The 65,784-nt window shown below is 33.9% G+C and overlaps 1 long non-coding RNA gene across 1 annotated transcript; it reads left to right on the top strand.

Annotated features, from left to right (window-relative positions):
• Window positions 1-12,194: 12,194 nt before the first annotated feature.
• Window positions 12,195-33,465, top strand: LOC127548088 (uncharacterized). Its single transcript, XR_007950317.1, has 4 exons — window positions 12,195-12,342; window positions 18,529-18,627; window positions 26,026-26,094; window positions 33,297-33,465. It is a non-coding gene; the product is annotated as an uncharacterized LOC127548088 (long non-coding RNA).
• The last annotated feature ends 32,319 nt before the right edge of the window (window positions 33,466-65,784 follow it).

A 65,784-nucleotide genomic window follows, 5' to 3' on the forward strand; every position in this document is an offset into this window, starting at 1 on the left:
GATATTAATAATTACACAAGATAGGAGGATCTAAAAAAAGATTTGTTCATTACTGATCTGATGCTTTATAAATTTATAAAAATTTGAGATCGACAGAAACCTTATAAAACTTGCCTCTTCAATTTAACACACATTGTGAGGACCATGGCAGCAAGGGGTTTGCCTTTTTCTTTATATATCCAATATTTAGCACAATGTCTGCTGCACAGTAGGAGTTTTATAAATGTTTGACTTATTGACTTAATAGAGAGTGGTTTTCACAATCCCACAGAACCACATAGCATCATAAGAGTCCATAGGCATAAGTTAATCTTTCAAGTATTTCTTTCTCAGTTGCATTCAGATTTGTTCCTTGATTTCTCAGCTTACTAAGTACTTAGTGATACAGTGGTTAGAGGACTAGACCTGGCATCAGGGAAGAATTGAATTCAAATCTAGCCTTAGCTATTTATTAGCTATGTGATCCTGGGCAAGTTGCATACCTACTGTCTACCTCAGTTTCCTCAGCCAAAAAATGGGATAATAATAATAATACCTATTTCCTAGGGTTGTCATAAGGATTAAATGAGATAGTATTTTAAAAGATCGTTGCAAATCTGAGTGCTATATAAATGCTAATTATTATCATTAATTATTATCTGAATCATAGAAACATATAATGGGAGCTAATAGAGCCTTTTAAAAAGCTTTTTATTTTCAAAATATATTCAAAGAGAGTTTTCAGTATTCACCCTTGCAAAACCTTGTGTTCTAAATTTTTTTCTCCCTCCCTTCTCCCACCTTCTCTCCCAGACAGCAAGTAATCCAATATATGTTAAATATAAGCAATTCTTCTATATATATTTCCACAATAATCATATTGCACAAGAAAAATCAGATCAAAAAAGGAAAAAAAAGAGAAAGAAACAAAAAGCAAACATATAACAAAAGAAGTGAAAATACTGTGTTGTGATCCAATAAGTCCCCACAGTCCTCTCTCTGGAGGCAGATGGCTTTCTCCATCACAAGTCTATTGAAATTAGTCTGGATTACCTCATTGTTGAAAAGAGCCACATCCATCAGAATTGATCATCACATAATCTTGTTATTGTCATGTACAATGATCTTCTGGTTCTGCTCATTTCACTTAGCATCAGTTCATGTAAGTCTCTCCAGGACTCTCTAAAATTCTGCTTATCGTTTCTTATTAGAACAATAATATTCCATAACATTCATATACCATAATTTATTTAGCCATTCTCCAACTTATGGGCATTTACTCAGTTTCCAGTTCTTTGCCGTTACAAAAAGGGCTGCCACAAATATTTTTGCACATGTGGGTCCTTTTCTCTTTTTAATGATCTCTTTGGGATACAGGCCCAGTAGAGATACTGCTGGGTTAAAGGGTATGTGTTGGAGTCCAGCTCCTGTAGTAAAATAAAGAGTGTGACTTTACTAGGGTCAGGTGGAGAGAGTCTCAATTATGGAATCTTCAAAATTTATTGATCAGGACCAGGAATATATTTACCTCAAATGCTCATAGACTTAATACAAAATGTATTCTTTGAAGTTGCTATAGTTTTTTCTAACAAACAAGCTCTACTGAGATGTAAATGATTAAGCCCTGTATCTTGGTTAATTAGATAGAGATGCAAATAGGTGAGATACACATCAAGGTAAAGTTTATCATACCATTGTCTCAAGTATCTTTCTCCCAAATGCCTTTAGTCTCTATTGTGGGCTTTTTTTCCTGTCCTAAATTCAAAAGTTTGCCTTTAATCCAAAGAGTAGTGTTTGCATTTTGTTTCAGTCACTAGATTATTAATTTATTATATTTACAAGCAGTCTCTGCTATTTCAATAAGGTAGTTTTGGTGAGCCAAATTACTGCAAGAGTCAAAACCTGGAATGGAGTCTTACCTCCTGGCCCTCTACAGGCATGCAGTTTTATAGGCCATTGGACATAGTTCCATAATGCTCTCCAGAATGGTTGGATCAGTTCACAACTCTACCAACAATGTATTAGTATCCCAATTTTCCTACATCTCCAACATTCATCATTATCTTTTCCTGTCATCTAATCTGAGAGATGTGTAGTGGTACCTCGGGGTTGTCTTAATTTGCATTTTTCTGATCAATTATGGTTTAGAGTATTTTTTCATATGACTAGAAATAGTTTTAGTTTCTTCATCCAAAAACTGTCTGTTCATATTATTTGACCACTTATCAATTGGAGAATGGCTTATATTCTTATAAATTTGAGTCAATTCTCTATATGTTTTAGAAATGAGGCCTTTATCAGAACCCTTGAATATAAAATTTTTTCCTGTTTACTGATCCCCTTCTAATCTTGTCTGCATTGATTTCTTTGTACAAAACCATTTTAACTTAATATAATCAAAATAATTTATTTTTCATTGCATAATGTTCTCTAGTTCTCTTTAGCTACAAATTCCTTCCTTCTCCACAGATCTGACAGGTAGACTATCTTTTGTTCTTCTAATTTGCTTATAGTATCACTCTTTGTCTGAATCATGAACTCATTTCAACCTTATCTTGGTGTAGGGTGTTAGATGTGGGTCAATGCCTAGTTTCTACCATACGATTTTTCCAGCAATTTTTGTCAGTCAGTTCTTATCCCAGAAGCTGGAGTCTTTGGGTTTATCAAACACTAGATTATTATAGTCATTGACTATTGTGTCTTGTGAACCTAATCTGTTCCACTGATTAACTACTCTATTTCTTAGCCAGTACCAGATAATTTTGATGATCACTTGCTTTATAATATAGTTTCAGGTCTGGTACACCTAGGTCAGCTGGTAGGGACTTTCAAGATCTAATTCAAATTCTTGATCTGACAGAAAGAGGAACAATGCAGGGAAGATGTAAATAGGCAAATGTAGGCTTGATATTCATAAAAACTTCTTCACCATTAGATCTATCCTAAGGCAGAATAACCTCCTGGGTTCTCCATCCCTGGAAGCCTTCATGCAAGCTTGGTGTCTACTACTCAGGTATACAGTCAGGAATTATTGATCAGGTATGGGTCGACCTAGATGGCTTAGAGATCTCCTCCAACTCAGATTATGAAATCCTTTCTTTGACACAAAAGAAAACTGAGGTCCAGATAGTTGAAATGACTTTCTCTGACCACAGCTAGTTTTGCTTTGAGAATTTTTTTCAAATGAGACGTATTTCCAAATGTGACAAGTTTACCTTCTAGTAGGAGCATGTAATATATTTGCAAATGACTGTTTATTTTTGTATTTATTTCCCTGAAATGGCTAGATGTCACAGTGGATAGAAAGCCCTGGGCCTTGCAGTAGGGAAAACCTGAGTTCAAACTTGCTAGCTCAGTGACTTCAGGCAACTCATTTGACCTCTGCTTGCCTGAGTTTCTTCATCTATAAAATGGAGATAATAATAGCATCTGTCTCCCAGGCTAAGGATCAAATGAGATAACACTTGTATATTAACAAAATTCCTGGCACATATTGGATACCAAATTAATGCTATCATCATTATTATTGTATTTTATATATATGTGGAGGTAGGATAGAAATTATAGTAAGGGTAGTAGCTAGTAACTAATGAAATTTCACTGGATGGCTCCCTTTGGTTTTTTGTATATATTGTCATATTGTATTATGTTATAAATATTCAGTTTTGTGTTATAGTTTTTTATGTACTGTTTTACATATGTTGAGTTTGAGGAGGTAAGAATACTGGTAGAAATGCCTAGATGGCAGTTGGAATTGCAGGACTGGAGTTTAGGGAAGATGTATATTTGAAAGGCATTTGAATTTAGGTGATAACATTAACCATAGGAATGAGTGAAATGAATGAATGAAGGGGAAAACATTTAACTGTTTACCATGCACCAAACACTAGTATTAAGTGCTGGGCAAAACAAATTAAAAAATTGGCTCAATCCCTGCATTCAAGTTCACATTTTAATAGGCTAAGGCAAGGAAGCCTTGGTCAAGAAGGTGTCTCTAAGGGAGAAAATGTGTCATGGGCTAAGGATAAGAAAGATTGCATTTCAGAGCCTTGAGGATGACCCAAATTCAAGAGGAACCAAAATTGTGTAACACAAATAACCACACCTGAATGATCATTTTGGGTTTTGAATGAAAGCTGTTCAGGAGCCTCAATTTCATTTTGACTCAGCATATGAATATACTATTATGTGTATATAAATAAATATATAGATTACACAGATATAGATAATATCTATATTTCAATCAGGTGGTACAGTGGACCAAGCTCTGAATCTGGACTGAGGAAACCTGAATTCAAGTTTGACCTCAGACACTTACTAGTTGTGTGATCCTGACAATTCACTTAACTTTGCCTCAGTTCCTCATCTGTAAAATGAGCTGGAGAAGGAAATGGCACACCACTCCAATATCTTTGCCACGAAATCCCAAATGGGTCATAAAGAGTTAGACATGATTGAAAAACAAGTGAACAATAAGCACAAATATATATTGCTTGATCCCCTGACCTACAAATCTCAGAATGCCAATAAATTCTCAAATTCCTATTATACTCAGAAAAATAACATATGGGAAAATGACAGCATATTTCATCATATCATAAAATAAATTGATTCCTCTCCCATTCCTATGTTGGGAGGCAATAACAATGTGTTTTAGAAATGGAAAAATATAAATTCTAAGCTAAGCTGTTCTTTTTCCTTCCCCAATCTATAATGACTTCTCTGGAGAGTAGTATCTCTATTCTCTACATTAGACTACAGAATAGTCTAATGCCAGAAGAGTACTTTACTTTTGTATCCTGAGAGCAAGGAGAAAGACAAAGCTACATTAAACTGTTCTAGTTTATTCAAGAGATAACTTTCCTAATTAAGTGGGTATATATCTTGAAGTTCTGACCAGCCCAGAGAACTATTGGTAATGCATTCTCAGCATTTCTTTTAAAATATTTTGCACTTAGAAGATGGAAAATATGTACGTGTATGTATGTATAAATATGTATATATATATATATGTAATATATATAAACATACATAGATTTGAGCATCGTTATTACTGGAATTTGTTTTGCTTGATTAAGTATGCTTATAACAGGGGTTTTATTTTTCTTACTTTCTTAATGGGATAGAGGTGGAAGGGAAGGAAGAACTTCATTTTTAAAAATTTGATTTTTTTTTTAATCTTATCTTTGTTGAGTATAGTGGCAAATCCTTGTAGTCCCTGTAAATGAGGAGTATGAAGCTGTTGGTTCATGTGATTTGGGCAGTTCTGAGCTGTGACAGGGCTAAACTTGACTGGGTATCCAGAATAAGTCTACCACAATATAGTGAGCTCCTGGGAGCATAGAACCACTAGATTACGCCTAAGGAGGGGTAAATTGGCTTAAGTAAAAATGGAGCAGATCAAAGCTTTGTGTTGATGATCAGTGAGTTCAGGATTGTGAATGGCCTCTTAATTTCCAACCTAGATGAGAAAGGAGACAAGGAAGGAAGGAAGGAAGGAAGGAAGGAAGGAAGGAAGGAAGGAAGGAAGGAAGGAAGGAAGGAAGGAAGGAAGGAAGGAAGGAAGGAAGGAAGAAAGGAGAGAGGAAGGAAAATTCCCTTTGCAAGCTACATAGTCTTCTTTCATATGAAGCTCTATGTTAATATGTGGTTATTTGTGTGCCCTAAGTATTTAAATATACTGAAAGAATATAATTTCATTCTTATTTTAATAAATGGATTGAATCATTCTTTCAGTTTTTCCCAATTTAAAAAACTATCACAAATATTTTTCTTGGGATTGGGATACTTCTATGGGCATGCAGAAAAAGATTCTAGTTTACCATAAAGTAGCAATTAGGTTCTTTATATGCAGGAATTACTTGAACATATAAACCTTAAAACACTGTACAAAGTCAGGTATTATTATATAAACATATGCCTTTTAAATGGCTTCTAATATAAACTTTTAATGATATTTTTGGAAATTATCATTTATAGAAGTCCCAAGTTCTTAATAATAGGAAACAGAACCATAGTAAGAAAAAAATAGATTTTTGGACAACATATTAAAATTCATTTATAGAATTTTAGTACTGGTATACTAAGTGTTTGCATTCAAACCTCATGCTTAAAGTTTACTAGAAGGCTTTTTGATTCTTGTATACTCAAAATTATCACATGTTTAAAGAAAAGTTTAAATATAAGAAAATATAACATAAGTATGTTTTGGGGAGACCCACAGAAGCCTGTCAGTATAAACAGGCAAATAAAGTAAGCAAAATGGAAAGTGATTTTTAAAAAAATTGTTACACCTTAAAGCTAATTGTAGAGGTAGTAACAATAAGCAATTTGAAGAAAGGAAGATTTCAGGTTTTTTTTTCCCTATTCTATCCACAGAAGTAGATAAATGGTAATATCAGGAACTATTGTGCAGTGAGAATGGAGAACATCAGGGTTTATAAAAGAAAAAATTATTGAATTCCCTTAAGCTATTCAGAGAGATGATGAAAGACATCTTAAAGCTATTTGAACTAATAATAACAATCTTAGACTAGTGTCCTCTTTAGTGTAAAAAGCAAAAGAACATTTGGCAAAGTGAAATTCTAAGGAGTTTTTTCACACTTTTATGGGGGGTAGGAGTGGGGATCTAAGGAGGTTTATTACCAATTTTTTAAAAGGAAAAAAAAAAGTAAGAGCAGCCAGAATAGAAATTCTTCTAACCTAAATAGCAATTTAACACAAAAGAACATTTACTATGTGTCACTGCTAAAAGAGGCTCGGAGATGTATGAATGACTTCTAAGTCTCTTTGATGCATATTTTTAAAATGAATTTCCCTAGTAAACCACCTCTTCATGGGATCCCCTTTAGAGAACAAATTTTTTTTCCTCAAATCCAAGAAATAAGCATTAAGAGAAAAAAATAAAGATGATAGATTGCCTAAGAAAATGGTTTATAAACTGTTTCATAGAACCGACAGCATTCTATCAGTTACCTTGAGGATTCTTTGTAATGATATGGTGTCCTATAAACTGTCCATTCTTATCACCTCTCAATATTCATAACTTCTGTCAAAGTTTGTCTCAATTGAGTCTCTTATATGCCTTTCTTGTCTCCCCCCCAAAAAAATCTGGTTTTAAAAGAGGTACAGAATCTACAGACCAAATTGCTAACACTCACTAGATTATAGAAAAAGCAAGGAAGTTCCAGAAAAAAAAAATCTACTTCTGCTTCATTGACTACACTAAAATCTTTATATGGATCACAACAAAATATGACAAGTCCTCAAACAGATGGAAGTGCCAGATCATCTTATTTGTCTCTTGAGGAACCTTTATGTGGGTGAAGAAGCAACAATTAGAACAAAACATGGAACAACTGATTGATTTAAGTTTGGAAGAGGAATGTGACAAGGCTGTATGTTGTCACTTTGTTTAACTTATATGTGGAGAACATCGTGTGAAATGCCAGGCTGGATGATTCAAAAGCCATAATTAAAGAGGTTGGGAGAAATATCAACAATCTTAAACATACAGATGATACCACTCTGATGGCAGAAAATGAAGAAGAATTAAGGAACCTCTTGATGAAGGTGAAAGAGGAAAGTATAAAAGCTGGTTTGAAGCTTGACATCAAAAAACCTAAAATCATGGCAACTGGTGCTACCACCTCCTGGCAAATAGAGGAAGAAGAAATGGAAGCAGTATCAGATTTTATATTCCTAAGCTCAAAGATCACTGTAAATGGCAGCTGCAGCCATGAAATTAAAAGACACTTTGCTTCTTGGAAGGAAAGCTATGGCAAACCTGGAGAGAATACTAATAAGCAGAGACACAACCTTACTGACAAAGGTCCATATAGTCAAAAATAAGGTTTTTCTAGTAGCAATGTATGGCTGTGAGAGTTGGACTATCAGGAAAGCTGAGTATTACAGAATTGATAATTTCAAATTGTAATGCTGGAGAAGACCTTTGATAATCTTTTTAGACAACAAGGAAATTTAAGCATGTTAATTCATTTGCATAATTTCATATGTGATTTCTTAATAGGGACTGGGGGTGGAGATAATGTAGAGAATCTGGAACTCAAAAGTTTAAAATAAAGTAAAAAAATTGTTTTAAATGTAACTGGGGAAAATCCTAACAAATAAATAAGATTAATAAAATAGACATTATTCTTATAAGAAAAAAAAAAGAAATCAGTTCAGACTATTCATTGGAAGGTCAAATGTTGAAGCTGAAGCTTAATACTTTGACCACAAAATGAGAAGAAGGACTCATTGGAAAAGATGATGTTGGAAAGATTGAAAAGCAAAGGAGAAGGGGATGGTAAAAGATAAGATATGTTAGTATTGTCACAAAAGCAATGAACATAAACTTGGACAGACTTCAGGAGATAGTGGGGGATGGAAGATCCTGGAGTGCTATGGTCTACTGGGTCACAAAGAGTCAGACACAAATGAATGACTGAACAGCAATTCACTCATCTTCTGGTACCTTCCTCCATCAGCTGAAACTATTTTGTGTTTACTTCATAGGCATTTTATTTTGTTTTATAGTTATATGTAACAACAAGTTACAGAAGGTAAGGATGAGAGGCTTATCCAATATCTGTCTTGTAAAACCTAGTACAGAATACCTATACATAATGTTTATGTTTTTTAAAAATATTTTTTGACCTGAATTTTCTAAAGCTTTCAATACACATATGGTCTTTTAAGATGCAAATTGTACTTCTTATAATTAATATGCTTAGAAGGTCAGGAAAGGAAAGAAAATAAGAGATGAGAGAGTGGAAGGAGAGAGAGAGAAAAGAATGAAGGACAAGAATAAAAAGAATAGAGAGATCAGAAGTTAGTGCAGTTTCTTTCTCCTCCCAGGACTTAGTAGGCTGTGTACCCAGAAGACAACTACTACTACTTTTAAGGTTCTAGGCATAAATCTGAGGAGCTAAGATTTCTAGTATCATCAACATCAGTGTGCTTCTCATTAACAATCAATCAGACAATTAACTTTTTATAAAAAATATTTATTAAAATAATATAGCAAGAAAAATAGTGACAAAATATCCCCTCCCCCAAAGTCTAAGGCCCATTCTCTTAACAAAAACACACAGTATCCATGAGAAAAGTGGGCACACACTTAAAGAACAAAGATAATGAAACACATGTGTAGAGAACACATTTGTTACAGGGTTAATTTAAAACTTCTAGGTTTTGAATGTCCTTTTCTCTTTTTGTAGTCTCCTCAAGAAATTTTCCTGGATTGTAGTTCTATGTTAGGTTCCAAGAGTCAGTATCTTTGTAAAGTATATGGCCAGTACTTCTGTTGGTCAAGAGGGGTCACATTTCCTGAAGCTTTATTTCCTTGAGTAACTGTTGCTACTATTTGTAAATTTTTCCTCCTAGTGATCTAGTCTCTCTGATTCCAGCTGGGGATAGCCATTATAGAGATAGGAATTAGGAGATAGAGTGTATGAGGAAAAGCAAGTTGGCCAAGGTAACTTAATGGGAAGGAAGTTTAAGAAGACTGGAAAGGTACAAAGGTGTCAAGTTGTAAAGGGCTTTAAATGCCAAAAAGAAAAGTATATATTTGATCCTGGAGATAATAGGCAGTCACCAGAGCTTTTTGAATTTGGTCAGATTCATCCTTTATGAAAATCACTTTGGAAGTCAAATGAAGGATGAATTGGAGTGGGGAAAGAGTTGAGGCAAGGCGATTAACTATAAGGGTATTGTAACAATTTAGGTAAGATTATTAGGAGGGCAATTATGATTGGAAAGAAGGGGATAGAGATATTATGAAGGTAGAAATGACAATATTTGGCAATGGATTGGGTATGTATGGTGAGTTGGAGTGAGGAGTTAAGGAGGACACCAAGGTTGTGAGCTTGTATGTACTGAATGATGGTAATACCTGAGACAGCAAAGGAGTAATTGCAAAGAAGGAATGGTTTTGAGGTGAAGCGAATGAGTTTTGTTTAAGAAATGTTGAGTTTGAGGTGCCTCCCTGAATAGTAAATAATTTGATATAGGTTATACATGTGCAATCATGCAAAATATTATTTTCTTAGTCATGCAGTGACAAAAATATAAATGGAAAAAAATGAAAAAAGAAAATGAAAAAAATACATGGTTTGATTCTGCATTCAAAAATAAATCAGCTCTTTCTCTGAAGGTGTAAAGCATTTTTCAGCATAAGTCTTTTGTCTTGTATCATTGCATTGATGAGAATAGCTAAGTCATTCACAGTTGTTTATTGAACAATATTGCTGTTTTGTTGTTTGGTCATTTTCAGTCATGTCCAGCTCTTGGTGACCCCATTTGGGTTTTTCTTGGCAAAAATACTGAAGTGATTTGCCATTTCCTTCTCCAGCTCATTTTACAGATGAGGAAACTGAGGCAAAGAAAGGTTATGTGGCACATGCAGAGTCACATAACTGGTAAGTGTCTCAGGCCAGTCTTCCTGACTCCAGACCTAATGCTCTATTTTCTGTGCTACCTAACTATTTTACTTCCCACATGAGGCTTTTTCTGGTCTCCCCAGATGCTACTGCCTTCTTTGCAAAATTATGTTGTATTTATCTTTCATATATTTTATATTTACTTCTGTGTAATATAAATAAATATAGTTAGTAATTACATTTGAGATAGATGGGTGGTGCAGTGGATAAAACTCTAGTCTGGAGGCAGGAAGAACTGAGTTTGAATACAATCTCATACTTTTCCTAGCTGTGTAACTTTTAGGCAAGGCACTTAACCTTCGTTTGTCCCAGCTTGTTTAATTATAAAATCTGGATAATAATAGCACCAACCTCCTCCAATTGTTGTGAGAATCAAATGAGAAAATATTTGTGAAATTTGTGAAATTCTTACTACACTTTCTGGTACATAGTAAACATTTAATAGATACTTATTCCCTTCCCTTTCTTTCATTTTCTTCTCTTCTTCCCAATATGTGTACATGTTGCTTTATCAAAGGCAATGTAAGTTCCTTCCTTATGAGCAGAGACTATTTTGTCTATATTCCTAGTAACTAACACAGTGATTATCACATAGTAGGCTCTTGATAATGAGTATCGATTAATTGATTTCCTCCTTCCTTCTATTTCTTCTTCTTCTCCTCCTCCTCCTCCACTTCTCTGTCTTTGTCTCTTTTTCTCTTTCTGTGTGTGTGTATGTGTATTTCTGTCTGTTCTCTGTCTCTATTTTTCTGTCTCTGTCTCTTTCTCTGTCTCTCCTCTTGTATCTTTGTCTGTCTCTGTCAATCTCTCTTTTGCTGTGTATGTGTTTCTGTCTGTGTCTGTGTCTCTGTGTCTCTATCTCTGTTTTCTGGATCTCTCTCCTTCTCTTTCTGTGTGTGTGTGTGTGTGTGTGTGTGTGTGTGTGTGTGTGCATGTATCTCTTTAGAAATGTTTTGGTCTATGATTTATTTGATGAATTTAGAAATTGGGTGATTTTTCTTTAAGGAATTTCAAAACAATTATTTAATTTCTAGTTTCTTCCTAACAAGCAGAGCTTTCTCCAAATACTAGTCTTGAAAAATGATTTATTTTGATAGGAAAATTGTCAACAAACCCTAAGTTTATCTATTTGAAATTCTTCTGGGTGCATAGTGATTTATGTAAAATAGAAATTTTCATTTAAAAAATGCATAATCCTTGGTGACAGACATAGAAACAGAATGTGACTCCGTGACCTCTCAGAGCTTTCCTATCATAAGTCTAACAATTAATAGCATTTTATGGACAGATTTAATTAATTCCAAGTGAGGCACTTTTCTGAATTGTCAGCATTTTTTCAAAAGTACATGAGATGACTTGAAAGATAAATTATTTTCAAAATCAGTATGCAAATATAGTCAACAATAATAATTATAGAACTCACATAGAGGAGTATACAGCATTTCAAACAAACTAAATACAACCAAAATAGTCACATTTGTTTTTTCATGGTAATCTGCCAGTTTGAATTTGATTAAATGTTCCCATTGCTGAATTGTCTGTATTCAGTTAGGTTAAACATTGTTATTTAGATTAACCAAACATTATTTTAGTTATAATTTTAATACCTTTTCTTTTGAAATTATAAGATATAAAAAGCGGCAAATTGTAATAATTTGGAGAATATAAAAATGGTCAATATTTTCTTTTACTTTGAGGAGTTTTTGAACTGATTGGATCAATTATATGTGTGGCCTAGACTTTTTTTCTCCTCTCTTTCAGCCTTGCCTTACACCCGGATAAAACCTTGGTTGCAACTGGACAAGTTGGAAAGGATCCTTATATTTGCATTTGGGATTCTTATAATGTACAGACTGTTTCCATTCTTAAAGATGTACATACACATGGAATTGCTTGTTTGGCTTTTGATTCGGATGGACAGGTATGGATAATTTGTGGTTTCTGGTTTGTTCTTTTTTTTAGTGTCTTCTTTATTATCTCCAAAGTCTTTTAACTCGAAGTAATTTTGAAATCATATCTTAAAGAAAAAAGCTTATATACTTATAGTAATATATGGTTTGGTGAAAGGGTTGTGAATGGAAAAACTTCCATAATGGTAGCCCTTCAGGTAGAGTCTATGATTATACAAAGGAGAGGCAGAAGCCTTGAAGGGTGGCATCTTTTAGTTTGGAGACAAATCTAAACCAGGATGGTAACAAACATATTTCTCTATATTAAAGAGGTATAGGAAATGAATTTCTAGAAGGTCTTGTGAGCACTTAAAAACAGGTTAGATTTTCAGATACAGTGCTGAATTCAGAGTCATGAAAGACCCAAACTCTAGGACTCATAAATTGTGTCTTTATGGGCAAATCATTGAGTCCCATCTTCCTCATTGAAGAAAAAAAAGAATAATACCAATATTAATAATAATTTAAAATTTGTATTATATAAATCACATATATTAATATACTATATTATGGATAATATAAATATCATATATTTATATAATAATTACACTATATGCTATATTATAAATGTAATTTTTATTATAATAACAATAAAGGAATAATATCTCTAGCAGTATCTATGTCACTAAATTGCAGCAAGGATCAAATGAGATAATGCTTGTAAGCCACTTTGGAAACCTCAAAGCAGCATAGATATTATGGAGATTCTATGATTGGTGCTTCCTAGAAAACAGCTACCTTGGAATGAAAACAGGACTGCAGAAAGACAGAGTTCATTATGAGAATGTCTTGATGGTTCTTCCAGCCAACATGTTTTATGATTCCTAACAGGGAGGAATAGAGAACAATAATCTGTAGAAGGGACACTATGGCTGAAAGGAACTGGATTTGAAGGAGATTTGCAAAATCTCTCTCTGAAAGTCGGTACATACAGAAACTTTTTAAAATCCATTTCAGACAGTTGTGATTCTTCTGAAAAGTGGCAAAATAGTCAAAATTATACAAATAATAGATATTGGGATAGAAAAAAACCATAGGCATCCTTTACTGCAAACCTTCTTGTTATAGACGTGAGGAAGCGAAGGTCTCCAGAGATTAAATAATTTGAAGGTCACACAGCCAATTGGTGGAATAATAATGAATGGTTAGGAAAAGAGCCTTCTAGCTTCCTGATAATTCTATAAATGTAATATACGTGTGTGTGTGTGTGTGTGTATACACAAATCTGAATATGTGATTATATGTCCATGCACATATCTCTATGTGCATAAACATGCAGATACACAGTGGTATATGCATATATATATGTGTATATGTGTATATATGTGTGTGCATGTATGTATATAAAACCCAACAATTTGGCCATTACTCTTACTGTGTTCTGGTGAAACTCGTAACTTTTTTTTTTTTTTTAAAGAATTATGGTTATGCTAAATGATAGTATCTTTAATATTTTTAAATTAATTTTTTAGGGGTCCAGATCTGTGATTGGCAAAGAGATTGCTTCTACCAATATGGATCAATGGCTGTTCTGAAACTGATCTTTTTATAAGTTTAAGGCCTAAGAAATTAAGTGATTTGCCCAGGATTAGTCTATTTGTCTGTGTCAGAAACAGTGTGTGAACTCAAGTCTTTATGTCTATGAGACTGACCTTTTTTTGGCCACCACACAAAGTTGCTTCTCAAAGGCAATTCTTTAGAGAGATTATATAAAGTTAAGTATATAAAAGAATGTAAAGAAGATGCTAATAAGCATTTATATAATATTTACTATATTTCCAGATTCTATGCTAAGTGATATAAATATTATCTCATTTGAACTTCACAACAATTCTAAGAGATAGATGCTGAGGTATTATCCTCATTTTACATCTGAGGAAACTGAGGCAAACAGGAGTTAAACTTGCCTAGAGTCATACACATATTTGAATTCAGTTCTTCCTAACTCCTGGCTCAGAGCTCTATTCCCTGTGCCATTGGTTGCTACTATTATCCTCATCTTACAGATAAGGAAACTGAGAAAGAGGTTAAGTGACTTGCCACAAAATTAGGAAATGTCTGAGGCAGGATTTGAGCTCATGTCTTTTAAATTGTAGGCCTATTGTTTTATCCATTGTACCATATGGCTTCCTAAAATTGTTCTACCCAAGTAGGTTGTGGGCTTCTAAAACAATGTAAGGAAAACTATAGTGTCTATGTAGATGGGGACTTTTTGAGGAGAGATAAACATGCATACATACACACCCATATACATATACATAAAATAATGCAAAATAAGGGATGGTAAAGTGTCTAGGAGGTACAATTAAATTTCTTTGAAATTTCAAAAAAGAATGAAGGAAAACTTCCTAGAAATGGCAACATTTAAGTTGGCCCTGAAAAATAGGTAGTATTTCCATAGACAGAAATATATATATGTTTGTGTGTGTATATTCTAAGAATAAGGAATATATGAAAAAAGGCAGAAAAGGAGAAGGTATATTCTGGAAACAATAAAATGGTGAATTTGTCTGGAATGTAGGGGATATAAAAAAGAATAGTGTGAGGTCACTAAGGTTCCAAGAAATTTATTGTATCTCAGGAGTGCTCCTCTTTGGAAAAATTTAAAAAAATTTTCCCAAACAATAATATTATTCTGAATTTTTTATTCCTGTTTTGACATTTATCTTTCAATAGATGAGAAACAGGCAGATACATAGGTGGCACAGTGGAGAGAGTACTGACTTTGGAGTTACTAAGTCTCATCTTTTTGAGTTCAATTCTTAACTCAGATACTTGCTAACTGCGTGACTCTGGTCAAGTCACTTAACCCCGTTTGCCTCAGTTTTCTCATCTATAAAATAGACTGGAAAAGGAAATGGCAAATCACTCCAACATATTTCCAAGAAAATCCCAAATAAGGTCATAAAGTTGAACATTACTGAAAAATGACTAAATACGAAAAATAGTGTAATTATACTGGAAAGATGGATACAGGGCAAACTTGAATTTGAATCCTGCCTCTGATTCAAAATTACAAACAAAATCAAACCAAATCTTTGATTTACTAGTGATGTGACCATGCACAAGCTTCTATGAACTGCAAGTTTCCTCATCTGTAAGATAATAACACTTACTTTTCAGTGTTGTCTTGGCGAACAAATGAAAGAATATTTGTAAAGTTCACTTAAAAAAGCCCTTAAAGCCCGATGTAAATAGAAGCTATTATTACAGAGTATATTTATGTAGCCTTATAAATTGCACTAATGTACTTTTGTATACAATTTATGTGGTATTTACACATAAATGTTTACCTTATTATTTTGATTTTTCACTTTCCTTTACCTACATACACAGAGAAACTTAATAGACAGATTCACTGCTCATATTTACTTTAATGTTGTTGCAAACATGTTTTCCTAAACATTTATCAAGATATATTCTGCAGTACCTAAATAAAAATATTAAATGAGATGAAAAAGAGATTTCCGTTTTCTTACCTTTATTTTATATTAGAATGCCAACTATTTCATTTTTAGATTTTTTTTTTGGGGGGGGGATCAAGCTATCTGAGACACTTTGCAGTTGTTTACCATGATGCATTTCCTAGCTCATTGTTGCCTATTGCTTCAGGCCAAGCATTTATTCATTGGTCAGGGTCCAATGGGATCTAGTGATATTTAGCAATAGACAAATGATGTGTCACTTCACAACCAATGAAAGGTCATAGAAAATGCCTTTAAAGTAGTTAAAGGAATGTTAAATGAAATTTGAATTAAATTGATTTCCTTTTGTTTTTCTAATTCAGATAATGGAATAAGCTGATTCTTAGGTACTCTAGCTAGCACTGACTGAACACTTCTTCATAGACTGAATTTATACAATGACTTGGGCTTTTCTGTCTGACTTCTGATGTTCTTTACAACTCAAAAGTTCTCTGGCTCTATGAAAACTGGTTTCACTTATTTATAATGCTTTTGTGACTTTTCTTTTTAAAGAATAATACCTGAAATGCCCTCTCACCTGTGGATAGCTAGAAAAGCTCCCAGAGATTTGAGTCACTCAAAACCATGAGTATTTTTATTTTTACCAGTCAGACTGAGAATCTGTGAGTTCAAAACAAAAGACTTTAATGAAACAACATAACAAATAAAGTAATAGAAGAGTCCCTTCTATGGCATACAAGATAGGCTCTTCCACAGGTAACCATACTATCCATCAGAAAGAGGGCATGAGAATAGAACCTGTGTCTCCCAAACATTTTGAGGACTTGGCTAAAAAACACCAAAAATCTCATAGTTTTGTGGAATCTGGGCACTAAGGTGAGCATTGTTTCTGAGCAGGAAGTGATGCTGCTCTGGGTGAAGTAAGCAGATCTACATTCTCCTTAGTATGCATATGGCATGGAAAAGCATATATAAAGCATATATTACATGCAAGCATATAGTAAGCCCATTAGTATGAATACAAATAGAAAAGTTAAGATGATTCCCTCTGCTTAGCTTTGGAGAGAGAGTTTCTAGAAGAGTTCAATTGCTAGGCGGCTAAAAAGGGTCAGTGATCCTTAGGTTTGATGGAAGAGCAGAGAGCAAGACTCAAGAGTCCTGAGGAGCAACTATTGGGCAGAAAGATGTTGATGGGATTTTAGTGGGTAAAATTGGGACACAAGGTCATCCCATATTGACAAAAACAATGCTTTGATTCTTTCATAATCTATCATTTTGTTGGTATAGGCATTCCCTTCAACAATGGAAAAGGAAGTAAATGAAAGACACTGTCCACTTCATACTTAATTAAAAAGAAATATTTAATTTTTTTTTAACTAAATTTGTGCTTTTATCAGTATAGCAAGTCTCCACAGTGAGGAACTTGCTCTATCATTATACATTCATGCACTGAGGAACTAAGTGACTTGTTAAGGGTCAGTTAGGTCTCTTCCTAATTCTAAGACCAGCTCTCTATCTACTTTGCCTAAAGTAGTGAGATAGGTTTGGAATAAAATAACTATCCCACTTTCATATGCATCACATGTGAGAAAACAGTATCATTGAGTCATTCCCTCAGGTGGCAGAAATGGAAATTTGGAGACCTTAAGAAAAAATTTCTGAATGAACCCTGAATAAGTGTTTAATACCCTACCTAAACACATATAATACTGTATATGATTTAAGTGTTAAATATCCCCAGTGGAAACCAATTTTATTGACAAGACCTAAACAATAACAATAATAGCTTATATTTGGATCATACTTTCTCTTTCACGGTGTGATTTTACATATATTACTTCAATCATTCCTCAGAACAATTCTAAGAAGACTGAGAGGGAAGCAATGATCATCTACATTTTATAGCTATGAACATTGAGACTAAGGGACATGTGATTTGTCCAAAATCAAATACTTACCTAGTTAATAGTGACAGATGCTAAATTACACCCCCATTACTTTCCTAACTCAACCCTTTACCCATGCTATCACATTGCCTCACTATGTATTTGCTCTTTTCCATCATTTAATTTAGAAAGGTTTGTATTATATATTTTATGTGTATTGATTTTATGCATAATTAGATGTGCTATTTTTTGAATTGATGATTTTCATTGGAAGAAAAATTCTGGCCTTAACTAAATATTTCAAACCAGAAGCTAGAAAACTTGATGATCTTTATTAAGTATATTTTTTCTTTGTTTCTTAAATATATATGAATCTAACAATTTTAAAACAATGCATGTAACCATATATATATATTTTTTTTCCCCTTTCTCTTGTTCTTTTAAAAAAAAGTCTTTGTTTTGCTTCTTTAATTTCAACAATTTTAGTAGATTTCTTGACTTCAGAAACCTGGATTCTAATCTAATATTGAATTAAAAGCATAAGATAAACCCTATCCTCAGTTTGCCTTCCTTTATGACTTCTACTGATTTCAGTTGAAACTTTTGGGAAAAATCTGTAACCAAGATTGGCAACAATATGTGATAACTTTAATACATGTGATCAATTTACAGCTTTTGCCAATTGTTATTGAATTTTCAACATAGATTAATACATGCAATGTATTATCTTTAGTTTTTGTCTCAACTTGACATAAATTTGGAAAAAAGTGCCTTGCACACGATTTCTGAGCAGAAAAAAAAAAATCTTTGTCATAATCTCCAATTGACAATATTGTTCTTTTCTTAGCGTTTGGCCTCTGTGGGATTGGATGCCAAAAACACAGTCTGCATTTGGGACTGGAAGAAGGGAAAACTACTGGCAACAGCAACTGGCCATTCAGATAGGGTAATTATGCTGCACTGAATCATTCATAATGAAAAGATATAAAATCTCTTCCTGTGTACATGTATATGTAAGATGTCTTTAGAATTTTTGGAAATTTTTTTGTTCTTACTAGTTTAAATTCTTTTGAAGTTATTGCCTCAATTTATATTTTAATAAAAGTGTACTAAATGTTTCCTCCATCGGTCAATGAAACAACAAATATTGTTTATGCACCTCCCTACTTGCTATGTACTGGTGCTGAGGACAGAAATAGAAATATGTTCTTAAGGGGCTTACATTTAGCAGAAAACAACGTATTCACAAATAGCTAAATATGTGAGACATAAACACCTAAATATATGCACTGTGTTCATATATTTGTAAATTATACATTTACAAATTGTGTATAGAATTGTGTATAGAAAAGGGTGGAGAGGGAATAAACATTTATATAATGCTTACTATGTACCAGATATTGTGCTAAGTGCTTTACGAATGTCTTATTTGATTCTCACAAAAACCCTGCAAGGTAGGTGTGATTATTATCCCCATTTTACAAATGAGGAAACTGAGGCAAACAGAAATTAAACAATTTGCTCATGTTCACACAACTAGCAAGAATCTGAGGCTGGATTTGAATTTGTATCTTCTGGAAAAAGTATGATAGAAACAGATTTCAAAGGGCTTTCAATGCCAAAGAGAGTAGTTTTTATTTTAACTTAAAGGGAATAAAGAATCCTTTTAAAATTGATGTACGACATGGTGAGATCTGGCCTTTAAGACTGTCAATTTGACAGCTGTGTGGAGGATGTATTGGAGAGAGGAAAACCTGGATTCAGGGAGACAAAATTGAGGTGGTTGCCATAGTCTAGTCAAGAGATGATGAGGTTACATATTTGTAATTTGATACTAGTGGAGGATGACAAAGGAAGGCAGGAAGAAAAAAGGAGGAAAAAGAAAGAAAGTTACACAGTAGTTTTTATTATATACTTAAAAGGAATAGCAAGTTGTATATAATAGATTTGCAGTTTGATGTGCAATTATCTTTTTTCTGTTCTACAATGTTATGGAAATGTTTGTTTATTAAGTTCAGAATAAAATAAATAAAATTAAAAAGTGATAAGGGCTTAGATGAGGGTGCTCACTGTATAACTGAGAGGACAGATGATTGGGGACATGAAATTGACAAGATTCAGCAATTAATTGAATATGAGCATTGAGAAAGAGTGAAGAGTTGAGGTTGATTTTTATGTTGCAAGTCTAAGTGATTAAGGATGGTAGAACCTTTGACAGAAATATAGAAGGAAGAGGGAAGCATGGATTTAGAAAAAAAATAAATTCTGTGGTGAGTACACTGAGTTTGAAGTGCTGTGGAACATCCAAATAGAGCTATCAAACAAGCCATTGGAGATTCAGGCCTGGAACTCAGGAGAGAGATGTAGTCTGCTTATATGGAATGGGATATCATCTGCATAGAGATGAGAATTGAATCCTTTAGAGCTAATTAAATCACGGAAAGTGTAGAAAGAGAAGAAGAGATGGTCTAGGACAGAGCTCTGGAATATATCTTTGCACAAGGCAAAATACAGATAATGAACATGAAATAGACAGAAATTTTTGTTTCATGGATTATAAGAGAACTTGAAGACAGTAATATCTAAAAACCAAGAGAGGAAAGAGTTTACATGATGTGCTTTGTATCAAACAATGAAGGTATATCAGAAAAAGTTGAAGAATGAGAAAAAGTTATTGAATTTAACCACAAAGAGATGATTGACAACTTTATAGAGAACAGTTTCCATAGAATAGTAGGGACTGCAAGGAACTGAGCAGTGGGTTTGAGAAATGACAATGGAAATAGTTACTCTCACCCTCATCCAAGAGTTTGTCTGTGAAAGGAAAAAAAAAAGAAATAATATAACTTGAAGGGGTAATAAATTAGGCAAAGTTTTTTAAAGGGTGGAGATCTGAGCAAGTTTGTAGTAGCAAGGAAAGGGCAAGTGGATAAGGATAATTAAGACCAAAAAAATTTTTATGATCAAATGGACAAGCTCCTGGATGAGACAGGACAATGGGATCAAGAGCATGGGAAGATGGGTTAGAACTGGCAAGAACCAGCTCCATATAAGGTTAATTTAGTATGACCTGTTCTTGATGAATCACACTCTTTGTAATCAATACTCCTAGGACTTCCTTTTATAGGTCTAGCTTTCTCTCCACTATGCCTCTCAGGCACATATACATGACATAAAATTATGTTATATTTAATGCTTTCAAGTGTCTTTTTTTGTCTGTACAGTTCCTAGTAAAACTAGTAAGAGATAATTTAATAATAATTGCATATATTCAACCAAGAGAGAATAGAATAACTACGTATTGTCTGTAAGAATATTTGTCCAAAATGTTTTGAATAATTCCCTTTTTTGCTTCACTGTTTTGAATTTTTAACAATGGTTTATTTTTAAAATATATCTTATTAATGCTTTGAGTTATTATATAGCATATAGTTTGTTGAAAAGAATTGAATTTAGTGTGTTCCCCAAAGTGAGATGGTTCTACAATTGAATATAAATAGGAAATTGGCCTGGTCATAATTAGGAAATTGAGCCATGCTTTTAATGACTCCATGCTACACACTACTGTAAAGCATGTGTGTATGCATATATTACACATAATATTTTTCAAAAACATAAGTTTCTTCCTAGTTAATAGTAAATGACTGCAAATGATAGGAAAACCCAATCTCAGAAGAGTCAGAATTGCAGGATCTTGGTGGGCACAGCATAATACTTACAATGAGTCAACCTGAAAAGGTATTTTAAAATATACATACCAGTGCATGCATAATAAATAAGGTATTAAGCCAATTATGATATGAAAATGAATGATGACAATGTTAGTATTAAAAAAAGAATAAGAAAGACCTTCTAGAGTCTCAAGTACAACCTCCATGGAAGACTGAGGAAGAATCACAGAAAATAGGAAGAGAGAATGGATAGATTACTTCCATCTGCTTTGGAGAAGAAATGCAGATCACAGAACCACTGAAGTGCTATCATTTAAATAGGTATCCCTATCGAAAGACTAATTAAATATTGAATATACTGTCATTTTTAGAGTGAATATTTTTATACAGAGTGAACTACTATAAGGAGAATTGTGGATCTTAGAGTCCCTTTGGGTTAATAATGTACCTTGATTCAAGGATCTGATCTTCTGATTCATAGGTCTAGGGGGAAAAGTTCTCAGTAAATTGTGTCACATCAACTAAAGTAACAAAGTAACAAAACCACCAACAACAAAAACAAAGTAACAAATATGTATATATATATATATATATGTATATATATATATACATATGTATATATATATAAAAGACCTGCTTCTCTGTGTGAAAATACCTAAGATGCTAAATGAATTAAAATACTCTGAAGCCTCATAAAAAAGCTAAAGGTGATGATCTGAAGGATGCTGGCCACAAAATCTTACAAACTAAGTACTCTCAAGAAAATTTATAGATAAAACTGGAAGGAAGTAAACATACCACTTGGAATGAATCGACTCGCAATTAAATAGTTATTTATTTTAATCAATAATAAGAACTTTATCAGTGACTTTATCTTTGGAGTCTTCCTGCCCAGTATTATTATTATACTATACCCAATATGAGAGTAGAAATGGGTATCATGATAAATTAAGAAGCTCAAGGCAAGAAATCTTATTTTATTGGCCCAGCAAACTTCTGGTGAGAAAATCACCAAATTACCAAAACAAATTACCAAATAAAGGAGTACTGGAAATTTAAGTGACTTACCTAGCATCATATATCTAGTGAGCATCAGAGGCAAGACTTAGAGCCAGGACAATCTGACTCCTAGCTTCTATATACTACACCATTCTTATTGTTGTTCAGTTGTTCAGTCATTTGACTCTTCATCACCTCCTTCTGTCCTCCACTATTTCTCAGAATCTGTGCAAGTTCATGTTTGTTGTTTCCATAACACTATATCATCCTCTGCTATCCCCTTTTCTTTTTGCCTTCAATCTTTCCCAACATCAAAGTCTTTTCCCATGAATCTCATCTTCTCATTATCTGGCCAAAGTATTTAAGTTTTACTTTTAGTGTTTGTCTTTTTCCAGCAAATAATCTGAATTAATTTCTTTAAGTATTAACTAATTTGATCTCTTTGTTATCCAAGGGACTCTCAAAAGTCTTCTCCAGCACCACAATTTGAAAGTATCAATTCTGTGGCACTCAGTTTTTCTTATAATTCACTTCTTACAGCTAAACAATACTATAGTTTTAACTACATGGACCTTTGTAAGCAAGGTGATGTCTCTGCTTTTTAGTATTGTGTCCAGATTTGTCATAGCTTTCCTTCCAAGAAAGAAGTATCTTTTAATTTCATGGCTGTAGTTACCATCTGTCTGACATTGCTTCCATTTTTTCTCCTTCTATTTGCCAGGAAATAGTGGGACCAGTTGGAAAATCTTAGGTTTATTTTTTGAAATTAAGCTTCAAACCAGTTTTTCTACTGTCCTCTTTCACCCTCGTCTTAATCTCTTTTCACTTTCTGCCATCAAAGTGGTATCATCTACATAGCTGAGATTGTTGATATTTCTCCCAGAAACCTTAATTATGGCCTTTGAATCATCCAGTCTGGCATTTCACATAATGTACCCTGGATACAAGTTAAATAAATAAGGTGACCATAATACAGCTTTGCCATACTCCTTTCCCCATTTTAAACCAAACAAGCATCCCACATTTGGTTTCTTGACTTGCATACAGGTTCCTCAGGAAACAAGTAAGATAAGGTAGTGCTCCTATTTTTTTTAAGGACTTGATACATTTTGTTGTGATCCACACAAAGGCTTCAGTCAATAAAGTAGAAGTAGATGTTTTTATGGGTCTCCTTTGCTTTCTCCATAATCCAGTAAATGTTAGCAATTTGGTCTCTGTTTTTTTGCTCTTGAAAGACAAGGCTGCTCTTCTGGTAATTCTCTGTTCACATATTGTTAAAATCTAGCTTACACAATATTAAGCATAACTTTGATTGCATATGAAATGAACACAATTGTTAGGTCATTTGAGCATTCCTTAGCAGTGCCATTCTTTAGTATTGGGACATAATCTGAACTTTTCCAGTGGCCCCTCTTGAGTTTTCTAAATTTGCTGGTACCACCCTACTTTCCACATATACCTATATAGAACTTATATACATTCACAAGCTACATGTCAATGACCAATTATATTGTTACACTACAATTTCTTATTTATGCCCAGTACTCCACTCTATAGTTTAAAATGAATCAATGTATAATGTCAATATTGGGCATATTCTCTTTGCATGGATATGGAAAAGTGAGAAAAAACACTTTAAACTAGGAAAATGTTGCCAAATGAAAGAATTTAATGCTTCATTGAAACTGTTCTCAAATTATTCTAAATTCCTCTGAAAATTTCTTCTGAATTTTCTTCTTTATTCATTTTTCTTCTTTTCTTTTTTCTTAGTGTCTTTTCCTCTCCTGCTTAAACATATAGTATTATCTACTTTGTGTTTTTTATAAGTAGAAAGAGAAGTATAAATAGTTTCCAGCTAATAAAGTTGATTTTTCAGCATATCTTTCCTACAAACCACATAGTCTATACTCATTTATTAATTCAGCAAGCAGTTATTAAGCATCTGTTGTGTGTTAGGCACTGTGTGAAATATCAGGTTTACAAAGGCAATAATAAAACAATCTCTATTCTCACAAAACTTACATAGAATAAAATTCACCAATAAGTAAACATTATATATGCACACACACAAAATTAATACAACAAAAATGGGAGGATAGTAACAATGAGGTGGGGATTGGGATGGGCCTCATGTCGGAAATTATATTTCCAATCTGATCCAATCTAATAAAGTCTATTATATGCCAGGCGCTATGTTAAGCACTGATGATACAATCAATAAAAAGGCAGTCTCTGTCCTTAAGAAGTTTACAGTCTAAAGGGTGAAACAACATACAAAAGGAAGCAGGAAAGCAGAGAGGGAGGGGGACAAATAAACACCAAGGCATATCTTGTTCTGTAGAGCTGAAACCAGGCAGGACAGCAAAAGCAAAGTAGAATGAGCTTGAACTTATTCACCTTGAGGGATCTATATCTGTGACCTTATTACTCTAGGTAAATCCTAGTGAAACACATTGCCATCCATCTATGGATCCAAGAATACATGTATTCTCGTAAATCTCCCAGAAGAGAGCCACTCAATATATGGAGGGATTTCTATATCTTTTGATATTGCCTGGGTACCAATTGAACAAATAGGTTATCCTTATGCTTACTATAAGACAAACTCTCCTCTTTTTCAATTCCTCATATTTCTTTGAGAATGGCAATATCTTTTTGATTTTTTTCTATTCAGTTCTTTCTAGAGGGCAGTTATAGATTAAAATAGATTTTTGTAATTGGTTCGAGACTACATGTAATAAATATATATATATATATATATATCCATCCACCATAATTGCCTATAACTAACCTAACTATTGCTTAAATGGATAGATCACTTAGCTTAAATGGATATATCACAAGTTAGAAAACCTGGGTTTTGTTGCTATATCTGATGATCAATTTACTTCTTTCTGTCTTGCTTTTCCTATCTCCAAAAGAAAACGAATCCTATCTGCTACTATTTGCCAAATGGGTTAAAAATAAATTCTGCAAGAGCATTTTAAGATTTTTGGAAAAATATAAAGTCAACTCACATTGTTTTATAAATAGGACCTCAAACAAACCATTGGCGAATTGCCATGGTACTTTAATAGTTAAACACATTTCCTTGTAGATATATTTGAAGGTTCTTAGTCACATTTTCCCAGAAAATACCATCAGCTGGTTTTAAACAATTGTTGTTGTTTATGTCTCCATTCAGGAGACTTTCAAGCTTTCAATATGTAGGGGCAAGAAAAATTTTTTTTAAATGTGATATAACCACTGGATTTTTCCTTCATCTAAATGACTAGTTCTTAACTTTTTTTATGTCATAGACCCCTTTGGCAGTTTGGTGAAGCTCATGGATCTCTTCCCAAAACAATTGTTTTTAGACTAATAAAATACATAGGAAAACAAAGGAAATCAAAGGTTATTGAAAATAAAGATTAATTTTCCCTATCCAAATGCTTGTGTGTACTGAGATTTATTCATTAGGTCTGTGGACCACAGGTTAAGAATTCCTGATCTAACCCATATTTTTTATCTAAGCTCTAAAGCACTGAATTAATCTAACAACGTGTCCTATTTAATTAAGCTTAACAACTGGAAACATGAAAAGCTAATTAAATTTTAGTATGTATCCAGAATTATCAAAATAGCAATTTTAAATGTTTTAGTATAATGTTTTATGCTTTCTGCCCCCCAAACAGATTTTTGATATTTCCTGGGATCCATATCAGCCGAACAGAGTGGTTAGTTGCGGAGTAAAACATATTAAGGTAAAATTAATTTTATTGCTTTGATATTTCTTTATTATTTTAAACAGATTTCAGGTAAAGTTATTTTATACAAATACTTGAAAATTTGAAGAAACTGCTGAGTATTCACCTTAGGGGAAACCTCTTCTTAATTCTATGATGTTTTTATCTTTTATCCATCCAAATCTAATTCTAGCTGATAAGGCAGACTTTCAGAAATGCAAAATAACAGCAAGAAAATAAAGTCCCTAGCAGGCACTGTAAAGGGCACTCTATGTAATTAAATATTAAACAGAAGCACAGAATATTTTCAGCATTACACCTTTTAGAGGAGTTGTATTTTAAATTCTGTGAAACAATAATTTTTTTTTAAAAGGTTGAGGAATACATTTAATGTATTTCAAGTCAGTGGAATTTTTCATCTTTTGAAATGTTTTCTTAGTAGACAGGAACCATATTGCAGTCAGCATAGAAATATACAAAGACATCTTTTCTTCTTCTTCTTTTTGAATCTGTCTGTACCAAGAAAGCATGACAACAGGAAGGCAGACTGAAAAGAAAAAAAAAAGTGCCATTTTGTTCTCTATTACCCAGCCTGGGCTACACAGAAAATAAAATTAACTCAAGCAACATTCCTTACTTCTGACTTTACACTGATTACCCTAGAAACATGAGTATATGCCTTCTGTTTGTAAGGTTGGTAGATAACTATGCAAAAAAAAAATGAGAGGAATGGACTAATTTATTTTATAATCTTAAATACATTACTTCTTTGAAAATCATCTTCCTTGTCCACTTAATAAAAAGGATGAGGGAAATTTACAGATTCTCTGAGTTGTAAAGTATATATGATACCTCAGATGCAATCTTGTACAATCCAGACTTAGAAAAAATCCCCTCTACAAGAAGTTCAACAACTGGTTAGCTAGCTAGCTACCTAGATAGACAGATAGACAGAGCATCTGTTAAGTGTTGACTTTGACTATAGAGAGATAGTTAGATTAAAAGACTGATAGATAGCAGCCAGATAGATGGATAGATGAATAAATAGACTGATAGACAGACTGATAGGTAGATAGATAGACAGATAGACAGACAGATAGAGCATCTGTTAAGAATTGATTTTGATCTATAGAGAGACAGATTAATAGATAGACTGATAGGATGATAGATAAATAGAGCATCTGTTAAGTGTTGACTTTGATCTATAGAGAGATAGTTAGATTAATAGATATCTGATAGTCAACCAGATAGATGGATAGATGAATAGATAGACTGATAGATAGACAGTATCTGTTTAATGTTGACTTTGACTCTATAGAGAGATATAAAGACAGTTAGACAGATGAATAGATAGATTCATAGACCGATAGATGGATAGATGAATAGACCAATAGTTAAGTGGATAGACAGATAGATATAAAAAAACAGAGAAATAGATAGATAAATAGGTGAATAGATAGATATTTTATCTATCTATCTAGAGAGCATCTGCTAAGTGTCTACTATGTATCAGACCCTATGCTAGGCACTAGGAACACAAATATAAGTTATACGCAGACACACAACACACACACACACACACACACACACACACAAGCACACACTCCTTTAGTGCAAGAGTCTTACATAGTAATGGGGAAGACAACCTATAAAAGGGACAGCTATGAAGTATGGTGCTAGGGGAGGGATCTTCAGGGTGAGCAGGTTGCTGAAGTAGAAATGGAAGTCTGGACAATCAGAAACTGGACCAAAAATGAACATGACTGACCTGAGTACTTCCTAAAATGGAGGCTCTGGGCAGTAATTAATTAATTAGAGGAAAGGGCTTCAGGAATGAAGGAATCTCTAGGTAAGAAGACTGCTGAAGAAAACATGGGGAAAATTCTAGATTTTACCTGAAGATTTCTAGTGAGAAGAAACCCTCTACTTCCTGAAGTAGTTCACTTTTGGCTAATTTTAATTGTTAGGAAATTTTTTTCTTACATCAAACCCAAGCTTGCATACTTACAACTTCTAGTTGTTGCTAGATTCTGACCTTCTAGGACTAAAGAGAACAAATATGATCTCTCTTCAACATGACAGCCCTTCAAATATGGAACAATGGTTATGGTGCTCCCTCCGTCTGCTTTTCTCCAGACTAAACTTTCCCAATTGTTGTTGTTATTTTCCTAGCAGATTCTCACATTTATTTATTTATTTTTATTATAGCTTTTTATTTACAAGTTATATGCATGGGTAATTTTATAGCATTGACAATTGCCAAACCTTTTGTTCCAATTTTTCCCCTCCTTCCCCCCATCCTCTCCCTCCAATGGCAAGTTGACCAATACATGTTAAGTATGTTAAAGCATATATGTCCTAACAGTTATTTAGCTGTACAAAAAGAATCGGAGTTTGAAATAGTGTACTGTTAGCTGTGAAGGAAATCAAAAATGCAAAAATAAAGGAATTGGGAATTCTATGTAGGGGTTTATAGTCATCTCCCAGAGTTCTTTTGCTGGATGTAGCTGGTTCAGTTCATTACTGCTCTATTGGAATTGATTTGGTTTATCTCATTTCTGAAGATGGCCATGTCCATCAGAATTGATCATCATATAGTATTGTTGTTGAAGTATATAATGATCTTCTGGTCCTGCTCATTTCACTCAGCAGCAATTCATGTAAGTCTCTCCAGGTCTTTCTGAAATCATTCTGTTGATCATTTCTTACAGAACAATAATATTCCATAATATTCATATGCCACAATTTATTCATCCATTCTCCAATTGATGGGCATCCACTCAGTTTCCAGTTTCTGGCCGCTACAAAGAGACCTTACACAAACATTTGTGCACATACCGGTCCCTTTCCCTTCTTTAAGATCTCTTTGGGATATAAGCCCAGTAGAAACACTGCTGGATCAAAGGGTATGCACAGTTTGATAACTTTTTGAGCATAGTTCCAAATTGCTCTCCAGAATGGCTGGATGTATTCACAATTCCACCAACAATGTATTAGTGTCCCTGGTTTCCCACATCCCCTCCAACATTCCGCATTATTGTTCCCTGTCATTCTAGCCACAGATTTTCTTTCCATCAAATTTTATGAACGAATGTAAAAAAGATGCTATACTGTTTGACTGCTTCAGAAATATCCTCTCCTTCATTATGATTGAAAAACTTCCTTTCTGACTTCTGTGTAAAATTGTGTTTGAAGAACTCTTTCATCAAATTCCTTGTTTCCAGAATGAAATTGTATATTTTTTTGTTGTTGTTGTTTTGTTTTTGAGGAAGAGGAAGTAGTGAGGCAATAGGGGTTAAGTGACTTGCCCAGTTATAAATGTTAACTGTCTGGATTATGAGGCTGGATATGAAATCAAATTCTCCAGGATTGGTGCTCTATCCACTGTGTCACTTAACTGCCCCCAGATTGGAATCATTTTTGACAATTCTCTGCAGGGAAAGCATTCCCTAGTCAGCCTTTTTCTAAAACAATCCCTATGCTTATCCTTCAGTGTGTTTTATTGTTCCATCTTATTCTTCCTGCTTTGATTACAAGAGAATGAGGGACTGAATAGGAATTCCTAAGTACTATGAATGATAAGAAGATTCAAGATAGCTTTGAACACATTTTGTAATCTTTAACCAAAGGCTTTAATTTAACCTGAGAAAATAATTCTCAAGTCATATTTGGTCTTGCATAAGCAACAAATAAAAGTTACCTATTTCATACTTTTCTAATAAGCCTGGAAGAATAAAAACTACACAAATGTTTCTATAGAGCCACTATTTAGCTACACTCTATTAAACTATAAGCTTTATGAAGTTAAGGACTTATCTGAACAATATTTTCCCATCTTTAGCCTCTGTACATCATCATAGTTTAATAGATGTTTTCTGAGTTGTTGAACTGAAATGCTATCCCTCATCTCAAAGAATACCAGAAACTAAATCATTTAGAAACTAACCCTTTGATAATTTAATTTTTCTTAGTTTTATGCAGAACAAAACACCCTCAAACCATATTTATTGATTACCAACTAGGTTTGTTTGGGAATGATTCCTTTTTTTTTCCCTCCACTTATTTCTTTCCTTAGCTAACTCAGATTTTTAATCTACTTTATCTAAAAGCAGAAATGCCTCATGTTCTTGAAATCTCCTTTATAAAATCTCAGGGACCTCTTTTTGTCAGCTTCATTAATTACACTTTAGCAGACATCCATTAGTGAGAGTAAAAACAAGTACTCATTTGTAAGACAAATTGAGAGTATCTGCCAGCGAACTAGGGCCAGTTAAGCCCCTGATGGCTAGGCTCTTGTGTTGCTATCTGTCTACAACTTAAAGATTTTGTTCTAAGGAAGAAATTAACCAAAAAAATTTCTGCAGATTCTACCGAAACCTATGATCACAGTTCATATTTTATTGTATCAAATTATCAGATGTACAATTTACCTACTTTATCAAATCATTTCAGCTAGTCCCAAAATGGGTACCATAGTTGGTACCAAAAGAATATATATCCAGATTACCTTGGGTGAAAGACTTGAGTGAAATTCCTATACATATTTTGTTTAATTACCAGCATTTTGAGGCAGACAGCCAAACTATAATTATCTGAAATTAGCACTTGAAAAACAATAACAACTTGGGGTGCTATGCTTCATTGAATCTGAAGCAAACAAACCTAATAGGTTTGTGGATTGCTGAATTTTAATGTAGGAGGGGACCTTTAGTAGCCAGACTCAATGATCTGTGTTTACAGGCTGAAGACATCTGTACAGTGGCAATAAAACCATTCACTTCACTTCTTCAGAGCAAATGAATATCACCTAGACTGACACCCATACTTAAGGATGTCATAAGTATGCATACTTATCCACATACTTAGGTGGATACTTATATATTTATCCATACTTATCCAATGTTTGGATAAATAATTAATATTTTCAGTTCTCATCAATTCTTATAAATTAGCTTGTATTCTAAAACAATATTGTTCTTTATTACTCTGCCTTAGCAAAGAGATCAAGGCAAAGAGATTCCAACATGAGATGATTACAACAGAGAAGATGTCACTTGACTATTCTCCATTTTTTCAAATGAGTCTGTAAACCATCTTAACCAATATGTTAAGTGTATCACTGAATCTTCATATTTATGTATTCTGATATGACAATCCTCCAATACTTGAAGATAATTGTCGTGTCCCTTCTAAGTCTTTTCTTCTATAGACTAAAGCCCCGCAATTCCTAAAGTGATACTAGTTATAGCGATCATATGACATCATATTTTCTTGGTTAATTTCCATTGCCATATCAGTGCTTTTCCTAAAATTAAGTTGCTCAGAACTAAAAATAATTTTCTCTATTTTATATGGGCAGATTATATGGAATTTTGTTTTAAAGACTTAAGACTTATAGTGTCATAGTTATAAGAATTACCAGTGTGGAAAATTAAAGTAACTTGCCTAGAATCATATACTTATCCAATATGTGAGTAAGTAATTAATATTCAGTTCTTATAAACTAGCTTGTACTCTACACCAATATTGTTTCTTTACTACTCTGTCTTGGCAAAGAGATCAAGTGTCACAGGTTGCTTGTTTGTGCTTTATATCCAAGATGAGTAAAGTAACGGGAAGTGACTAAATGCTCTATGAAGAACAAGTAATTTCAGGGACATGATGAAAGCAAATCCTCCATTGCATTTATTTGTCTTATAGAGGAGGTGATCATCATCAGTATAAGCCATGGAAATATCTGACAGAGTCCATGTGCTAGGATCTGTGGCAGGGATGAATAAGGTAGAAGTAAAGAGGTAGAGAAATTCTACAACCTAAATTGATAAAATAATAATGATTATTCATCACTTGGTGTCCACCCTGCTTCCTTGGACAGTAAATACATTTTGTTGCTAGAATTATACTTAAAATTGTTCCATTTTGCTATGGAACATGCCAAAAAGAGGTTGCAGTCTCATGTTCTTGCCTCCGTAATGATGAAACTTAGGAGTCCATTTTGAAGAAGATCTATGATATAAACCTCCATCTATGCAGATCAATAATGGATAATTTATAGTTTTTGTAAGCAGTCTAGATCACTGAGAGATTAAATGACTTTCCTAGGGTCACATAACATCTCTATGTCAAAGGTGACATTTGAACCCTGGAATTTAGGGGTGGGGTCTCTATCTATTAAGACACACAGCTTCTTAAAATAAAATTATGCCATTTATACCATTTAAGAGTAAAAGGAAAATAATAATGAATGAGTAGCTTTTCAGTACATTGAAGTATTTTACTTATAATTAATTAATTAACAAAAGAGAAATTGGAACACTAAAACATAGATATTTGCTTAAAAGAAAGCTTCAGAACTCATAGAGTTGGAAGGGATCCCAAAATCCATCATCAAAAGCCAAATAGAGTCTTAACAGATGAAGAAACCTTAATGAGGTTTAGTGAATTGCCCGAATATACACAGGTAGTCAATAATGGAATTGGTATTCAGAATCTAAATCCAGTGTTCTTTCCAACATATCTCATGATATTTTCTAGTTCTCAATCTACTTCTAATTAATCAGTAAATCTTTCATCTGAAAATATGGACATATTTTAAATGTTATGAGTTTCTTTTTAAAACTCTTGTGATTGATGGATCAAAGTGAATGATGATTCACTTTGAATGGACTCAAAATGACTTATGAATTACTCTAATTCCCTGAAGTTATTGACTTTCTTGGTACTAAAAATGAAATAATTTGACAAGCATTAGTAACATTGCTAAAATGCAAACAGAGCTAGTTCCTTAATTACTAAATCATTGAAAATACATATTTTTTTTACACAAGGCTATATAAGGAATAATATAAGGAAACCTTAGTTACTAAACTATTGGAAAGATATAATTTTTTTTACACAGGGCTGTAAGGAATAAATGAAATGATGTGTGAAATATACTTTGTGGAATTTAAATCAATTTATAAAATTCAATTGTTATTATAATTCTTTGCCACAGAAGCTTTTTAAATGATAAATTTTGGGCACAATGATGGTAATAGTATCTGATTAAAAGATTGCAAGGTATTTTGACTTTTTTCCTCATTGAGCACAATAGCTCAGATACAATGTTCCCTATAACTTCTTTAAGCCATGCAATCCTAGCAAATAGGAATCAGTGATGAGAAACTTTGGAATAATCTGTTTTTGAAGGTGGTTTTTAATCTATTGTTTTTGTTCTTTAGTTTTGGACACTATGTGGAAATGCATTGACTGCTAAAAGAGGAATATTTGGCAAAACAGGAGATCTACAGACAATCCTTTGCCTTGCGTGTGCCAAAGAAGACGTTACCTACTCTGGTGCTTTAAATGGAGATATCTATGTCTGGAAAGGGCTAAATTTAGTACGCACGATTCAAGGAGCTCATAGTGTAAGTATCATGATAAGGAAATTGGAGGATAGCTTTGGAAATCATTAAAGACACTACCTATGTATTTTTGATACACTCCTTAGGATTATACAGACCTCAATGAGTGCTCAGCATGAATTAAAGGCGCATTAAAAATGAAGGATTAGGTTTCAAATTGAACACCTGTTTTGTCTCATGACTATTTTCTAAGTTACTGAGGAGAAAATGCATTTCAAGGTCACAACAATTTAAGTGCCATTCTCTGAAGCTATTAATCTTATAACTAGTACTATTCATCAGCAAAACCTTTTGTAAAATACTAGGCTTCTGTTATTTATAATACTTTTATTAGTTGAATTTTATTTTAACAATTAATCTTGCTGTAAAATAAGATTTATAATTTTTTAGACAGCCACGTGGTGAAATGGATACAGCACTAGATCTGGAGTCAGAAACACCTGGCTTCAAGCCAGGCTCAAACACTTACTAAGTCTGTGACCTGTCATTTAACTTTTGTCTGCCTCAATTTCCTTATCAGTAAAATGGGGACAATAGTAGTACCTACCCCCCAAATTGCTGGGAGAATCAAAATTGGATAATCTTTGTGGAGCACTTGGCAAACCTTAAAATGCAATGTAAATATTGGTTCCTTTCATTTTTGACTTTAGTAATGTATATTTTTAATGCTCTGAAAGTTTAGATGAGTAGCTTTTCCACCACATCATGTCATATAAATTCTTAATGCTTATGCAGGCAAAACTAATGTAGTCCTTTCTTTTAACAGCTTAAAAATAGGAGGATAGTGCTGTACTTATTATTGCTTTTGTCAGATAGGAGAATGGTTAACCTCCAAATCATGAATACCAGATTATTTAAGTTATGATCATAGTTGCTGAAATGGAGAGTGCTTCATGAGTATCAAGGACAGAAGAATAAAGAAAAAATATGGAAAGAAAAACACTTCTAAAAAGACTATAGTGAACAGAAATTTGTTTAACTACTTATTCCTAATTTATTAGATCTCTTTTTCCCTGAAATATTTAATATTGCTTTTCACTGACACATAATCTTGAAAATGAAGAGAATGTTAAATGTACTCTTTGAAAAGCTCAGTTCTGGAAACACAAAAAAAGTTGGTCTATGTTGACATTAAGTTTTTGTTTTCTTGATTATGGACCAGTCTTCTCACTGTCTAAGTCCTTCATATAGTCATCCATCAGCAAATACTATAACAGAAGCCTTCATTTGCTCAAGAAACCAGGACATTTTCTTTTCAAATTCACAAAAACTCAGTGAGTAGAATAAATGATATGTAGCACTATATGATGCCACTTTACTTTAGTGGAACTTTCAAGATGCTGAAGAAAAGTTAATGTGAAAAGCACGATGATATGTAGCTTGTGAAGCTACTTGAAGGGTTAAAAAAAAGCATAAACTGTTACAAAAATAGTTTTGATCATGCCTAAGAAAATGCAATTGATACTTTCAGTTCCAATTAGATTCCAGATATCTGACTGAACTTGTTCAATCATATCTCAGGCATTTCTGTATCCATAAAAAAGTTTTGTGTTACTTGCTTATTTGTTTTTGCTCAATTTACTTGTATCCCATGAGTGACTTGATGTTCTTCATAAGTAATTCATAATTGTTGAGTATTTATTATTTTAAAATTTGCTTTAGTTGTGATAATACTGCATAATGTTGGTCATAATATGCTTTTAAATATTAAAATTAGAAAAGATTGCTTCAAATAAAGTAGATTCTCTAATTTGTTTACTTAGATTATTTTTTTTTAGTTGGAGAATATTTCCTTCCCAAACAAAATTGTCTAAGAATATACAATATCTAGATCTACTAACAATTTACAAAAATTAATGTTTTCTTTGTCTAATGATAAAAAGATATGTAGAGCTTATTTTCAGAATGATTGATTTGCTGACATGGCATTATTGGATTAACAGGCTGGAATTTTTAGCATGTATGCCTGTGATGAGGGTTTTGCCACTGGTGGTCGAGATGGCTGCATACGATTGTGGGATATTGACTTCAAACCAATAACCAAAATTGATCTCAGGGAAACTGAGCAAGGATACAAAGGTAATGCATGTAATATTACTTGGCAACAAATTATGAGATGTTAAATAGCACAAAGTTAAATATTGTATAACCTAGTAATAAGTATGACAGATAACTTACCTTTTTTATTGTTTAATTGTATATCCTTAACAATTGATAACACAAGACAGTTGACACTTTTCCCAATTTTTCTTTAAGACTTTAGTTCTTATAGACTAGATTCACTGCTAAGAAATGACTCAAGGGTCAATTGATTCATTGATATGTTTTGCAATTTATTTTATTTTATTAAAAAAAAAAAAAGCTCCTAGCATTGTAAATCTTATCCAAGACCAGAGAATAGGGCTATTTTGGCTATATCTATATGTGAAAACCCTGCCCTAAGGTCTGGGAAAGACAAAATCAAACCTAAATACTAACCCAAATCTGAACAGAAGCAGCTCCACACTGGAGAATTCTTCATACAACCAATGGAACCAGAGTCCCTAAGTGAGATGGACTTCTAGAGTCTATCCCATAGAGCAGATCCTGAATTTGACCTGCTACTTGTCATATGATTGTCATAAATGAGCTAGACCTTAATCCAATATAGTTCTGACAGGGACCATGTGGAAAGAAGTATCATGGTACACTCCTATATGGTTTGAGTTGTCTTTCTTCTCTTCCTGTGTTCTACTTTCTCTCAAGAAAGCAATCAGTACCTGGTGATGGGAAATTAGAAAGATGAGAAGAAAGACAGGTGGTCTAAGTGGTATGTCTGCAAAATGGAGAAGAGGGATGATGGAGTGGTGCCTTTAGACAGCTGATTCTGATTTACAGTTTTGGGGAGAAATGGCATAACTTACAGATGTGATGAGACTGAATTGAGGGGTTCTCTTAGTCCCAGGTTACACTGTAACATCCCAGTAAAAGCCTATGTATTCAAGTATGTCAAATTTGAGACAAAAAGGGGGAAAAAGTAATTGAAGTGCAAAATCTAAACTAGAAGTGGGAATTCAAGACCAAGGCTTTGCTGTCCCTCCCTTCAGCACTGGCCAGCTGACCAGTCCCCTGGAAGGCCCCAGCTGTCATGGTCCTGTGGCTGTTACATATACTTAGAGGCATGTTCCCATACCCTCTCTAAGATCTAGCACCAAGGTCAGCACAGAATAACACTTGCTAAATAACTATTTTAAATGATTATGGTAACAACTGATGAATCTTCTCAAATTAAGAATTCACTCTTCTTCCACTGTAATCAAATGAGAGATCCCAACTCTGAATGAGGATGTGTAGAGTTGCCCCCAGATCATTCTAATTACAATCTTAGAGTTGACTCAATTTCTCTATACTTGGCACTGCCCATGCTCTATGGTTAGCCAATTTTTACTTCCTGCCCTTCTATTCCTCATGATTCAGAATACCTTCTGCTTAAGGAAGAGCCCTTTTTCTTCAGCTTCCCACACTCCCTCTTTCTAGTTTTGCTTCAGTTCTCCTCCCATCATTTATGCCTTCTCTTACCCATTGTGATTTCCAAATACTACTTCTCTCAGGCAAATACTGGAAAATATACAATACAAAAGATAATGTTCTGCCCCAGAAATTTCAAGCAAACCAAAACAGCTCTTCAAGACTGTATGAGACCTGATGTTATTTGTGTGGATCTTAGCAGGGTAGAATTTGAGAGAACAAAGATCTTAGCAAATATATTGTCCAATATTTCTCAGCCAGTGGACCATAGACCCCTAGAGTCCAAAACACTAATGCAATGGTTCTTCATTTCATTAATGCATAGACTATTGCCATTTTGACCTTGGTCTACTTCCAGTAAAATATTCAATGTGATGAATTGAGTTTGTGTATACAGTTTTATAATATTGATGCTTCATTTGTGCTTAACAAGAAAAAAATTTTCAGTAAAATCAATATGCAAATAAACATTCAGTCTGTGGTGTGCACTGAATAATATCTCATTATATGTTGATGCTCTTGTGATAGATAACCTTTAAAGTAATTTAAAATATTGTTTGATTCAGGGCATCTTTTTGTTATATATTTTCTTAAACATTAGAATAAATATCATGGAGGGCTATCTAAAAAGGGCTCTTCCTATTTGAAAGAGTTGGAGAATAACTGAGGTAGTCCTAACCTTTCATTTTACATATATGGCAACTGAGATTTAGAGAAGTAAAGTAGAATGCCGAGATCTGCCAAGTAGTCATTGTTACAGCCAGGATTTATACCTAGGTCTTCTGATTCCAAATCCAATTTTCTTATGTTTTTGTGCTTTTAAGAATTTCTTGGTATAATTCAAGTTCCTTCCATATTTTGGCAATAACGCAAGAGGGATTCATGAATCCATTTCTAAGGAAATGAACCTTAGTGATTCATTTTGTTAATGCTACCTAATTTCTAATATGCTCAGTATCTCTTTTAAACTAATTAGAAAAAAATAATTCAAAGTGGGTAGATCCCAACTCTTGTGACATGACTCTAAACATTGTCTACAGCCATTAAATTACCCAGCTTTCTTTCTTTTTTTTAAAAAATAACTTTTTATTGACAGAACCCATGCCAGGGTAATTTTTTACAGCATTATCCCTTGCACTCACTTCTGTTCCGATTTTTCCCCTCCCTCCCTTCACCCCCTCCCCCAGATGGCAAGCAGTCCTTTACATGTTGAATAGGTTACAGTATATCCTAGATACAATATATGTGTGCAGAACCGAACAGTTTTCTTGTTGCACAGGGAGAATTGGATTCAGAAGATATAAACAACCCGGGAAGAAAAACAAAAATGCAAGCAGTTTATATTCATTTCCCAGTGTTCTTTCTTTGGGTGTAGTTGCTTCTGTCCATCCTTGATCAATTGAAATTGAATTAGCTCCCTTTATCGAAGAGATCTACTTCTATCAGAATACATCCTCAAATAGTATCGTTGTTGAGGTATATAATGATCTCCTGGTTCTGCTCATTTCACTTAGCATCAGTTCATGTAAGTCTCACCAATCCTCTCTGTATTCATCCTGCTGGTCATTCCTTACAGAACAATAATATTCCATAATGTTCATATATCACAATTTATTCAACCATTCTCCAATTGATGGGCATCCATTCATTTTCCAGCTTCTAGCCACTACAAACAGGGCTGCCACAAACATTTTGACACATACAGGTCCCTTTCCCGTCTTTAGTATCTCTTTGGGGTATAAGCCCAGTGGTAACACTGCTGGATCAAAAGGTATGCACAGTTTGATAACTTTTTGAGCATAGTTCCAAATTGCTTTCCAGAATAGCTGGATGTGTTCACAATTCCACCAACAATATATCAGTGTCCCTGTTTTCCCACATCCCCTCCAACATTCCACATTATCTTTCCCTGTCACTCTAGCCAATCTGACAGGTGTGTAGTGGTATCTCAGAGTTGTCTTAATTTGCATTTCTCTGCTTAATAATGATTTGAAGCATATTTTCATATGTCTATAAATAATTTCAATTTCTTCATCTGAGAATTGTCTGTTCATATCCTTTGACCATTTATCAATTGGAGAATGGTTTGATTTCTTATAAATTAGAATCAATTCTCTATATATTTTGGAAATGAGGCCTTTATCAGAACCTTTGATTGTAAAAATGTTTTCCCAGTTTATTGTTTCCCTTCTAATCTTGTCTGCATTTGTTTTGTTTGTACAAAAACTTTTCAATTTGATATAATCAAAATTTTCTATTTTGTGGTCAATGGTGATCTCTAGTTCTTCTTTGGTCATAAATTCCTCCCTCTTCCATAAATTCCTCAGACCTTCTTAGGTCTGAGAGGTAAACTATCCTATGCTCTTCCAATTTATTTATAATCTCATTCTTTATGCCTAGGTCATGAACCCATTTTGACCTTATCTTGGTGTTAGGTGTTAAGTGTGGGTCAATGCCTAGTTTCTGCCATACTAATTTCCAATTTTCCCAGCAATTTTTGTCAAATAATGTGTTCTTATCCCCAAAACTGGGGTCTTTGGGTTTGTCAAACATTATCATTATCATTAAAGTTATTGGCTGTTTTGTCCTTTGAACCTAACCTATTCCATTGATCAACTAGTCTATTATCTTAGCCAATACCAGATGGTTTTAGTAACTGCTGCTTTATAATATAATTTTAGATCTGGTACAGCTAGGCCACCTTCATTTGATTTTTTTTTTCATTAATTCCCTTGAGATTCTTAACCTTTTGTTTTTCCATATGAACTTTGTTGTTATTTTTTCTAGTTCATCAAAGTAGTTTTTTGGGAGTCTGGTTGGTATAGCGCTAAATAAATAGATTAATTTAGGTAGTATTGTCATCTTTATTATATTTGCTCGCCCAATTCAAGAGCATTTAATATTTTTCCAGTTGGTTAGATCAGACTTAATTTGTGTGGAAAGAAATTACACAGCTTTCAAGGAAGAAGTTAAAAACCATTTCTGGTCACCAGCATTGGTGAGTTGGAGCTTTTTTTTTTTTTAATAAAAAATCATGTAGACATCACATTCTATAAGATAAAAAGTCCCTGTTCTCTTCCAGAAAATCAAAAAAATAAAACTAGAAATCATACTCATTTTTACACCAAAATTTTGGTTCTCATATAAAGAATACAACAATGTGAAGATAATTTGGCATTGGAGAAAGTGGCAGAAAAATTATAAAGGTAGTTTTGCACTGACAGTTGGAGAAATGGCAGAAAACAGGAAATAGGCCGTCACAATAGTACTGGAATGGATAAGCAATGACATAGTTATTAACAGGTCAAGGAAGTTTGATGACAGAAGTGATCAGGTAGTAAAGTAAATTTTAGGAAAAAGAAAGTAGAGAGATAATAGAGAGGATGGGAAACAGAGACTATGGAAAGTGGAGGGGAAGTAGCAGTTTTATTATCATAATGACACTGACCCCAGAGGCAAAACTAGCACTGGGAGAAAGTTGCAAAGAGATTTTTAAAAAATTTCTTAACAATGAGAGCTATCCAAAAGTAGAATGGATTTCCTCAAAGGATAGTATATTAGTGCTTAAAGTAGACCCTCAGACAAGGATATAGGACCATTTGGAGAGCATATTGTAGAGGAGATCCTTAGTTAAGTATGAATTAGACAACATTACCTCTGAGGCTTGTTCTCTGTCTCTTGAGATTCTGTGCTTCTGGGAAAATAAGGGAAAGTGCAAATATATGCTGTATTATTTAGTCTAAAGCCTTTTTTTTCCCTTCAGGTCTACACAAGAAAGTATATCAGCCAATTGTATTAAGACAAAAGATTCAGTGAGATTTTCCCAAGCTTTGGATACTAGTCTAAAAAAGTAGGTTTTGGACATCATTACCATCATCTCTATCATCAACAAAAATTTGTCTAGCAGCTATTATACACGAATTATAGACTTTATTTCTAAGGATATCATGGGTTTACTTTGGAGGGAAAAGGGAACCTAAAAATCGCAAGTTATTAGGTCATATCTATGGTTACCAAGATATCTAAAGCTGTATATCAGACTTGTAATTTGTTTACCAGAGATCTCATCTATTTCCTCTTTCTGTCTAGATATACGATCTTATATTATGGTGGTACAATTAAGTTTCTTTCTCTGTTCATTTTCATGCAAATATTTTCTATAGTGGTTCCATGTTCTGGACCCTGGATTTCTTCACATGAATCAATTACTTTCTTTCTTCCCCACTACCTACCCTTCCTAATCTCATTAAAAAAAATAAGATAGATTCTGCCAGAGCCATGTTTCAATGATGGCCATCATATCTTAGCAATACTGATTTGATGATAAACATTGCCTCTGAATTTCAATCTTTACTCTTTCTTGCTTGCTACCTATTCTCTTTTGCATTTCTATATAGATGTCTTAGGCTATGGGTTTTATTATTGACTTCTTCTTGGGTTTTATTTCATATGAACTTTTAGATATCTTTCCTTTTATTCTTCCTACTTTGATTAGTTAATCTCTATGGTATCTAGCTATCTTGATTAGCTAATCTCTATGGTGGAGATAGATAGATAGATAGATAGATAGATAGATAGTTTGTTTCCTTCTTTCCTTTCTCTCCATCACTTTCTATTTAAAACTCTTTTGATTAGATTTGCAAGGCTCCAGGTAAATATTCTCTTACTACCCCTTATTAGATATATTCCCTTCCTGGCCAGGAGCCGTCCATTTTTATCTTTTAAGTTTTGGTCTAGAAATCTAAATTGCATTTTCAATGACTATCTTCTTGTTTTGTTTTGGTTTTTTGGGGGAACTGTTGAGAGGCAATTGGGGTTAAGTGATTTGCCTGGTATCCCACAGCTAGTTAAGTTGAGGTTGGATTTGAAATAAGGTCCTCCTGACTACAGGGCCAGTACTCTATTCACTGTACCATCTAGCTGCTCCCTTACTCTATTCTTAACCTGAAGTTCACCTCTCAAGTCATCCTCATTTCAACCCCTTGTCTTTGATGAGCATCAGTGATGAAAATACCATCTGTGCCTCTCAAGTATTCTATTTGTTGCCTAACACTTGTAATCTTTAGTAGTGCTCTCTACATTTCCCATTTGGCCAAATCATTTGTCTCAGGTGAATCACTAAAAGTAGGTAGCAACCATCTGTTCTGATAAATTTGGGGAGGTTCTCTGCCAAGTCTTGAATATGTTCTCTGGGTAGATGGCATTACATCCTATTGTCATTGCAGATCTGCAAATCTTCTGGGTATTGCGTAGATATTTAAAAATTATATAATCTTTGCTCTAGGATAATTCACATACAAGAAAGATAAAAGAGATACCTCCTATTAGGTTTTGTTTCCCTTGCAATGACTCCTTCACCATATGACTATTTCGCCTCCATCTTTTTTTCCTCTGTAAAGTTTCTTTCCCTGTCTTGCCTGCCACTTTCTCTTATGCCATGCTTTCCATGTCAGTATTTTCTTCAGTAGATAAATGAATCTACAATCCTCACTTCAGTAATCTTGAAGCACAACTGCCAGAGCTGATGCACCCAGCAAGCCATCCTGCTCCTAAGCAGTAAGAAGCTGCCTGAAAGCATAATGCAGGCATTAGAATGATGTGAGGTGTTCAGTGAACAAACACGTGTGGTGTGATGTATTTCAGAGATAAACAAAGTGGGAAGTGGTGTCAGACGAGTAAAAGGCTGACTGACTAGCTCATTCTTTGGAATAATTAATTTCTAAATACTCTACAACTGGCTTTGGTAAATAAGCCATAGTTTCTTGATCATACTGGCTTGATTCTAAACACAGCTATTCTTTTTTGAAAGTAATATGGATAGCAATCACCTTTTTTAAAATTTAATTCATTTGCCATTTATTAGACATTTATGAAATGCAAGAGCACTATGCTAATTTCTGAGGATACAAAGTCAAAAAGCAAAATTGTCCTAAACCTGAGGGAGCTTAACTTCTAATATGGGAACATGAAACATGCAGATAAGTAAATACAAAGCATATATACATAACACAAAGGAATATCAAAAGGGAGATAACTTAGGGGTTCAGGAAAAGCCTCATGCTGGCACTTGATGTGTAGTTTGAAGCAAGCTGGGGATTTTGTAAGGTGAAGGTGAAGGTGAGGAGGGAATGCAGAGACATTGGGGCATATCTGTGCCCTAGGCATGGAGGTGGGAGACAGGATGTCATGTGTGGGAAATAACTGTTAAGAACAATCTGTAAGATCTGTACAAACACAGAACTGAAAGAACACAGAGAACATGTGAAGGGGAGTAAAATGAAATAATACTGGAAAGAGAGGTGGGAGACAAATTTTGGCTTGCCCTAAATACCAAACTGAGATTTTATATTTTAGAGTCAACAGACAATAAAAAAACTTTTGAGTAGGGGAATGATATGGTGATAAATATATAATTTCAGGGATGAAGAGGAATAAACAAACTGGGGAGGTCAAAAGTCTTATGTAGGAGATGGTACCTGAGCTGTGTCTTGAAGAAAACTGGGAATTATAGGAGGTAAAAATGAAAGAGGAGCATTTCAGGCATGGGAGGGTTGGGGAAGGCAGGGCAAGTCCTCTTGCAGAAAGTGGGATATGTGCTGAATCCTGAAGGAAGCCAGGAGGCAGAGATGAGGTGGCATGGGAGACAGCGAAAAGGTAAAGAGTCAGAGATGGAATACTGAGTGTGAACCAGAAGGTCAGCTTTGCTACATCATAAAGTATGTGGAAGGAAATATGACCCTATAAGAGGAACCAGATAAGAAGTAGGTCAATCTATCTAGATTATAGAATATTTGAGGGGAGTAATGTGAAATGCCCAGAAAGGCATTATGGAGCTAGAATGTCCTTAACTTTCATAAAATACTTTTTATTTTGTTCTGGAGGTGACAGGTAGCCATTTAAGCTCCTTTCTCAGGAATGCAGCAGTTGGAATGATATTTTAAGATTATTTTGGCAGTTATGTACAAAATGGTTTGGAGAGAAGTGAAATGTATTTTTAAAAATGGGGTAGGGGATGAGGGGATGACATGTAAAGCAAGAAGGGAGGTAGGTAGTAATTGCAATTGATCAGGAAAGAAGTAAGGTCTGAATTAGAGTTGTGGTTGTATGAGTGGAAAAAAGGGAGTAGAAATAAGAGCTTTTTTAGGGTTAGAATGAACAAAACTTGACCAATATTTGCATATAGGGAATGAGGGAGAGTGAAGAGATAAACTCGATGTTTTAACCCTGAGTGACTTTGGGGAGAATTCTAATGCCCTCCAAAGAAAAATAGATTAATAGGAAAGATCAGTTTATCAGGAAAAATAATGAGCTTCCTTTTGCTCAACCTGAATTTGAGGTGTATTTTTTGGTGATACTTAGTGGGCCTTTGATGAATATGAGACTCAGAAGAGAGATAAAGAACTAGAGATATGGATTTTGGAATTATCTGAATGCAGATGGATCACTGAACTCAGAGGAATGGACAAAATCACCAGTAGTGAGAGATGGAGAGAAAAGTGAAGAGCATTCAAAAGCTCTGAGCTATACTCACAGTTAGGGAGTGGGACTTAGATGCCATGAAGGTGATTTAGGATAAGTCAGATATGTAAGAGAAGAATCAGCAAAGAAGAGAAAAGCTATGAAAGGAGGAACCATGAAAAGGGACTTGTCAAGGATGTCAAAAGTAAGAAGTCAAGAAGGATTAGGGCTGAGAAAGGGCAATTGGATACAGCTATTAAGCAATAATTGAAACTAAGTTGTGCATGAGACAGGTAAATGACATGGTAGATAGAGTGCTGAACCTGAAATCAGAAAAACCCAACATCATACCTGACCCCACATACTTACTAGCTGTATGATTCTGGGCAATTCACTTAACCCCATTTCCCTGTTTCCTTACCTGTAAAATTAACTGGGGAAGAAAATGGCAAGCTATTCCAGTATCTCTCCCAAGAAACCCCAAAAAGGGGTTATGAAGAGACAGACACAGCTGGAAAATGATTAAACAACAAATTATTGATAACTCTGAAGAGATGACTTTTAGTAGAGCAGTGGAATTGGAAGCCAGAATGTAAACAAATAAAAAATGATCAAGAGGTCAGAGAGTCAGAGTGAGCTAAAAAGGCAATATTTGATCAACAGTAACTCTATAGTCACATGATGACAATCCTTTATTTAGTTTGTGACTGTGCCTATTCTTTAATCTGAGACTGTTTTCTAAGACTTCATCTTGCTATATCTTAATTTGAAGTTGTGCTTCCATGTTTTTTTTAGTCTTTAAAAATATTTAGCATTTAATTTCCCTCAGTTATATGTGAAAACAATTTTTAACATTTATTTTTTAAACTTTGAATTCCAAAGTCTCTTTTTTACCCCTTTCCTACCCTCCTCATTGAGAAAGCAAATAATTTGATATAGGTTATACTTATGTGGTCTTGCAAAACATTTTCATATTAGTCATGTGAAAAGAAAATAAAAAAGAAGCCCTCAAGAAAAAAATTAAAAAAAAAAAAACTATGCTTCAGTCTGTATTCAGATACCATCACTTCTTTCTTTAGGGATGGTTAGCGTTTTTCGTCAAAAGTCCTTCAGAATGGTCTTTGATCATTATATTAGTGAGAATAGCTAAATCGCTCACAGCTAATCATCTTACAATGTTGCTGTTACTTAGTATGTAGAACATTTCAATTTGCATCAGTGAATGTAAGTCTTTCCAGGTTTTTTTGAGAGCTTTCTGCTCATCATTTTTTATAGCACAATAGTATTCCCTCATAATTATATACCATAATTTGTTCAGCCATACCCCAATTGATGGGCCAATTCCTTGCCATCAAAAAAGAGCTGTTATAAATATTTTTTGTATATAGGTACTTGTCCTTTTATATGCTGAAGAAACTGTGGCAAGATAGAAATTAGAAAGTTTTTAATATTTTATTTGAGTTTCTGAGAGGGAGAGATTTTCTGGGGGGCAATCAGAATCCATTTGTCCCCCCAGGGCTGAATTGGACTTTCGTCTCAAAGAATTCAGCATAAAATGTGAGATTCCAATGATTTTTATATGTCAGGAGAGATCAGGGGAGAAAAGGCAAGGAGTGGAGTCCAAATACTAGTAAGTGTGGGAATTTCCAGGAAGGGAACATCAATTAGGTTCTGATAGGTTAGGGGTAGGACCATAAATTCTGATAAAATTGGGAGAGAAAGGGGTAGTCAGCTAGAGACAGAAAGTCTGGAACAAGAGATATGTAAGCATATTTCCAAGTAACTTATCTGCCTATGGAATGCTAATGGTCAGAACTCCTAGCCCTAATTATCTCAGTCCTAATGGTCAAGAAGGGGGTTTGCAACTAGAGGCGGGGGTTGAGGCAGAACAATTCAAGGAACTGAGGCAGAACAATTTAGGAAAACTGAGGCAGGATAATTTAGAGAAACTGAGGCAGGACAATAAAAGGAAACTGGCACAACAGTTTTTGTTTTTTATCTCTTTTGGGATTTCCAAATCAAAAGGTATGCATGGTTTTATAGACCTTTGGGCATAGTTCTTAATTGTTCCACAGAATGTTTGAATCAGTTCACAATGTCATCAATAATACATTAATGTCTAATTTTCTCCACATCCCCTCCAAACAATTGTCATTTTCCTTTCCTGTTCTACTAATCAATCTAGTAGATATGAGGTAATACCTCAGAATTGTTTTAATTTACATTAGTTAGAATAAGTTTTTAAAAACATGGCTATATGTAGCTTTGATTGCTTCATCTGGAAACAGTATATATCTTTTGATCATTTATCAATTGGGAATAGATTTTATTTTTTAAATTTGACTCAGTTCTCTATATGTTTGACAAATGAGGCCTTTTTCAGAAAAATTTGTTTCAATATCTTTTTTTCACAGTTACTACTGCTAACTGAATTTCCTTTCATCCTATTTTTACCCCCCTCCCCAATTTATTCTATTCTCCATTTCCTTTCACTTTCTTTAAAAGTATTTTACTTTTGACTATTTCCTCTTCCAACATCCTCCACATTCCTCCCTCCTGATTTCCTGTAGGATAAGATAGATTTCTATACTCAATTGAGTGTATGTATTTGTTATTCCCTCTTTGAGCTAATTCTGGTGAGAGTAAGGTTTATTCACTCTTCCCCCTTTCTCTCCATTGTAAAACGTTTTTTTCTTGCCGCTTTTCTGTGAAATGATTTGCCCCGTTATACCACTCTCGTTCCCTTTCTTTCACTCCTTTCTCACTACTTAATTTTCTTTTTTTATATATCATTTCTTCATATTCAATTCATACTTGTACCCTCCGTCTATATATACTCCTTCTAATTTTCCTAATAATGAGAAAGTTCTAATGAGTTACAAGTATTATCTTCCTATGTAGAAATGTGAACCTTATTTAGTTTAACTTTAATGAATCCCTTACGATTTGCCTTTCTTGTTTATCTTTTTATGCTTCTCTTGAGTCTTGTATTTGAAAGTCAAATTTTCTATTCAGTCATGGTCTTTTTTTCATCAAGAATGCTTGAAAGTACACTATTTCATTGAATATCCATTTTTTGTCTCTTGGTTATGATCTTATCTCCTTTGCCTTCCAGAATATTATATTCCTCCTATACTTTAATGTAGAAGCTGCTTAAATGAGTTATCCTGACTTTGGCTCCACAGTACTTGAATTGTTTTATTTCTGGCTACTCACAATATTTTCTCCTTGACCTGGGAGCTCAGGAATTTGGCTACAATATTCTAGGACTTTTCATTTGGAGATCTCTTTTAGAAGGTGATCAATGGATTGTTCAATTTTTATTTTACTCTTTGATTTACTCTATCGTTCAGAGGGATTTGGGGGAAACTCAGGTTGCTACCTTTTCTCTGTCATCTTTTTTTTTTTTTTTTTTAGTTTTTTTTTATTATATGCATAGATGGTTTTCAACATCCATCCTTGAAAAACCTTATGTTCCAGATAGTTTTCCCTTCCTTCTAACTCCCTCCCCTAGACATCAAGTAATATAATTCTTCTCATCATATTTCCACAAATACCTTGCTGCACAAGAAAAATCAGATCAAAAAGGAAAAAAAATGAGAAAGAAAACAAAAAGCAAGCAGACAACAAAAAGAGTGAAAATACTATGTTATGACCCACACTCAGTCCCCACAATCTTCTCTCTTGATGCAGATGGCTCTTCTCATCACAAGATTTTTGGAATTAGTCTGAATCATCTCATTGTTGAAAAGAGCCACATCTATCAGAATTGATCATCACATAATCTTGTTGCTGTAATATTCTATACAATGTTCTCTTGGTTCTACTCACTTCACTTAACATCAGTTCATATAAGTCTCTCCAGGTCTTTCTGAAATCATTCTGCTGATTATTTCTTATAGAACAATAATGTTCCATAATATTCATATGTTATATGTTATAATTTATTCAGCCATTCTCCAACTGGTGGGCAGCCACTCAGTATGCAGTTTATTATCACCACAAAAAGGGCTGCCACAAATATCTTATGATCTCTTTCAGATACAAGCCCAGTAGAAATACTGCATGATCAAAGGGCATGCACAGTTTGATAGCCCTTTGGCATAATTCCAAATTACTCTCCAAAATATTTGAATCAGTTCACAACTCTACCAACAATATATTAGTGTCCCAGTTTTCCCACATTCCCTCCAACATTCATCATTACCTTTTCCTGTCATCTTAGCCAATCTGGGAGATGTGTGATGGGACCTCAGAGTTGTCTTAACTTGCATTTCCCTGAATAATAGTGATTTAGAGCATTTTTTTCATGTGGCTAGAAATGCTTTTAGTTTTTTTATTTAAAAATTGTCTATTCATATCCTTTGACCATTTATCAATTGGAGAATGGCTTATATTCTTATAAATTTAATTCCTTATATATTTTAGAAATGGGGCCTTTATCAGAACCCTTGAATGAAAAATTTTCCCCTAGTTTACCTCTTCCCTTATAATCTTGTCTGCATTGGGTTTTTAATACAAGTACTCTTTAACTTAACATAATCAAAATTAATCATTTTACATTTCATAAGGTACACTAGTTATTCTTTGGCCACAAATTCCTTCCTTCTCAACAGATCTAGAGGTAGACTATCCTTTGTTCTTCTAAATTGCTATATTACTTGCTTGTCTTACTCTATGTCTAAATCACGACTCATTTCAACCTTGTCTTGGTATTGCATGGTGTATTGGTCAATGCCTAGTTTCTGCCATACTATTTTCCAATTTTCTCAACAATTTTTGCCAGTGAGTTCTTATTCCAAAAGCTGAGGTTTTTGAGCTTATCAAACACTAGATTACTATAATAATTGACTATTTTGTTCTTTGAACCTAACCTGATCAACTACTCTATTTCTTAGTACCCTAAATGATTTTGATGATCACTGCTTTATAATATAGTTTTAAGTATGTATAGCTAGGTCACCTTCATTTGCATTTTTCTTCACCATCTTGACTCTGCTCCTCTCAGTGTTTCTTTAAAGTGTTCTTTTACTTGTACTTGAACTTTGTGAGAGCAGGAATTGTCTCTGTTTTTCTTTATATCCCCCTAGTGTGCCTAGTTCTTAGTAGATGCTTAATAAATGCTAGTGGATTGCCTTACTGATTGATTGATGCTGTTCTCAATTGTCTCATTTAAGCTTAGCACAGTGCAGCAGAATTGGTCATCTTGTTCATTCATCCATTTTAAGTGTGGTAGAGTCATTACAATAAAGTCCTTAATTATTGGTAGGCTGTCCTAGTGACAATCCTGACTTGCCATTTAAATGTAAGCTTGCTTCAGACTCAAGTTGATTTCATCATGCTGATGAAACCACTTAAGAAACTCAATAGATTATTTACAACAGGTCAAAATCGGCTTTATAGAAGGTCAGAATAGCATTGCTACGTAGATTCAGTTTGGTCTGGAGCTTGATGGTCTATTGATGACAAACACACTTAATTCAGTTCAGCTCAATTTAACAAGAATTTTATCGAACCCTGCCTAGCGTTATCTTTTATTTACCCCATCTAGAAAAAAAAGATGTACAATGGTAACATCTGCTAAAGAGAAATGTGACTGGTGTGTGGTAGATTTATTAGATTCTGTCCAGGAACTTCAGGCAGTGCTAAAAGAAAATCAGTAGAGTAGATAATTGTATTAATACAGGTATATAAACTCAGGGTGAAATTATGAAGCAGGTGAAGATTATCGTTAGTACCCTCTAACCTTTTCTCATTTCCCTTTGCTCCCTCTTTTTCCCTTGTTCCAGTATTGCTTTTTTAAAAATAAGAAGTAATACTGCACCTGTGATTTCATTGGTGTCTATGTGTATGGTAGGTGTTAGGGGGGGTATCCTGAAGGAAGACTTTTTCTCTCCTTGTTTGGGGGCAATTTCTGGACAACTTATAACCTTAAATAATTGCCTAAAATAGTGAAAGGACAAGTCGATTGCCCAGGTTTACATAATTCACATGTATAAAAAACAGGTTTTTAATCCCAGTCTTCCAGTTCCAGCTTCTTATCCAGTGTGCTAGAGTAAGCTTTTCTGCCTCTGTAGTTGTCTTTTAATTGTTTCTTAAATCTTTACTGGTAACTAGATGTTAGCCAACAAACTATGGTTTAAGGTATATCGTATCCTAATCCCCATCTCTCTCTTAGGCAGTTGTTGGGTAATTTTCAGTTGTGTCTGACTTTTCATGACTTTATTTGGAGTTTTCTTGGCAAACATACTGAAGTAATTTGCCATTTCCTTCCCCAGATCATTTTACAGATAAGGAAACTGAGGCAAACAGGATTAAGTGACTTGACCAGTGTCTCACACAGCTAGTAAATGTCTGAGTCCACATTTGAACTGACTCTAGTCCTGCCGTTCTCTCCCCTGTGTCACCTTAATGGCCTTTTTAAGGGAGTTTTTGCATTTAAAAGGCAACTCCATTTTAAAGCTTCCCCTCCTCTGTGTTTGCCTCCACGAGGAGATGGGATATTTTCTTGGGTTCATTGACTGTGCCTCTGGGGTATCTTCCTCAAGGAGAGATGTTTAGGTCAAAGAATAGGAAACTGAGTTAGGATTGTAGAGGAGAGATGGAATGATTGCTTTTTTCTAGCATTTGAAGGGCAATTGTACCAAAGAGATGTTAGACTTGTTCTTTTTGGCACAGTAGGGCAAAACCAGGAATACCAGGTAGAAACTGCAAAGAGCTGAATGACAATGTTGCCCACACTTTCAGATAAGCTCACTGTAGCATATATTATTTTTGCTTAACTATTTGACTTTTTTTACAAGAGACCTTTCATGAAATAGGAAGAATCTGCAAAAATGTTTTTAAACATAAAACCAGAATGAATCAATAAAACTTTTTTTTTAATGGGCCTTGAAATGCAGAAAAACTTCCAAACAATCAAATCTATGCCCAAAGTGGAAATGGATTGTTTCAGGATATGATGGGCTCCCCCTCAATGGAGGTCTTAAAGCAAAGATTAGATGCGTGGGAGTTATTATCAGCCAGATTATTTTGGGGGGCCTGGTTAGAATGGATAGTTGCTAGAGCCCCCTGACAACTGACATTACTCTCAAAGCTCCTCTTGTCAATTTATAACATAAAATTTAAATGCGAGCCAAATGCTGTTACATATTAACACTGAATGATTAATTTCATTAGCCTGACAAAACAGAGAAAAAAAAAGCCTTGGAAATAAGCAGTCCTGTCCCTGGGAAATAAAAGATGGTTTGGGAGTAATATTTATGGAATAGACCTTCTTAATCCCAAGCCTTATTACTGTTGCAGAGGATGCTGGAAGTATGATATGCCTCAGACCCTGCTCTGAATGGAAGATAAAGATGAGTGGTTGGAAGCAGTTTGTTAAACTCTGATGGCTCCCAATTCCTTCAATAAAATGCTAAATAAAATAAAATAAAATAAAGGAGGTTGCTCTTTAGCACCATCTTCTGGCTAGCTCTAAATAGCATGGACCAGAACACATTTCTTGAAAAAGGAACTGGCACATGGGTTCATGTTAGCAATGAAATATTTTCCAAGATATGTTGGCACTACATCATTTCAATGAAGTGTTCTTAAAATGCTTTCAGTTTACACTGTCAAAATATAGGCAATAGGATGGCGTTTCTAATGAAATTGAGTTTAAAATGAAAATCGTCCCTAGCCTAGTATGCTGCCCAGACACCAAAATAATCCATAAAATCCATCACCTTTTCATTTATGATCTAGAAAGGATTATAAAAAATGAAAATGACCTTGATGAATGTCCCAAGAAATCAAGATTCAGCTCCCATAGAACGGAACACATGGATTTATGTTGGCAATGAAATATTTTCATGTTTTGTAAAAATATTTAGATTATACCTGATTTTTTTCTTCTTTCCTCAATATTTGTATACTTCCAACTGAATTTCATACAAGACCCTATGGTATTATAATTTATCAGAGCGGATACAGGGAAAAGGCAGTCATTTCACAAAGCTACTTTAACTTTGTCACAATGAAAAACGGGATTTATATATTCTTCATCAGAATAGTTTAAAATTGGCTCAAACACGTAAAGATGATATTGTCAGAATCTCTTCAGAATTTCACTGTTCACAGAACTTTTTCTAGGGTATTTGTGTCAGAGAGAAGCTCCTTTCCTGGAGGGGCACAGTCCCAGGGGTATTAGAATAGATACTGAGACCACTTTTTTTCTCCAAAGTTCCCTCATGACTTTCTCTAGTGTGGGCCTGGGCCAATATCCTTTTCCCCTTCTTTTTTTCAGCTTCCTTGAAATCCCTTCTGTTCCTTGATATTTCTCAAAATTAAGGATTTTGTTCCCCTTCTACTTATATTTGTATTTCCCAGTGGTCCTAGAACATAGTGAATGCTCATAAATGCTTGTTGACAGACTAATAATAATAATAACTAGTATATATATATATGCACATATGTAATATATATCTTTAAGGTTTGCAAAATACTTTATAATTATCATTTCATTTAATCTTCATAACAACCCTAGGAGGCAGGTACTATTATTGTCCTTGTTTTACAGATGAAGAAGATGAGGCACAGACATTAAATGACTTGTCCAGGTTTAATCAACTAGTTAAATGTTTGGAGTTGAATTTGAATTCAGATCTTCCTGACCCTAAGCCTGGCATGTACCACCTAATTGCCTTTTGCATTTAGAAAACTATTGCTTAGATTTCAGAAAGGAACATAATATAGTATTAGAAGAATATAAATAAATGTGCTAGTATATTAAAGCATCTCTAATCCTAATTTGAAATGAATGATAATAGGCATTCATTCAGCACCTGAATTGGGAACAGCATGGAACACTCGGTGTAAGGGATGCAAGAAAAAAAAATTAAACTCTGTCTTAAAAGAATTTCCTTTTTTTAGAGCTTGAAGCCTGATTTCAATGGACACAAATCAAACTAATTTTGATTACTTATAATCACCTCTTGATTCTAATTCAGAAGACAATGAATTTTGTGGATTGTCTCAGTGTCTAGAAGTCTTAAACTGACCAACATCAGAATCAGGCAAAGAAGGCAATGACTGTGAATATGTCAGCATGAATACATGTGGGTGGATGAGTGTCTGACTAAGAGAGGATAGGATACATCCTGCTGATTAAATTAAGCAGGCAATGCAAATGTAACAGTCCTCCGGAAACCTCCTCTTCTCCCCACACCCCAATGATTAAACCGGTTATTTGGCTCATTTACTTAGAGGGACAAAATTGGTTTACCCATTGGGAAGGGATACTTTGGAATATTCTTTTTAATCCCAAGGGTGATCATCTTTGAAGTCTGCGATAGATTTTGTAGTCTGGACCTAGAATCCAGTCTTAATGTAATCTGGCCACCTTAGGGTATAGCATCCTGCTCCCAGATAAGAAGTCGTACAAAGTGGCAGCTAGGTGGCACAGTGAATAGAATACCAGCCCTGGAGTCAGAAGGACCCAAGTTCAAATTTGGCTCAGACACTTACTAGCTGTGTGACTCAGGAAAATCCCTTAACCCCAATTAAAAAGGAGGAGGAAGAGAAAGAGAAAAAGGAAGAGAAGGGAGAAGAAGAAGGGGGAGAGGAGGAAAAGAAGGAGGAGTCATACAGAGAATCAGTAGTGCTGATACCAAAATGAAATATTAAATATTTAAAATGGAGTTTTATTGAGTAATTGAAATAGATACATAGTTATATATGGATATATACTACAAAGTTAATGTAATGGATATATCACTAAGGAAATTCTTAATGGTTTTTGTGAATGCATAGATACAAACATACATTAATGAATCAACACATTCTACCTACCTGAAATGTCTTCTCTTTTGTCAATGTATATTCTATCCAAAGCCTTCCTTGAACTCATCTGCTTCCAACAATTTCTTCCTTCAGTGAACTCCTATAGTCCACGCCATTAGTTTAGCATTGACTGCAATTTATCTTTATGCTGTGTATGCTCTCTTTAATCAGAACAGTGGAAAATGTACTGGCTTTTGATTCACAAGATCTGGATTTGAATCCTGTAGTTCTCTGTGATCTTGGAAAAATTATTTGGTTCTAATAAATTTCATATATAATTCAATTCAATTCAATTCAATTCAAATCTATTATGTGCCAGGCATTGTGCTGAGTCCTAGAAATACAAATAAGAAAAAGAAAGCTACCTCCTGCTCTTAAAGGCAAGGTAATAGACAAAAATAAATTGGAAAGCCAAGTGTGTGGGGAGGGAAGTCCAGAAACCAAAGGGTACCTGTTCTAAGGATAAGATGCTCTCTGAAGTCTAAACCAAAGATGATGTTGAAGAAGTAGAGTTAGCTGGAAAGTTCAGATTCTACCTCTCAATAAAAGAAAGCTCAGGAGAGTGTTTAGTGCTCCACTATCCACCTTTCTGAAAGAAGGCAGAAGAGGCTAAGGGAGTCAAGAAGATGTTGAGTATATACAAAAATAAAATATAAAGTGAGAGTATTAGATTAAATAAACTGAGACCCCTTCTACCTATAGAGCTATGATTTTATGAGCCTATGATCTAGACTGAAAAGACTGTATTTTATATCTGTTAGTCTTCCCAGAATTTTTCATGGTGCCCTACAGAACTTACATATTCAATGAATGTTGATTTTTGTTTTTTGATTAATTTATGATATTGATGATGGAATACAATTAAGTATTAACCAGAAGTCTCAGTTGGTTTGTTGAGATGCATATTCTTTACTCCAAAAATTCCGAAGGACAGCATATTACACTGATATTGCAATAATGTTTTATAAAGAAAGACATACAAATCTATGAAAATTACTTCATAAATTGAGATTATATTTCCTGACAGTGATACTACATATATAAGACATATAAACATTTCTGTCAATAAAATGGTATTAGATTAACACTCTGGGAGGAGAAGAAGGGAACAAATATTTATTAAGCATTTTTTTATGAGTTACAAATAAGTGCTTGACAAACGTTATCTCATTTGATCCTTGGACACTACTTTGGGTATAGTTGAGCCTACTTTGAAATCAAGTCATGCAGACAGCCTTAAGTCTTATGATAAACTACTTTTTAAGAAAAGATGATAAACTATCCTTTCAGAAGGATACAAAGCATAGAGAGATCAGTGAACTTGAAAATAAGAAAAACCTAGATTCAAATCCAGATAAAGATTATCTGGATAATCCTTAAAAAGTCATGAATCTCATTATTTTGTTTTGTTTTGTTTTTCCAATCTTTCCACCTCTTAGTACTTTCTCAAGTACTCTGACTCTTATTTTTTTCAAATCTTGAATCTTTAGTGAATCAATTCAACTATACACTGTACTTTACTTTTGAATCTCTTATTCCCTTGTCCTATCATTGCTTAGATTTTATCAAATGCCAATATTGGATTATACCCACCATGTACCTCTTTCCCTTCTACTCCTGCGTGACTGAACTGAATTGAAGGAAGTTCTGTATTAACTTATTCCACCACAAATTTCTGTTATCCAGTATCAACCTGGCTCTCACTGCAGCAAAGCAATTGTTTTAGCCCCATTTCCCCCTCCACTAAGCGATTCCCTACTCCATGTTTGATAATGGTTCTTTCAAACCCTCACAAACCTCCCACAGAGTCCTCTTACCATAGTCGCTCAATTAAAGAGAACTTTGGTAAAGTTCATACTTTCTTTATTCCCTTTCCTCTCATCCCTAAGTATTTCCTCCATAGTGCCTTTTCTCATCAAGGCCAGTCCAGGCAACTGTGACTCATCCTTTCTTTCATTTTCTCCAGCAGTTTTCCACCAATATCATCGCAGTTCTCTTTGTCTCATCTTCCCATCACTATCTATTCTAAATTATCAGTGATTTCTTAATGGTCAGGTCTAACAGCTTCTCCTCAGTTCTTTACAGCAACATTTCACACTGTTGACCATCCTCTACTCTGGGTTACTCAATCCCATCTAGGTTTTTCATTCTCTTGGTTTTCTTCCTATCTATACAATTGTTCTCTTTCAGTTCATTTCGCTGGCTCATCATCCATGTCAAATCTACTAATTGTTTGTTTACCTCAAGAGTTTATCCTGATTCTTCTTTCATTTGGAAATTTTTATCATCTCCAATGGATTCAATTATCAAGTTTATTTGAACCTAGTTTTTTCTCCCAAGCTCCTGCATCAGTCAGCAAGCACTTATCAAGCACTTACCAGGAAGTGGGCAAAGCACTTCTATATAGGATAACTGTAAGGTAATCTGAAGGGGAAAATACTAGCTGTTGGGAAGGCTGGGAAAGACCCCCTGTAAAAGGTCAGATTTCAGCTGAGTCTTGAGGGAAGATGGAGGAAATAAGGGGTAAGAACAGAAGGCAAAACATTATCAGTATGATAGCCAGTGTAAAGGCATAGTAGTATATATAAAGAACAGAAAGTAAGCTACTATCAGTAGATTGTAGAATGCTTGTGGGGTGGAAGTAAGAAAAGTGGAAAGATAAAAAACTTTAAATGCCAAAAAGAATTTATATTTAATTATGGTGGTAATAGAAATTCATTGAGGTTCTTTGAATAAGAGGGTGACAAGGCCAGCTCTGTCCTATGGAAAACTCACCATTGCAGCTAAGTGGAAGATGATTTAGAATAGGAACACACTTAATACAAGAAATCCAATTAAAAGGCAATAGCCCAGGTTAAGAGATAATGAGGGCTTAATTTAGGGAGGTGGCTGGGGGTCAGGGAAAAGGAGATATATACAAGAAGTGTTATGATGACATCAATGTAAAAATTTGGGAACAGATTGGATATGGAGGTGAGAGAGAGGAGACAGAGGATAAATCCAAATTTGAGAAGATTCTCTTCTCAAATTACTTGTGTGTGCATGTGTGTGTGTGTTGGGGGCGGGGAGGTATAATTCTCTGCATATTTGTTATCTCCTTTAAAATGTAAACTCCTTGAGGACAGGAACTTTTTTGCTTTTGGCTTCCTATCCCCAATGCTTAGCACAGTGATTTGCTTTTGAGATGCTTAAAACAATAAATTGCTTAAAAACAATAAAAACAATAAAATGAGTTTTAAAAACAGGGATAATGATGCTTATGTGACCTATCTCACAAGGTAGGTCTTTGTGGTGAAGATCATGCTTTGTAAACCTCCAAATTTTATATAAGCATGAGTAATTATGTTTATGATTATTATTTGAGAGACTTTTATTCTTCCAGGAAAGAACTACAAATGAACAAATGAAATTTATGGCGAAGGTCAGGAGAAGAATCCATAAAGTATAAAATAGAGCATTTGACTTAAGAGTCAGAATGACTTCTCCCTTAGCTATATGCTTGTGGGAAAGTCTCATTTTCTGGAGCTATAAATTTCTCATCAATAAAATATAGTGATATTTGCACTGCTTCCTTCCTAGGAATGTTTTGAAGAAAGCACTTTTTAAACTATTAAACCTTGTGACTGAATAAAAATTCCTTCTACAACATACCTGGCAAGTGGTCAGTCAAGTCTTAAAGCTTAAAGACCTTCAGGAATAGAGAGACCTTTTTCTTTTGAGACAAACAATTCCACTGTTGCATAGGTGAATTTCACTATGTAGCAATAACAGGGGGAGGATATTCCAGGAATAGGAAATGTCATCGGCAACAAGGTATTATGAGATTATATCTCGAGACTTCTAGTTGCATAAATTTCTGATGTGGCACATAGTCATAAAAAGACTTCTGCTAATTTAGAACCAGAAGGATGCACTTGAACAATAGGTATACAGATTGTTTTAAAGCAAATCATATAGCCATTGAGTCAGTGAACTATTCCTTTTGTAGAATAAAATTCTCAAAGACAAATGTTTGATGATATTTTGAGACTGAAATTAGTATTTCATTTGCATATTTCTGGGACACAATGCATCTGTTTATCCATCAAAATGATAATTATGGTACAATAAAATTCACAGTAAACCTGTCTGAAATGATAATGAGCTGTACCATAACATTTCCCCTGTATATTCAATTAAAATAATGTTAATATCCGAGCATTTTAAATAATGCTTAATTTTCACAGAAAATAATAAGAAAATGACTTAAAAGAGTATTGAATTTTTACAAAGATTTCCCATCATCTTTGGCTAACTTTCAGTTTAAGATGTACTAATGTGTGTTGTGAAAACTTATAGCTTTCTCAAGTCAGAAAAGGAAAAGACAAGTTTTTTGTGACAATAATAGTTTGTCTTCAAAATAGGAAAAAATATTTTTGAAAATGAAAATTCTTTTCAAGGGCAGGAAACTCTTCAGAAGGATACCTTCCTTCTAAAATAATTTCAGACCCTTCTATTCCTCTATTTGTGGCTGTGCTTATATCCAATTGCTCAATATAAGATGTGCTTTTAATGTTAGGCATATTTCATTTTGACTTATCTTTGTAACCAGGATAAAATTATTTTCTTTTCTGCCAGGTTTGTCCATCCGTAGTGTTTGCTGGAAAGCAGATCGACTTTTAGCAGGTACACAGGACAGTGAAATATTTGAAGTAATAGTGAGAGAAAGAGATAAGCCGATGTTGATCATGCAAGGCCATTGTGAAGGGGAGCTTTGGGCACTGGCTGTCCATCCCAAGAAACCTTTAGCTGTTACAGGCAGTGATGATCGATCTGTCCGGTAAGGTTGCTCCTAATTAACCTTCACACCTCAATTCTATCACATGGTCCCCTTTAATTCTCAGCTTCATTTCCTACCATCTTTCATTTCCTTAAAAAGAAAAGCAAATTTAAATCTACAAATGCAGATATTAAGATTACCAATTAAGGAATAATTAACTTTTTGCTGGTTTCAGTTGCCTATCTTTTGGAGATCTCTTTGGATTTCACCCTTAAGTGAAGAAATATTCAGAGCAATCAATTAAAACCAGGGATGGGCACTAGCTTGATGCTACAGTGGATAGAGTTGCAGACTGGAAGTCAAAAAAACCTGAAGTCAAATCCTGTCCCAGATGCTTACTAACTTTGTGAATTCATTTAATATAGTTTGCCTTGATTTCTTCATCTCTAAAATGAGCTGGAAAACTCTTCCACTATCTTTTCCAAGAAAATCCAAAATGCAGTCACAGAGAGTCTGACATGACTGAAAAGAACTAAACATAAAAGGGTACCAGTGAACAACTGATTATCCAAAAATTTCTAAGTTTAAATTACTTTATTAACATTTTATTCAATATTTTCTTAAGTCTAGACAATCTACAAGATAATAATCAAGCCCCAATTTATAGTTCCAAGATGTAAATGCTCACACTGAAATTTATATGCAATTTACAATTGTTTCTGCCAGTTCCAGGTCACTTGAGACAGATCTGATTCAAAAGAAACTTATTATAGGTTGAAATCCAGCTCTCTTTCTTATTGAAGATATTGAACTAATGCTCTGACATAATCATATTTTCTCTTGAACTTCCGATATTCTACAAATGTCTTACAGTGATTGAAGGGCTCCAATTTTATCTCAATGCACACTTCAAGTAGAGCGTCTTTTCTCATTCATCATCATTTAGAACTTTAACTTTAAAAGCGTTCTTTAATACACAGAGAACATTTACTTCTATTAATTAACACATGTGACTTTGTACACTGTCCTAAAATTGAGATAACATTTATGTAATGCTTTATGATTTACAAATCATTTAAAAATATATCTCATTTGATCTCACTAGCAAGATCAAATGGGCAGTAGGTACTGTTATTATTTCCATTTTGTAGATGAGAAAAATAAGAGACAGAGATTGAATGACCGGCCTGGCTCATATAGCTAATAAGTGCCCAAGGTCAGATTTGAGTTTGGATCTTCCTGATACTGGTCCCAACTTTTTCCATTGCCTTCTAGTTGCCAGCTCTTAAAAGAAAATATAGTCTATCTGATTAAGATTGAGAGTACTCTTGCATTGGATTGCTTAATACAGAGGATGACATTAAGTAAAATAATTATGTCTAATTCAGAGAGTAATGTTTTCTGAAGGGTGAATAATTGGTATGTTAAATCAGAGCTAAGAGCAGTTATGATGCTAGTTCAGCATATTTTGCTAACCATTGATTGTGTCTGATGGAGAAAATCAGAGAATCATTTTTTCTGGGTTTAAAATTTGAGATGGGATAATATAAGTTAAGATTTGTGTCCCAATAGACTTGTGATAGAAAGTGCCATTCCTATCCAGAGAAAGAACTACAGAGATTGAAAATGGATTAAAGCAAAGTATTTTCACCTTTTTTTTCATTGTTGTTCGTTTGCTTGTTTTTTTCTTTCTCGTATTTTTTCCCTTTTGATATGATTTTTTTCTTGAACAGCATAATGCATATGGAAATATATTTAGAAGAACTGCACAGGTTTAACCTATTTTGGATTGCTTGCTGTGTTGGGGAGGGAGGAAAGGAGGAGAAAGGGAAAAAGATTTGGCTTTGCCAACGTGAATGTTAAGAACTATCTTTGTATATACTTGGAAAAATAAAATACTATAAAAAAAGAAAAAGAAATTTGAACACCAAAAAAGAAAAGTTATGAATTGTTGTCATTGATTCTTTTCTATCAGTCTGCTCTAATGTGAATTCTTGAAGATACTAACAATATGCTCATTTTAACCATTTTCCCAATCTTCACAGAAAACCAAAGCCTCATCAGTTCCTACAGTTAAAATGATATATTAGTCCATTTTTTTTGTGTGTGAATTGAAATATAAACTGAATGTTTGCTTTGTTGATGGTCACTTTTCTCAACATGTCCTTTCCCCCAGCATACTTAGAGTATTGACATAATCCTTTTGACTCATTTGAGTTCAAGCCCATTTGACTCATTGAGCTCAAGCTCAGCCCAAATTGCCAAAGATTATGAATTTCAAACAAGAGTAATAAAAATAGCACCAAAGTTTGTGAGAAATTTGATTAGCACAGATTTGCTATACTCAGATAATCAGATATACTCAGATAATCTGAGTATACTATGAAAGGCCTCGTAGTAATAGCATTATTCCCATGTTGTATTTAGGATGGTATAACAAATTTAAAGAAACTTTGTTACAAATGATTTATTGTCATTTCCTACATTGAATATGAATATACTGAAATATTAAATTAGTTCTTTTTATTGCTGGGAACTTGACTAGGTATAATTCCAAAGGGTTGTTTTTTTTTTTTTTTTAATGTCCTCCTCCAGTCCTAAGCCCAATTATTTTATCCTTTTCTATTGATGATTTGTAAGATATGCAATAAAAAACTGTTCTGTCCTTATAGCCAGTGGTTTTCGTGCCTAACTGTAACAGAAGATTGTAGTAGAGATTGCTTAGAGCAAGTTAAGAACCAAATGCTACTACATGTGTTACATTTCTATGCTTAAATATTATATGTTCAGTTCTTGGTTCCCAGATTATCTCAAATAGCCTAAAACTCAGTTCTTTGACTTGAGTTGATAAGCCTGTGGCTGTCAGTTGAAAGCTATATATCAGCTCTATCTGCATCTTGAGTTTAGCCCCCAATGAATGGTAGCTTTGCTAATTTCCCAATATTGTTACACCAACTTTCTTTGAATAGAACAATCAGTGAATAGCCTCTAGGGAGCTATTCAACAAGATTTTGTTGATAATTATGAGTATAGAACTTTCTACAGTCAGGCTTGAAACTATTTTTTATAGATATGTTGTTGTTTCCCTCAATAACTTTCTTACATAAGCATGATCAAATTATCAGCTAAGCTCCCCATCTTAGAAGTGTTTTAAATAAGAGTGATATGCATTTCAATCAATGTGTCCAAATAAGCAGAAAAATTAGCTCCATAACGAATTTAAATCCAAATGTTAACTGTTTGTTCCTTTACTATTGCTCACTTAAGTCATAGATTCTCACTGTGAACTTTGCATTTTTAAAAATATTTTGACAACAGCATTTTAATAATTGATTCCCATTGTAATTCTACCATACTATTTTATGCATCAAAAATAATTTTATGCATTCAAAAAACTAGTGAGAAGCATTCTATAGACTTCATAAGACATAAAAAAGTTAAAGAATATTATTAGTATTACAGTTAATAGTTGCATATGGATCTTTTAAACAAATAATAATTTTGTATTTCCAAAGAGAAACAACAAAATATTATATGAAGTATATATGACTTATTTAAAGAGGCATCTCAAATTCTTTGTCAGTGTTGTCTAACAAAAAAGATTTTTTAAGTAGTGAAAATGACTTGCAGAAATCCTGAGGGAAATTCCCCGTGTCATATTGACTCACATAAAGGAAAAAAACCAATGGGTTAATGATATTGTTAGAAGTAGAAATGAAATTACATGCTGTGAAATTAACTTTCCAATTTTTGGTAAGTCAATAACTTTAAGAAATTTGGTACTGAGAAGGAATTAGTTGACATTGTTCTTGTGCTTAGATTGTGGAGTCTTGCTGATCACGCCTTGATTGCCCGCTGTAATATGGAAGAAGCAGTACGCAGTGTATCGTTCAGCCCAGATGGATCTCAGTTAGCATTGGGAATGAAAGATGGGTCTTTCATTGTCCTCCGAGTCAGGTACATCTAAGATTAGATAATAGTGTTTGTTTGTTTTTTTAATTAAAACTTTTTTTCTGGTATTTAAACTTAAGTGCCTAAATTTCCTCAGTACTAATCTATTTGAATAGAATTGTACACTAGAGTCAAGAACAAGTCCAAAACTCCATTAGAAAAGGATTTCATGTATTCATTCAGTAAACATTTATAAGTACCTACTGTATGCCATGCATTATGCTAAGCACTGAGGGTACAAAGAGAGGTAAAACACAGTCCTTTCCCTCATAGAACTTAGAATCTAATGGAGACAACATGTAAACAAATATATATATATACACATCCATACACAAAGCAAGCTACATATAGGACAAATAGGAAAGAATTACATGAGGGAAAGCACTGCAATTAAGAGGAGTTACAGGGATTTCTATAGAAATGGTATTTTAATTAGGACTTAAAGGAAGCTCAGGGAGGTCACTAATCAGAGGAGAGAGAGAAAATTCTAGGCAGGGAGGAGAGCTAGAGAAAATACCTGGAACTGAGAGATGGAATGTCATATTCATGGAATAGACAAGAGGACTTTAGTTAGAGGGATAATGTAGCTGACATGGGGGTTAAATGTAAGTTAAATTTTATTTTTAATCATTTTTCAATGAAAAAATTCCATCTACCCATCATGTTGAAGAAGATGGAATCTCTTTTGGATCTTGCTCTTTTTCTGTTATTTGCATTTACTAGATATAAGTTTTCACTTTATATTATTGTACAATAGAAAATTCTATAAAACAAAATTCTCTATCACTTCCCACACTATCTAGTTATATTCTTGACACACTTCATTGCATTAAATTCTCATTATACATTGCAATTAATTTATTATTGAATTGGTATTCCACATTCTTCTTCTCTGATTCATGATGCGTGAAAGAACTGGGGCTAATTAACCAACATTTTCTATTTGATGGATTTTCTAAGCAAAGATATTCCAAAATATCCACTTACAATAGCAATTAATTTTGATCAAAATGAATAATAACAGTTGTAGAAAACTAGTCAGTTGAAGTAAAAATTTGGCATTTTGTATATGCAGTTTATATTAGTCTTAATGAAAGAGTTCTTGTCTCACTCAAGGGACACCTGTCAATCATAATATGTTCAATATCGAAGAAAACATCAATGTTAAAGTTTTGAGGGTTGCTAGAAATTTTTATGAAGGGGTAGAGAAGTAATTCAAGTTATTAAATGTCTATATTCTAATAATGATTTTCTTATATGTTGATTAAGTGTTTGCAAGATTATCACATCAAAGAAATTCAACATTTTGAAAAGCAATTTCTTTCTTCTTGGGGGAGGTATTGTAAATTTTGTGTATTTTTTTAAAAAACAGTTGTGCTATGACATCCAACTTAAATGATTCTCTCTATGCAGTCTTAGAGTTTTAAAAACATAGGTTACTTTTATGTCTACTGTCTATTGGTATTTTTTCCTTACCTGTGGAATTTTTTCAAATCAGATAACTAATTCTGCAATGTCAAAATAAATGTTATTTATATATGAATAATTTTAGGGGACATCAATATATTGTTGAATATTAAAATAAAATGCTTCCATATATGTATTTAAAACATATATTAAAACATGCATGTATTTAAAATACACTAAGCAATGGCTTAAATTCTTTATTATTAGTTTTCTTAATTTAGAAAATTCAAGAAAGCTCTATAATACCTTTCCTCAAAGTCCTTCCATTTCTGAAAACTTCTTTCCCATTCAAAGATTCTTTCTGTGCGAGGGAGATGTTTTTTTTAAAAGTCTATTTGAGTTTGCCAACTACAGGATGACAAGATTATTCATTTCTTTACTGTTACAGAGATATGACAGAAGTGGTTCATATCAAAGACCGAAAGGAAGTAATTCATGAAATGAAATTTTCTCCAGATGGTTCTTATCTTGCAGTAGGGTCCAATGATGGCCCAGTGGATATCTATGCTGTTGCTCAACGATATAAGAAAATTGGAGAATGTAACAAATCTTTTAGTTTTATTACTCACATTGACTGGTCTATGGATAGTAAATACTTACAAACCAATGATGGTGCAGGAGAACGATTATTCTACAAGATGCCATGTAAGTAATGTCAGAATGGCTATACAGTCACTTCTCATGTGTTAAGGAGTTGATGATCCATGTTATGAGTTCCCATGCCTTTGTTTTTCTCTTCTCTTCTTCTGCTTGCTTTTTTGTTCATTTCATTGTTCATTAACATTTCCTCCAAAATATAACAGGGTAAGGAAAACAACTTTGTTTTCCTTTCTCACAAGTAGTTAGAAAATAGGTATACAGTAGGAAATCAGTCAAACTTTTAAAATTATCTGTTTTTTAGTTTCATTATTCCTTTTTTAGGTTACTATGAATCATTGAGAGTTTCACTATGATATAAATAACAGCAACAACTTGCATGGATAGAGCAATATTGTTTTAACAATGACTTTGAGTAATTAAGTAATTTTGATTATCATAAATACACAAATTAAAAATATGTAAAAAGAAGCTATCTTCATCCAGAGGAAAAACTGATAAATACATGTATGAATAGAAAAATTGTATAAATATATGCTTGTTTGTGTCTATTGGTAGCCACCTCTAGGATGGAATATGGGAGGGGAAAAAAAGAAAATAAAAAGAAAATTTACATGATAACTGTTGTATATTTGGAGGGAATAGCTCACAGAGACTAAGTGATCTGACGGTGATCACACAATTAGTAAGTAGCAAGAGCAGGAGTTGAACCTAGTAAGTGGGGTAGCCCTTGGGAATGACATG

This window comes from Antechinus flavipes, chromosome 2, assembly GCF_016432865.1.
Source record: "Antechinus flavipes isolate AdamAnt ecotype Samford, QLD, Australia chromosome 2, AdamAnt_v2, whole genome shotgun sequence".
NCBI lineage: Eukaryota > Metazoa > Chordata > Mammalia > Dasyuromorphia > Dasyuridae > Antechinus > Antechinus flavipes.